The following is a 72,089-nucleotide window of genomic DNA, read 5'->3' on the forward strand; positions in this document are numbered from 1 at the left end:
CTCCAATTGGATCACAAATTTTATAAGTTAGGAGAAAAATAATAGACAATAAAGCCAAAACAAAATTGCAGTCTTTCTAATATTTCCTTTTTAAAAATTAATTAATTAATTAATTAATTTATCTAATTTTTTTTGGGGCTTATAAAAATTATTGTGGATTCTTTAGGATACTTTATACAATATCACCTATTTTAGACAGACCGTAAAAAATCTTGCATCTTAACGTCTAAGGTGAGGAAAACTTTGTCGCGAGGAATTCATCCCATCAAAATTGTTATCATTAATTGAACAATTAATGCATAAACAAGACACAAACACATTAACACACGTTTGGCTGGCAAATGGGACAATTCCCGCAAGCAAGAAAGTATCCTAAAACTTACCTTGAATTTCCCTTCAGATATTGCTGGAACGTATCCCACTTCTGACACCAAAACTGTTAGATTTTTATCATGCCCAAACAAAACTTTATTCTTGGAGAGGTTTTTCATGTGATCTTCAATGCCCGTGGTGCCTTTTCTGATCGGGGAGAATCACACAGCACACAGCATGGTGCATATGGTCTTCAGTTTAATGCAGATAACAGACAAGTATATATACTCACTTGAAAAAACCTAACCTATAACTGTTCCTGATTGGGGAAGAATACATAATAAGTGAAAATATGTAAGCCCAGATAAAGACTTCCTGTATACCTTACATACTCAAATCGTAAAAACCCTATAGACACTGAACAAACAAGAAAGGGATGTGTTTGGAGAACTAGTGTGAGAACCACCTTAACACTAAAAATATATTGAAAATACGTTAAAATGCAAGATTGGACGGTAGGTACACTCTGTATTTCAGTAAAATTGGGTCATACAACAGAACAGTGAGCTTAAGCATAACAGGAAACTGACATAGTAGAACAACGTGGAAATAATTTAAAGAAAATCGGCAGTGTAGGAGGAAATCACATTGTTTTGGAAAAAATTTGCCCAACTTTCCGATTTTTCTTTACAATATTGCTTCAGTTCATTGATGTTTAAGGGCAAAAGCACCTCAATGGATATCATGATAAGGCCAGAACTTTATTTCCTTTAGTCATTCAGATGTCAGTTTACTGTTATGCTTAAGATCACTGTTCTGTTGTATGACCCAATTTTAGCCTGGCGTAAGCAGCTAGATAGATGGGATCTAAAATATTTGTCTCAAAATTATTCTGGTTTAAAGTGTAGTCAGTTCAAGCCCCAATCCTTCACCCCACCACTATAACCTGTTTATGTTTAGAATTGATGACCAAAAGTCTCATTAAGCCAAAATATATTGTTCTTTTGAGGTTTGTTTAGATACAGTATTGCAATCCTACATTGTGATTCCATACAATAAGGCCTTTTCCTTGACACTTCTAAGAGGTTATACTTGATCAGTCCTTTTCTGATTCTGCAGTCATGAACTAAATTTTAAACATCCTTGCAAAATCCTGGTGATCACATTATGTAGCACTTTCTTTACATCCCTGAGCATTAAACATTATAAAGTCTTAAAGGCTTTATAATTTTTAAAAACCTTAAAAAAAAAGGCTTTGTTTTATTGCTCTAGAATGCGAATTTGAAATTATTTGGAGATGGCCTTATAATTCAATTCAATTCAATTCATTTTTATTTGTATAGCGCTTTTAACAATGAACATTGTCTCAAAGCAGCTTTACACAGATAATGTGGTGATTAAACATAAATATGTTCTTTGTAAGTATGTTTGTCCCTGATGAGCAACCCTTATAACCCTTCACAGATTCATTTATGTAGACACACAGCTGCCACCAGAACACCAAAAAGTCACAAAATCAGCTTTTACAGAGGTAGCCACAATTCTTGTGCATTCATTAGTAACACTCTGAAAGTTTTTTAAAAATTACAAAATTTCTGTCAATGCTTGTGGAAATAGGAAAAAAAATTTCCCAGCTTGTTTCTAACTACTAATTTTAGCTACACATTGTCTCCATGATTATTTATGTAGGCCTTCAGGATAGTTGATCAAACAAAACAGAGATCTCTTCTTCAGTCATCGAGCTGCAGACTATGTGCTATACAGCAATCAAATTATCTCAAATTTCAGAAAAAAAAAATCAAGAATCATGCCATTTCATCAGTCCCCTTGACCTTTTCATGCTACAAAAATATAACTATTCATGTGTGTCAGGGTGTGGATTAGCTCCAGATGACGTGAATTTTAAGATGAGAACCCCTGGCCCTACAGTACTTCAGTAAAATCTTCCAGTTTGCTCTAGGAAGCAAAGACTCATTAATTTTGGCATCTATTTTTCTCCCTATAAGGCATGAATTCAAATCAAATCAAATTTTATTTGTCACATACACATACATACAGAGTACGACATGCAGTGAAATGCTTTATACGATGGTCTGGCATGAGGGAATAGAATGGGGAGAAAAATAAACCAAGAAAAAAGAAGGCAGATAAGTAAAGAGTATAAACTCATTTGAATTAAAATTTTAAAGCAAGTTTCAATAATATGCTAATGATAACTGGTGAGATTTACCTAGGTTAGCCTGTTTTCTTAGTTATTGCCTAATTCGTTTAGCATTGATTCTGGTTGATTACACAATTGTCTAGGGTCAAAATCTAATTCGAACAAGTAGTAAAAAATTGCAAATGTACAAACAGAATGTAGACCACCGAATAAATATTGATCTATGCTAGTTAAGTAATAATAGTTACCTTTTACATATGATATAGCAATAACTTAATTTCATGTTTAAAATTAATATCTTTACTTCACTCAGGTGTGTTAATGATGTAGTGAGTGGTTACTTTATGTCCCAGACTGTCCTTATGCCTGTCTTCTGGCTCTACCTGTTAGATGTACTGCCATGGCTAGTTCTGTAGGTTCTGTGCACAAGGTGAAGCAATTTTAAACCATTATATCACAATAGTAGACTTTGTTGCCACAACTATTCCCTTCCCATTTTCTGTCTCTGCCACATCCATATCCTTATAGCCCCATTTCTGCTTGAAGCCTTACTCGACTGAAAATGAGTCACTGCTGCTAATGATGGCTTTCCACGGATTACCTACAGATCACATTGGTTAAATGTGGATGGTGCCACACAGACATGCTAAAGATGTTCTATCTTTGAAAGCCTTAAGCTAGCAATTACTTAGAACCAGTGGTGAGCGGTCAGGGCCAGCAAGGCCTTCTATGCTGCCTAAACACTACAGAAGTACAGATTTTTTTGTCCAATTAGATTTCAGCCTCTATGCTCTGCCATGTCAATTTAATCTGCCCAGGGCCTTCAAAGTCTGTCCTGCTGGCCTGAACTACTTCAGATGATGTAGGTGGCACAGTTGCAGTTGTAGTGTAAAGGTTTGTAGCTTGCTTTAGTAAAATTGTATTCACCCTCCATATGTGAAATGCCTGCCTCTCTGCCTCTCTCTCTCTTTCTCTCTGTAATGCCACGCATTGTTATATTGTGTTTTTGTATTGTATTGATGGTTTTATAATTGTGACGTGTTAGTGGTGGTATTAAGAGGTGGATTAAGTCGGGTACGTCCCCACTGAAAGCACAGGTACCAAATGCACAGCCCGCCACTGCTTAGAACACTTTATACTCAGCGTCTCCATCACTGAACAGTTGATCATTTAAGTTTGCTGCAAGAAAATGTGAAGTTAGACCTCTAATGATGCATACTCAAGTTCCTTTTAATCCACATAGCCATGTTTGACTATAATATATAGTAATAGAAGTGGGATGATTTACAATCCTCTCAAGGTCTTTTCCTTGTGTCCTTTTAGACATTAATTCTTTTGCCCTGCCACTTTTGTTAGTTGCTCGTTAGAAAGCAATTTGAATAAAAATGTTATATCCACATTTATATAAAGCTGCTTTGTAGCAACGTCTGTTGTGAAAAGCACTTTTCAAATCAAATTGAATTGAATATACCTTCACTCCAGTAAATTTTTGGCTGGATACGTTTAATTGGGTAAAAATTTGGCACAATAGCACACACTTTCTCTAAGGTAGGAGTGACTCAGTATTATGCCCAAATGTTAGCGATATGGAATGCGTATTATGTCATTTGTAATTTCCTTAATAGCTTTAATAAATAATTATAAAATGTGCAGTTAAATAAATAAACTTACAATGTAAATTAAAAAAGTGTTCGAAATGAAATGATTTTGATTTCTTAGACATAAGAAGAGCTAGGACTGCCAGCTCCAGTTCTCTCATCACACCACCCGCTGTCGCAGGTTTTATGAGTTGGTTTATGATTTGATTTATGAAATCTAACTGCACCTTTCCCAACAGGACAAGTGCATTTTGAAGTACACTGTTAATTAAACAGAGTACAATAGGTACCATAAATGATCCTGGAAGAGAAGAAAAAAACAACAAAAAGTCAACCAAGTGGAAGTTATTTTTTTTAAACCAGTAAGGCTGATTCGTTTCGCAGCTAATCGACAAATTGGAGGTCACGAAGGATCCTGAAGCACCCAGCTTTTAGGGGTCTAACAGCACACAAACCTCATGGTTTGGTACGTACCTCAGCTTTTAAGTCATGGTTTGGTTCAATTAGTTGGGTGGAATAAATGCAAAATATAATATTGCTTGTCCTTTATTATTTACGCAGTTTTAAATGAAATGCCTGCTTGGTTACATACAAACCCGATTCCAAAAAAGTTGTGAATAAAAAAAGAAATGCAATAATTTACAAATCTAATAAAATTACATTTTATTCACAATAGAATATAGATAACATATCAGTTATGTCAGCAGAATCAAAATTTGAAGTTCTTTTTGGAAAAATGGGACGTCATGTCACCCGGACTAAAAAGGATAAGGACAAGTTGTTATCAGCGCTCAGTTCAGAAGCCTGCATCTTTGATGATATAGGGTTGCATGAGTGCGTGTGACATGTGCAGCTTACACATCTGGAAAGGCTGAATGCTGAAAGGTATATCCAAGTTCTAGAACAACATATGCTCCCATCCAGACGTCGTCTCTTTCAGGGAAGACCTTGCATTTTCCAACATGACAATGCCAGACCACATACTGCATCAATTACAACATCATGGCTGCGTAGAAGTCTGCAGTCCAGATCTTTCACGTGGTAGGTCTCATCAGCAAGAACGATGAGTCAGCATACAGAGAGGAGGTGCAACGGTTAACAGCCTGGTGTGGAGCCAACAACCTGTCTCTGAACATTGACAAAACGAAAGAGATTCAATTCAATTCAATTCAATTCATTTTTATTTGTATAGCGCTTTTAACAATGAACATTGTCTCAAAGCAGCTTTACACAGATAATGTGGTGATTAAACGTAAATATGTTCTTTGTAAGTAAGTTTGTCCCTGATGAGCAACTGTGGCAAGGAAAAACTCCCAGAGATGGCATAAGGAAGAAACCTTGAGAGGAACCAGACTCAAGAGGGAACCCATCCTCATCTGGGTTGCACCAAATGTCCATTTGAAGCAGATATACAATGTTGTGGGGTACAGTGATGATGATCAGAAGCAAACTGCACTCCCGAGTCAGTGCTGCAGACCACCAACACCAACTACAGTCCAATCCGTCCTCAAAGCACCCGTTCTACTCCGGAATTACATGGAACCACCCAAGGTGTTGATGAGAGACCATCCCGAGCTGCACAGAAGTGTGAAGATCCAAGGAGGGGAGAGGGGCAGGAACAGTGGTCACTGGAGCCTCAGGAGCATGTTTAACTCGACAGAGAGAGAGAGAGAGAGAGAGAGAGAGAGAGAGAGAGAGAGAGAGAGAGGGTGACGGAAGAGAAGGATATGGATTATTAAGTGTAACTATTGGTGTATGAAAGTTAATTTCACTGTGCAGTTTGGACCCCGGCAAGACTCGCTATGGAAGCATAACTAAAAGGGAGAACCAGAAGGTAACACAGACATGAGGGATCTCTGGGATAAGAGACGACCCACCACACCACCGTCAACAAACCTGAGTGAACGTGTGAATGTGAGGGACGACAGCATACAAATATACCAGTTCACCAAACACTCTATATCCATGTTCCTCCAGATCTGTGCCTTTACCTAAGAAAAATCTACTGATAAAAGGCTTGACTAAATAAATACGTTTTCAACCTTGACTTGAACACTGAGACTGTGTCCGAGTCCCGAACACTGATTGGAAGGCTGTTCCATAACTGTGGGGCTTTATAAGAGAAAGATCTGCCCCCTGCTGTAGTCTTCATTATTTGAGGAACCAACAGATAGCCAGCACCTTTTGATCTAAGTAGGCGTGGAGGATCATACTGGTACAGAAGTTCACTCAGATACTGCGGTGCGAGACCGTTAAGTGCTTTATCGTCAGTAGTAATATTTTATAATCAATGCGAGATTTGATTGGGAGCCAGTGTAGACTGATTAAAACAGGGGTGATGTGGTCATATTTCCTAGATCTAGTGAGGACCCTTGCTGCTGCATTCTGGACTAACTGAAGCTTATTTATGCACTTACCGCACACCCAGACAGTAAAGCGTTACAGTAGTCTAATCTAGAAGTAACAAAAGCATGAACTAGTTTTTCTGCATCCTGTAACGACATCATATTTCTAATCTTAGCAATATTTCTAAGGTGAAAGAAGGCGATTCTGGTGATATTATTCACGTGAGACTCAAAGGAAAGACTCGGGTCAATAATCACACCAAGGTCTTTGACAGCCGTACATGCTGAAACAGAAACACCATCCAGAGATGCTACGAATCGGAAAGTTTATTTCTAGCTGCATGTGGTCCTAGTAAAAGTACTTCCGTCTTATCTGAGTTGAGCAGAAGAAAGTTATTAAGCATCCACTGTCTAATGTCCTTTACACACTTCTCAACATTGTTAAGCTGATCTCTCATCTGGCTTTGCTGAAATATACAGCTGTGTGTCATCAGCATAGCAATGGAAGCGAATCCCATGTTTATGAATGATTTCACCAAGAGGCAGCATATATAAAGAGAAAAGCAGTGGGCCTAAGACAGATCCTTGAGGAACACCAAACTTTACCTCATAGAGTGGAGAACTCACCATTTACATCCACAAACTGATAGCGATCAGTCAAATAAGACCTGAGCCAAGAGAGAGCTGTTCCTTTATTCCTACAACATTCTCAAGTCTAGCAAGCAGTATAGTGTGATCAATGGTGTCAAAAGCTGCACTAAGGTCGAGCAAAACAAGTAAGGAGACAAAACCCTGATCAGAGGCCAATAACAGGTCATTTACCACCTTAACTAGCGCCGTCTCTGTGCTATGATGAGGCCGAAATCCTGACTGATACATTTCAAAATGTTATTCATAAGCAGATGTGAGCATAACTGCTGTGCTACAACCTTTTCTAAAATTTTGGATATAAAGGGGAGATTTGATATCGGTCTGTAGTTGGACAACTGACATGGGTCAAGGTCAGGTTTCTTAATAAGGGGGTGGATAACTGCCAGTTTGAAGGATTTCGGTACATAACCAGTGCTAATGGAAGAGTTAATTATTTTTAAAACAGGTTTGATTACCTCTGGAGCTATCTGTTTAAAGAAACTAGTAGGCAAGGGATCGAGAATACAGGTTGATGATTTTGATGAGGAGATTAATGAAATTAAGTCACTCTCATGAATAGGAGTGAAGCTTTGTAATTGATTGTCTGCTATAATGACACTGCTGTCTACAGGGTTACTTGTAAAATAATTTGGATTTATATTAACCGCCTGGATTTCTTGCCTGATGTTTTCAATTTTATTATTAAAAAAGTTCATGAAATCATTACTACCTATTGATGGTGTGCATGTTAGCGCAGTGCTTTTATTCCCTGTTAATTTTGCTACCGTGCTGAATAAAAATCTAGGATTATGCTTGTTATTTTCTATGAGGGTGGAGAAATATGCTGATCTAGCAGCACTAAGAGATTTTCTATAATTTAGGAGGCTCTCCTTCCATGCTATTTGAAATACTGTTAATTTTGTTTGACGCCATTTACGTTCTAGTTTTTGAGTGTTCTGTTTTAAGGTGCGCGTATGATCATTATACCACTGTGCTAATTTTTTCTCCCTGATCATTTTGGTCTTAAGGGGAGCTACATCATCTAGAGTGTAACGTAACGTTGTTTCTAGATGTTCAGTGGCCCAGTCGAGCTCTGCGGGGTCTGACGGAGATCTATCTAATATCGTAATATCGGGAAGATTATTAATAAAACGCGCTGCTGTAGCCGACGTGAAAGTACGCTTAACACGGTAACGTGGTGATGTAGAAATGCAATGACTAAGGCAAATTTTAAACGAGATAAGATAATGGTCTGAAATAGCTTCAGACTGTGGAATTATGACTAAGTTTTTTATTTTTAATCCAAATGTTAACAACAAATCGAGAGTGTGTCCACCACTATGAGTGGGTCCTATAACATTCTGATTAATTCCGACTGAATCTAGAATGGACACAACTGCTGCTCTTAAGGAGTCTTCCTGATTATCAAAATGAATATTAAAGTCTCCAACAATTAATGCTTTGTCTAAAGAAGTAGCTAAATTTGTAATGAAATCTGCAAATTCTATCAGAAAATCAGAGTAGGGCCCTGGGGGTCTATAAATAATAATTAGTGGAATTAACTGACTTGACCTGCTTTCGGACACTGAATATTTTATGTTGGTGTAAAGAACTTCAAATGTTTTACATTTTTGTTTAGTCTTTTGTGTGACGTTTAGATTATTATTATAAATAGCTGCGACTCCGCCTCCTCTGCCATTTAGACGGGGTTGGTGTATATAACTATACCCAGGAGGACTCGCTTCATTTAATGCTACATATTCATTCGATTTAATCCACGTTTCTGTCAAACACATTATATTAAACTCCTGGTCGGTAATAATTTCGTTTATAGTCAGCGCTTTTGGCGTGAGAGATCTAATATTCAACAATTCTATTTTTAGATCAGAGGTGCTGGCTGTGTGTTCAGTCCTATTTAATTTAATGTTAATCAGGTTACTAAAACAGACTTTCTGATAATTCCTATATTTTGGTTTTGCTCGGGGGACAGACACAGTCTCAATATGGTGGATCCTGAGTGACGACTCTGTGCAGCTAGCAGACGGTCGGTTTAGCCTGTCTGTCTGCTCCCTGGCCTTGGCTCTAGACAGTCACTTGTTAACTAGTGCTGTTCTGAGACTATTACCTATACTACAAGATAGCTCTGTTCTCTCCTGTTGACTTCAGGGAGAACAGAGCGATCATTCTCCACTGACCATCGATGGATCCTCTCATGGAGATCGTCAAGAGCACCAAATTCCTTGGTGTTCATTTGGCGAATAACCTCACCTGGTCACTCAACACCAGCTCAATCACCAAGAAGCATCTCCTCTACTTCCTGAGAAGGCTGAGGAAAGCTTTCCTCACCCTATCCTGACCACTTTCTACAGAGGGACCATTGAGAGCATCTTGAGCAGCTGCATCACTGCCTGGTTTGGGAACTGCACCGTTTCAGATCACAAGACACTACAGAGGATAGTGAGGGCAGCTGAGAAGATCATCTGAGTCTCTCCCCCCTCTATCATAGACATTTACACCACACGCTGTATCCGCAAAGTCAACAGCATTGTGGACGACCACACACACCCATCACACACACTCTTCACCCTCCTGCCATCAGGGAAGCGGTTCCGAAGCATTCGGGCCTCACATCCAGACTGTGTAACAGTTTCTACCCTCAAGCCAACAAGCTCCTAAATACACAGAACTAAACTGAAGCTCATGCACACACGCACGCACACGCTTCCTGGTTAGCGGCTAACGCTATGGATTTTTTTTTTGTGTTTTAATGAATGTGCAAACAAATCGTATTTCTGGTACGGGCTGAGTAGGCAATTTTTTTCTTCATTCCCCTGGCATTGTTGTGTTTAATAATATATATATATATATATATTTTTAAATGCACTCAAAGCGTGAAGTGGAGACTTAACAAACTTGTGGTCTGGAACTTAATACATTCCTGCGGAAACCCAGATTTTAACTATCATTTTAACTACTTTCACATGTAAAAAGGATTGCATTCAGCACACATGTGCCGAACCGAAAGCACCGTACTGAAAGATTTCAGTACGATAAGCTGAACTGTTACCTCCTACCTGCTTTCACTGGTGCTCTTAAAACGCTGGACTGTCGCCCAAAACTCTGCCTGTATATTCTAGCATCCTGGCTGTTTTAAAGCACCTACTCACAACATCTGGGGAGGCTTCCAAAAAGCTCAATATTAATCAGGACTTTTGGCAAGATTAATTTCAAACCACAGTTGCACTATTCATGAAATGTACATGTGCTGAGCTTAATGAAAAGAGCACAAGCAGCAAGTACAGTGTGAAATTAGGTTAAACAAAACAACCCTGATCTTTTCATCAATAATCTGGATATACCCCCAAATTATCTTAATCATTTATGCCAAATCAACTTTTTTTTTTTCATTGAAATCAAGCAAATGCATCATTTAATTTGTTTCTTGATATTTTTGCTCAACTGAAAATAGCTGAAAGCTTGAAATCAACTTGATCTATTACTATTAAAAAAAAGCAAACAAAAACTTCCAATAAAATGAAACCATGTATATTTATATAATAATGTCTTTGAGATTTACAAGCTCAACACCTGTTTAAATTATATTTTTGTACTGCACCATGTGATTAAAAATGAAAAAACACAGTGTTGTAATTTGCAAGTCACGAGAACCCAAAAATTCAAGTGCCAATATTACATCATCAATGTAATGAAAAAATATCCCACAATTAAACACACCAAAAAAAACATACTACACTCTATACAATTTGTAACAAAAAGTATGTGGACACGAACACCTCAACCAGATGTGCTTAATAACAGAAGCATGTGCATGAAACCAATTCCCTTTTTACTGTTATAACTGATCATTCAGGTACAAGAGCATTAGTGAGGTCAGGTACTGATGTAGAGTGAGAAGGTCAAGTCAAGTCAAGAGGCTTTTATTGTCATTTCTACCATACACCGTACACAGTGAAAATGAGATAACATTCCTCCAGAACCCTGGTGCTACACTAAACAACAAAGAGCTGCAACACACAATATAAAGTTACATCAAGTGCATCGAGTGCAAACAGTGTAGACAAAAACAGTGCAGACAGACAACACAAGAAAGTGTGGGACAGATACAAAGAACACAAAATTGATGTGCAAAGAGGACTATAAAAGACTATAAACAATAAGTATATGGAAACAAACAATCAGTGCAAAATGCAGTGAAAAAACAGCAGTAGCAGCAGTCGAGAGGTGCAAAAAAAAAAAAAGTTCTTCCTCTTCAAATTTAACATGGCAGATCTTTATTTAGATCATTTAAACTTCCTCCACTTGAACGAAAATAAAACCAAAGTGATCTCATTTGGGCTTTTTACCTTTACTAGCTCTATAAGCACTTACCTCGGATCCTTGGCTCCATCCATAAAACCCTGTGTTAGGAATTTGTAAATCTTATAGCAACTTTACTTTTGACAAACAGATACATTTTATCATAAATCAGTTTCTTTGATTACTTTCCAAAGTTAACCCTTTTCTATGCTTTTCAGATCTTGAAAAGGCTACACATGCATTTATTAGCTCCAGGTTTGTGTACTGTAATGTATTGTACATGGGTTTCCCACAATCATCCATGAACAGGTTATAATTGGTTCAACATGCTGCTGCTCGTAGTTTGACTAATACACATAGGTGAGAACATGTAACCCCTGTTTTGGCTCAGTTTGTTTCAGAGTTCTAATGTTTGTCTATAAGGCTTTAAATAATTCAGCACCCAAACACCTTGTCGACTTTATAACAGCTTTATTGTTCATTATACTCACTCCCGCCATTATGGTTGCACAAGCCAGTGCACTCTTAGTGCCGGTCCCAAGCCTGGATAAATGGGGAGGGTTGCGTTAGGAAGGGCATCTAGCATAAAACATGTGCCAAATCAAATATGCAGATTATGAAAGAGAAATTCATACCGGATTGGTCAAGGCCCGGGTTACCAACAACTGCCACAGGTATCGTTAGCCAACAGGGTACCGGTGGAAATTCAGCTACTGTTGGCCAAAGGAGGAGAAAAAGAGGAAGAAGACGTCTACAGAGATGGCAGGGAAAGGTAGATATGTTGTGTGTTCAGGAGACCAAGAGGAAAGGGAACATTGCAGGTGGGTTTAAGGTGGAGGAGAAGGGAAAATTCTAGAGTGATTTAGATGAATTGGTAGAAGCTGTACCTAGGAATGAACGATTGGTGATTGGGGCAGATTTTAAAGGGCATGTAGGTGAAGGGAGCACAGGTAATGAGTAGGTATGACCTTAAGGAGAGGAATGTGGAAGCTCAGATGGTGGTAGGTTTAGCTAAAAGACTGAAAATGGCAGTGAACACTTATTTTAAGAAGAAGGAGGTTTCATCGGGATCATAGGGTGACATAAGAGTGGAGGAAGGTGCACACAGGTGGACTATGTTCTATGTAGGAGATTGGAGACTGTAAGGTGTTGGCAGGGAACAGTGTAGCTAGACAGCATCGGACGGTGGTGTGTAGGATGGTTTTGGAAGTGAAGAAGAAGAGGAGGAGAGTGAGGAATGAAGGAAGAATAAGATGGTGGAAACTGAAGGAGGATGACTTTAGTGTGAGATTCAGGATGGAGGTCAGACAGAGGTTTATTGGTGGTGGATGATTGGGCAACTACTGCAGAAGTGATAAGGGAGGCAGCTAGAAAGGTATTTGGTCTGACATCTGGAAATAGAAAGGAAGACAAAGAGACGTGGTGGTGGAATGAGGAAGTGCAGGAGAGCATAAGGAGAAAGAGTTTGGCAAAACAGAATTGGGATCAACAGAGTGATGAGAAAAGTAGACAGGATTACAAGGAGATGCGGCAGCAGGTAAAGAGGGATGTGGCAAAAGCCAAGGAAAGGCATATGAGGAGCTGTATGAGAAGTTGGACACTAAGGATGGAGGAAAGGATTTGTACCGATTGGCCAGGGCCCTTTGGTTGATCGGGAGAGTGTTAAGGACATTCCCTGGAGCGGATGGACAAGTAAGGTCTGCAGAGGTCAACGTTAAAGGTCGATTATACACACCAAGACCAACCGAAAATGACAGAGTACTTGTGTGTGAATTAGAGGGAGGGCAGTGGAGGGGTGTGGTTGCAGGAAGAAGAGGTGGAGAAGGTGGAGGAGTTCAGGTACTTTGTACCGGGGTCAACAGTGCAAAGTAATGGAGAGTGTGTTAGAGAAGTGAAGAAAAGAGTGCAGGCAGGGTGGAGAAGAGTGATAGCAGGAGTGATTTGTGATAGAAGAGTATCTGTGAGAGTGAAAGGGAAAGTTTATAGGACTGTGGTGAGACCGGAGATGTTGTATGGTTTAGAGACAGTGTCATTGAGTAAAAGACAGGAGGTGGAGCTGGAGGTAGCAGAGCTGAAGATGTTGAGGTTTTTGTTGGGAGTGACGACGATGGACAAAATTAGAAATTAGTTTATTAGAGGGACAGCGCATGTAGAACGTTTTGAAGACAAGGTGAGAGAGGTGAGATTGAGATGGTTTGGACATGTGCAGAGGAGGGACATGGGGTATATCAGTATGAGAATGCTGAGGATGGAGCCACCAGAAAGGAGGAAAAGAGGAAGACCAAGGACGAGGTTTATGATGTGGTGAGGGAAGACATGCAGGGAGTTGGGTTGAAAGAAGCAGATCTAGAGGACAGGGGGGTATGGGGACAGATGATCCACTGTGGCGACCCCTCATGGGAGAAGCCAAAAAAATATTCTTCATTATACTCACTTAGATCCACCCATTAGCTTCTTTTACATGTACCAAGGACTAATTACAGAAACAGAGGTGCTTGAGCTTTTGCTGTGGCTGCTTCTAATCTGTGGAACAATTTGCCCTTTAAAATGAGGTCAGCCTCAAATCTGGCTCTTTTAAATCTTTGAGAAAAACATTTTCTTAAGAATTTCTTAAATACTTGGTTAGAAATGCGTTGTTTTTTTTATTAGTACACTTTTGTTAAGCACTTTGTTTATGGCTTATTATAAAAGGTGCCTTTTAAATTAACTTTTAATTTCTTTTGACTTTGTACATTCTTGTTGGAACAGGATTGAGCTTTTTAGTTCCAGGAAAAAGAAAACTTGGCAGAATACAAAAGACTTCTATTCAATTGTTATATAAATATTGATTATATTGTTTGCTGCAATTATGCATACCACATGGTGGCCGTTTACCCCAAGGGGAATATGGACAAGTGAAATCCCTGCTGGTGAGCCCCCTCCGCTGCATAAACAATAAACTAATATTACGCCTGAAAATATTCAAAATGAAAGCTGAATTTCTGACATTACTAGCTTATCTGATTGATATGTCTATATACTTTTTTTGATTCCACACCAAATGTCTTATATGTGCAGTTGGAAAAAAATAAATGGCCCTGCTGTTCCAATACTTTTGGAGGGAACTGCATATTTAAAATTCATTGTGTATGTATGCATATGGGTATAGCTACAACGATGCTATAGAGGAGCAAAGACCTCTTACAACAGGTCATATCTCGACTGCAGCTTCATCAATTTTCAGGTGAGGGAAAAAGAATAAAAAAAAAAAAAAAAAGACATCTGTCTGAAAGAATAGATACCTCAGCAATAAATCAGCATTACAAACAACATTTTCAATAGACAATTTTATTTAAAATTATGTTCATCTTTTGATCTACATGGCATTTTTCCAAACCAAGCTTTAATAATTGTTATTGGTTAGTGAAATCATACAGTTTAGATATAAAACTATCATTTATCAAGGATGAGTGTTATTTTTTTTATGAAGCTATATGAAATAAAGCATCACTGTTTCTCCATTTCCACTTAGAATCTAAATGCTTTCCCAACTGCCTACCACAAATAGGCCGAATTAACATTGAGCTGGAAATAATAAATTAATCATATCAGTTGAAGGCTACAGTGAATGCTCTGTCAAAAGGACACATATGCAATACACTTACAATAAAATTACACAAAGACAAATGCATGTCAGGTCCAGCTCATCGTCTGACAAAACCGTCTAACATGTCATGCAACTGAGAGGGAGGAATAAAAAAAAAAAACACTGTATATTATATAAATATCATCTAAAAATGTGTGGGGGGGGCATAGAACCATTTGCCTTGCAAATACATTCTGGTACGTTTCTATTATTTTTTTGATGTGCAGGATGAACACAGTCTACTTTGTGTAACGCTGCTTAACATTATGACAAATGCACAATAAGCACCACAAAATCACCAGCGATTCCTGGGGCTCCTGAAAAAACACTAGACAATACGATCACAATGCAAAATATATGCTTAGTTCCATTTTTATATGAAAAATGTACTTGAGGAATCTAAACTGACATTCTGCGGCCAGGCAGTGGGACATTTACAGATGAAGACACGTGTACAATAGAATTTGTGCTGGGCTGCTAAAACGCCTTTTAGTATATATATATATATATATATATATATATATATATATATATATATATATATATATATATATATATATTTTTTTTTTTTTTAAGTTAAACTGAAATGGTGAAGGGCTTCTTTCCTATTTTGTGTCTTTTTATAGAGGAAAACTCCATGGAGCAGACATGTACACTGACCCACTTTTACAGCGAACACACAGCCTCCCAGATTCACAGACATCAAGTGTGGAGGAAGAAAGGAACGAAAGGAATACTTATCGGAAAAAAGCATCTTGTTTTAATTCTACATACCCAATAAACCTGCTGTATACTATGTGGTGTTTCCAGGAGATTCAGGTGGCCTTTAGTTTTCTATGACGATCGGCATAGCAACAGTACTTTGATGAAACAGTGCTTGTGCATCTATAATAATCTCAGCCTCTTGCTGCACTCCTGAAATACTTAATGCACTGCATGCAATTCTCTGCTCATGGTGAATTACTGAACCCCCTGGGAACCATTGCTCTGAAGAGTCTGGATCATCCTTCTTTAACCACTCAATAGGTATAAAACAACCCAGACTCACACTCGTATGCTACTGTACAGACGCACACAAAAAATAAGTTGGTGTGAAGAACTGAAAATGAGTTAAATACAACACAAAATTGTTAACATTACCTTTTCTATTCTTGCACAGTTAATATTATAGCCAAGATCGATTTTCATGGGTATGTAGCACTGCTGCCCCCTGTAGGAATACAAGCGCACTGCACCTCAACATCCAGTTGCTCAGCGATGTCCAGATTTGTTTTTATTGCCGGCTTTCAAAAATTCTCGAGGTAATAATAGAAAGCTGTAAGCAATTTACTTGCCATGCCTTGCCTTCAAACAATACCACCTTTTCTCAGCTATCAGAAAACCACATGCTTCATGAGGAGACACTAACAGACAAGCCACTTACCAAGCATTACTCAGGATTAAGTCAACTTTAAACTAGCTTTAACTACAGATATATCCAAACCTTGAACCTAATTTAGTTACCTCAGGTTCAATATTAGCAAACTCTAATTGAGAATTGAATCGCTTTCGATTAGTGCAGTAAAATCGTTTTCTATTGCAGTCGTTCAAATTCAAATCTGCTGGCTCGAGATGTAGTGGCCTTGGGACTCGAGACTCAATCACGGTAACTATTCTGCAATGATGATGAAGAGGGAAAACATGCCGAGAGCCTGTTTCCAGGACTGCTCGCAGATTTTTTTTTTTTGCATTTATATTAGACATAATGTATAAGGAGATATACAGTATCTACTGATGCCATGGCCACAATATATTTAAGTATTGTTCATCTTCAACAAAATCCTTATTTAGCTGTAAATGTGTGTTACCCTGCAAATAAATCTCAGTTTCCTAGGAGATGGTGGCAAAACTATAGAGCCCTCTGCAGCTCATAAGAGCCTGGGTTGTTGCCCTGGTAACATGGGGGTTGTTTTGTTTTTTTGTTGTTGTTCTAGTATGGTGGTCCAGGTCAGTTTATGCTGGTGTCTAGAGAAGGGTCTTCTTAAGATGTGGCAATTTCCTTCCCCAGGTGGTGCCATCCCTTCTGCTGCTCGAAAGGAGGGAGGTATTCTGAAGTGGAGAACATGTGAAATCCATAGTTTAGACAGCTGATGATATTTCTAACAGGTTTAAATGATGTGCAACAAATAAGTTAGGAATTTATCAATACATAATGTATTATATACACATCTGTACATATACATTAGGGATGACGACAAACAGATTTTACTCAACAAGGACAACTGATCAGTGGTGAAGTACACAAACCATGTACTCGAGTTAAAGTAGACATACACAGAATAATTACTTCAGTAAAAATACTCCCTTTAAACTGTCTCTGGCTATAATGTTCCAGTTTATGTGAAAAATCTCTAATGTTACTCTCAGCACATAAATCTATTAATAGAATGTTATTAATGAGTCAAACACCGATTGATTTCTATAAAAAAATGATCATGATGTCAAAACCTCAAGAAAATTGCACAAACCATTTATTCCTCTCTAAATGTTCTGCTTGCTGTTGCGCTGATGCTGAACTGAATGTTGGTGCTCAGTGGATAAAACCAAGCGCCAATCAAAACAAGTTCAAAACAGAGCGTGCGCTTTACACTAAACGTTGGCTTGCTGTGTGTTTGACCAGCTACGTTTTTATCCTCTCATTAAAAAAAAGAAATGTAGATTAGTAAACATTTAACTTCTTAAAATATTTGACTTTGAAATGTAGTAAAGTCTCCAAATGTAAATACTTCAGTAAAGTACAGATACAAGAAAAGAAGCTACTTAAGTAAAGTAACTGATTACTAGATTTTGACCGAAATGGGTTTTTCTCTGCCCAAAGCCGATTTTATTTGTTTTCCCCACTTTATCTCATAAAATCTAATAGTTAATAAATAAGACATGATATAGAAAATTGCTTAAACATTTATTGACACACCAAGCCGGCGGTCAACCATCGGGGAATGTCAAAGGGGATTTTTTTGTGTCAGTTGGCTTTAGTTTATTTTCCGCACCGATGGCTTTAGTCGGACAGAATCAGCTGATTTTCGTCAATTCTGCATGTTGAGCAGCAGCAGAGGTGGAAAGTGAAGTACAAATACTTCTTTACTGAACTTGGGTAGATTTTCCTGGTATCAGTATTTCACTTAACTATTTATTTATATTTTATTAACTTTTTACTTTTACTCATTACATTTTTACACAAATATCTGTACATTCTACTTCTTACATTTTTAATCCAGACTCATTACTTTAGTTTTAATCTATTTGGTCACGATCGATGTTTTTTCTTCTCACTGTGAGCCGTTTTCAGTCCATATTCATTGAGTGGCTTTTTCAACGTTCCACAATAAGCAAGACAGAAGGCAACGAGAAGTATGGAGTTAACGTGAATGAGACAGAGGGAGTCAGCGATGTAATCATGACTGAGAACAGAGACATTCCTGATGTCTGTACTTTTGCCATCTCTGAGCAGCGGCGGGGCTCATCGCAAGAAAGAGAACTCAGATTGTATGAAAGTGGAACATGCTTGTTGTCATTCTTGTCTTTGCAACTTAGCAGACATGATTGTGAAAAAACTACATGAATCCGTTAGTACTGATCGCGGCAGGTGGAAACGCTGCTTGCTTTATATATGAATTAGGTCTTCCGGATTCCCTGTTTGGATGCAAAATAGAGATTACTGCCACCTGCTGGTATGGGAGCGCTATGTTATCTCACGCAAGTGCAGAACGTACACGTGCGGTTTGGTGCGTCAGACGCTCCTGCCTCATAATCAGCCTAATTTGCAGCACAATCGGGTGATGCCGATAAATAAATAAAAAAAAGCCAAAAATCGTCCTGATCGATTAGTCGACCTGTAATAATTACATTTAATTCGTTACTGTTCACCACTGCAACTGATACCGAAAGAGAGACAGAAAGACATACCATTGCAATTCTTGTTGTCCTTGTCTGAGGCCTCCTCTTCCTCCTTGGCCATTTTAAAATGGAAAAGAAATATTAAAAAATTGTCCCAAAACGTCTACAAAAACAGTGTAATGCAAATGAAACACAGGACATGAATTACCTCTTTCCTCCAGCTGAGCTCATAGAAAATCCTCTCAAAGCATTCATGCATGTAGTTAAACTACAGGCAAGAAAGCACAATCATTAGTTTTTTATAAGTGACATCTTGAAAAATGTTGTTACAAATTTTGGTTCATTATCACAGGCCCCGTAAAACATTTTAAAACATCTCGACTTATGGATTTGGAGATACACATGCATGTTCCTTAAATTATATGCACCAAACTAGGTCATTTAACGAAATCAAGTTTTAGCAAATATATATATAGAAATGTTCCCATTCAACTTCATTTTCATTGAAAAATCCTCCGTTAGCATGAATAAGAGCTTCACACACACTTGGAAAAGAGTGTTTCTCCAAAACATTCAGCTGAAATACTTTGGAATGCCTCTTGTAAAACTTGCCAAATGTGTTCTTCACTAGTTGGATATTTTTTTTCTTCAGACCTTAGGATCCAGTTAATCCCAGAACAGTTCAATATGATCTAGGGGCAGTGACAGGGCAGGTTCTTCTATGATAGAGAACACTCCAGCCGACTCTAAATAACGCTTCCAGAGCTTGGACTTGTGCTTCAGGTAATTGGTGAATTGCAATGGTGTTGAAGTATGGAATGGGAGCCACGTTGGTTCCTTTCACACGGAATAAGTCTCCAACATTCCCTGCTCCAAAACAACCCCAAACCATTAGGCTTCCATCTCCATGTTTGACTGTAGGGATGAGACAGTCTGCTAACGTCATCTTTCCTGTTTCTTGTCACATTTGTACTAATTTGTCCACAAAACTTTCTTCCAGTCATTCACTGTCTACAATTTGTTTGTGCCTTTAACCTAATTTGTTAAATAGAAACACAAGAAAAATGCATAGGTCTCAAAATCCAGAAAAGACTCGGGCTTTCCAAACCTTTGATAGACTCTGCAATTATAATGATTTAATTAATTAAACTAATAAAAAGCTAAAAAAAAATGAAAAAAATGAAAACACTGTTTAAAAGTAACTACAGCATCACTATTTAATAAGTACAGTGATCCCCCGGTTATCGAACTTAATTCGTCCCTTAAAACAGTTCGAAATCCGATATGTTCGAAAACCGGACCTAATTATCCCATAAGAAATAATGGAAAACCAATTAATCCGTTCCCGAACTCCACCAATACCCAATAATTAACCATTTTTTCCTGTTTTTAGCCGTATTAATAGTCAGGAATCCCCCTGCCACGCCCCCTATAGTGGCTGTCATGGTGCTTCAGGGAATGCCCTTTTCCTTCGCTCATGCATGCCCCGCCCACATTAAACTCATCGCAATCGGGCTTCCTCCGTAAAGCACCGTGGATATTATTTATGGACTGCCTTTTGCCGGATTATCCCGATCTCTGCGGGTATTTTGTTTGGCTCGGTAAAAGTATAAATTAACAACTTTACAAGAGTAAGAAACAAAATGATTACTGTACTTACCGCTTAATATCACTAATATTGTTCACAAACAGAAGTTGCGATAGATGCTTACTCAGCGATGGTTAAAGCGGAAGCAGTTTCTTCCCCTCGCGCTGGGTTGGGCAGCGTGGGTGGCGTTTGATAACTGGAACTTTGTTCGTTCACCGGACCGAAATTTCGTTCGGAAAACCGTTCGCTAACCGGAATGTTCGATATCCGAGCCGTTCGATAACCGGGGGACCACTGTATATAGTCAAGTTTTAAGAATGACACAAATATACATTTTCACACAGTTTGCTGAGGCATTCTGGAGTATATTCAAATTGCAGATTATTATATAAACTGACGGCAATTTGAAAATACTCCAGAATGTTATGGAAAGTGATCAGATGAACTGAAATGAATTGCAAAGACCCTCTTTGATATGAAAATTTAATTTATCCCAAATAAAACCCATTGCCACTGCATTTCAGCCCTGCCTCGAAAGGACCAGCTGGCATCATGTCAGTGATTCGATCGTTAACACAGGTGAGAGTTTTGACTGGGACAAGGCTGAACATCACTCTGTTATGCTGACTGAGTTAAAATAACAGACTGGAAGCTTTAAGAGAATGGTGGTGCTTGAAATTTCTTCATTGTTCTTCATCGAGTTCTTCATTGTTAAACATGATCTCATCAAGAAATCACCTGCTGTCATCACTGCTTTTCACAAAAAGTGATTCACAGGGAATGATATTGCTGCTAGCAAGATTGCACCCAAATCAACATTTATCATCAAGAATTTTGAGGAAAAGAGGTTCAATTGTTGTGAAGCAAGCACCAGGACGGTCTTCTAAAGTTGATTCAGCTGCAGGATCGTGGCACCACCAGTGCAGAGCTGCTCAGGAATAGCAGCAGGCAGGTGTAAGTTCATCTGCACACACACAGGGGCGTGGTGTCAAAAGGGGCAGGATAGAAGCCACTTCTCTCCAGGAAAAACATCAGGAACAGACTGATATTCTGCAAAAGGTACAGAGATTGAACTGCTGAGGACGGCTCTAAAGTCATTTTCTCTGATGAATCCCCTTTCCGATTATTTGGGGCATCCGGAAAAAAAGCTCATCTGGAGAAGAAAAGGTGACCCTACCATAGACCCTACCCTGTGTCATGCCCAGTGTAAAGCATCCTGAATCCGATCATGTGTGGGATTGTTTCTTAGCCAAGGGAGTGGGCTACTCACAATTTTGAACACAGCCATGAATAAGGAATAACAAAAACATCCTTTGAGAGCAACTTCTCCTAATTATTCAAGAGCAGTTTGGTGAAGAACAATGCGCTTTTCCAGCATGATGGAACAAAACTGATAAAGTGGTTTGAGTAACAAAACATCAAAATTTTGTTTCCATGGACAGGAAACTCCCCAGACCTTAATCATATTGAAAACTTATGGTCAGTCCTCAAGAGGGGGGATGGACAAACAAAACCCCAAACTTCTCCGATCACTGATCATGCAAGAATGTGCTGCCATCTGTCAGGATGTGGCCCAGACATTGATTGACAGCATGTCAGGGCGAATTGCAGAGGTCTTGAAAAAGAAGGCCCAACACTGCAAATATTTAATGTCATTGTCAATAAAAGCCATATGAAACGCTTGTAATTATACTTCAGTATACCATAGTAACATCAGACAACAAGATCTAAAAATACTTAAGTAGCAGACTTTGTTAAAATTTATATTTGTGTCATTCTCAAAACTTTTGGTCATGGCTTTACAACCCTATTCATAAAAACATAACATTTCACAAATAGACAAACGTCATCAAGGCCACAGTAATAGTGGAGCACAGCAATGTATTTCATAGCTTGAATAAAAACAGCTGGTTGCTGAAGCCTAATACGTAATAAGCCTAATGGCCCATCACTAAACACTACTATCACGACTGTGAAGCATGGCGGTGGGAGCATAAAGTTTGGGGGATGCTCCTCATTCTCAGAAACTGGCAAACTTGTCAATAGGGCAGGGACACTGAGCATCTGGAATAGAATCTTGGAGAAGAAATTTTCAACCATGTGAAAATGGGTTGGAAATTTTAAATGAAATAGGACAATGACCGAAAGCATAATACCAAAGCTTCAATGGAATATTTTACTAGGAACAAACAATGTCGTTTTATTGTAATTCAACTCTCTTTTTTTTTATTGTTATTATAACAGTTAAAACTTTGTACATCACCACAGCATCTCATCAATTCTAATCAATTACATATTCAGCCATTAGTCACCCTCAATGAAAGATTATGTTATTTACAGATATTCATTATATGTTGTACATATTTATATGCACTTGTAAGTTTGCACAACACTATTCACACTTCTGCTAGATGCTAAACTGCATTTTGTTGCTGTGTTGCATCCATCCATCCATCCATCCATCCATCCATCCATCCATCCATCCGTCTGCCCATCCATCCACCCAATTGTCCATATGCCCATCCATTCATCCAATTGTCCATCTGCCCATTCATCCATCCATCCATCCATCCATCCAATTGTCCGTCTGTCCATCCATCCATCCAATTGTCCATCTGTCCATCCATCCATCCATCGGTCCATCTGCCCATCCATCCATCCAATTGTCCATCTGCCCATCCATTCATCCAATTGTCCGTCTGCCCATAAATCCATCCATCCAGCCATCCATCCATCTGTCCGTCTGCCCATCCATCCATCCATCCATCCATCCATCCATCCAATTGTCCGTCTGCCCATCCATCCATCCATCCATCCATCCGCCATCCATCCATCCATCCAATTGTCTGTCTGCCCATCCATCCATCCGTCCGTCCATCCATCCATCCAGTTGTCCGTCTGCCCATCCATCCATCCAATTGTCCATCTGCCCATCCATTCATCCAATTGTCCGTCTGCCCATTCATCCAATTGTCCGTCTGCCCATCCATCCATTTGTCCGTCTGCCCATCCATCCATCCATCCATCCATCCATCCAATTGTCCATCTGCCCATCCAGTCATCCAACTGTCCGTCTGCCCATCCATCCATCCATCCGTCTGCCCATCCATCCATCCATTCATCAAATTGTCCGTCTGCCCATCCATCCATCCATCCATCCATCCAATAGTCCATCTGCCCATCCATCCATCCAATTGTCGTCTGCCCATCCATCCATCCATCCATCCGTCTGCCCATCCATCCATCCATATATCCATCCATCCATCGTCTGCCCATCCATCCATCCATCTATCTTAAGGTTGCTGTCCATCATCAAAAACTTAATCCCAACCAATAACCCTTCTAAACTTCAACTCTGTAAGATGCTCCAAAACCAGATGTTCCAACTATTGCTATCTACCAAGTAAAAGTATACCAACTACTGACTTTGAGGGTTACATAATTAAGCAATGGATAAATTTTAGTTCCACCGTGATGCTTAGAGCAGGAAACCTGACAACAAAATATAAACCCTTTCATAAAGAGAGTGTATCCACTGTATGCAACAACTGGCTTAAAACACTACCGATAACATTCTCAAAACACTCAACTCACCAATTATAAAGTATTTAACTCTTACACATAATATTAATGTACTCATGTGTGAATGCATCTGAGAGAAACTTACATAAGGAGTGAAGATTTTGACCCAGCGAGGTTTTTTCTCCCCTCGTACATACTCGAAGCAGAAAGCCATTCCCTCCTCATCAGTGTCCCACCTCTGCATCTCGGACCATTCGAAAGCTATAACCTGGTTCTGAAGGAAAACAATAATAATCCAACAGCACATACACAAAATACATATTTGTAAAAATAAACACACACAAAAACCTTAACATCAACATATAGTGCTGTGAACATAGTAATACATACATACATACACACACACACACACACACACACACACACACACACACACACACACACACCTCCAGCGTTCCATCCTCGGTGCAAGCGTGCAGTTTGAAGTGGTGAATGCTGACAGCAGCGATCACATGACCTCTCCTCCGTGAATCACACGAGCAGTGAGGGAACGCAACTTCGTTATAGCCCTCACACGTGCGTAGCAAATTCAGATACTAAGCAGGAGAGAAATGAATGTATAACAGACCTAGGAATCTTTTTATTCCTTATTATACACTTCACTCGGAACCTACAGGCTGCATGATCATGACATTGGATGACACAAAATTCTAAGGAAGGGATTTTTTGGATCAAAATAAATAAATAAATCACAACATGGATGATAGGAACGGTATCTTCACACAACAGGTGTTTCCAGCACAAAATTCACATCAGAATTATCTGTTATATTGTCAAAACTTATGCTCTCAGGCAAAGCTGTTAAAAGTCTAACAACAATGAAGATATTTTCGACAGACAGGGAGGATAGATAGTGTGCCTGCAGAGATGAATGATGAATCATGTTACCGTGGCCATCTTTCTCTGCTCGGCTAGCTTCTGGAGCTGATAGGCCTTATCCTCTGCTTTGATGAAGCCCTTCTTTACATCATCCTGAGCCTGAGAGAATGAGAAATGAATACCAAAAAGAAAAAGAAAGAAAGAGCAAAAAAAGATGAAAAAAAGCTGTACTCTCAGTTACAAGTGTTCTCTTGAATTTCATAAAATACTAATAAAAAATTAAAAAATTCACTATCAATTATATTAGCTGACGGTGAAAAATATATCTAAAGAGAAAAGAATCAGAATTATTAAAGACATGAACATGTGGTGAAAGTTACACGTGTCACTGAACTGGTGCAGCTTCCATTTATTTGTGATCGAGCTCTTGAAGCTGCTGTTTTATACTTCACCCAGGATACACACTAGGGATGGCAAAACTCACAGGTTCATCAGTGCATCAGCTTAAAGGTAACGATATGAAACATCGTTTTAGAAAAGTGTGCGTCTGTAAAAAACTATTCATTTAGAAATAATTAGTAGTAGATGCACCATACATTTAACGTTTATAAACTGAACAATTACTTGAAATTTGTAACCAATATTTTATATGCAGATTGATTTCTCCTCACTAAACTGTTGCTACCTGTACATGACGCATCACAACACTACGGAGACCCCAGGAGCATCCTGAGAGTCAGATAGGATACAGATTAACATGGCAGAGGTAGATCTGCGTCTTTCTGGAGACAGAAGAGGAAAATAATGTAACGACTTTTTTCTTTTTTGCACTTTAAAAGCCTGTTTCTACAAGGGTCATGTGTTAGAAGTCAGAAGACACTTGAGTAATTTGCTGTCTGTCTGAACTGAAGAAATAAAAGCGAACTATCTGCAACATACTAAATTGCTTATGATCATTTTTCCCGTTGCATCGTATCGAATTGAACCGCATCGTAATGGGGTGAATCGTACATTAGTAGCTGCTTTATATGTATATATAATGTATCATGTTGTTAGCTATGCATCGTGATGCGAATCGCATCAGCATCAGTTATGGAGACGCACATTTCTATTACACACTGAGTGAAAATTCACAGCTGAAACTGAAACTGTATCTGATCACTCACAGCTCACTGATCCAGTTTCTACTCAGACGAGACTTTACTGTGCACATAAATGTGACTGTTACTGAGTATAAAGAAAACGAGTGAGTGTTCTCTCCTGTAAAAACAGCTTGTATTTTATTTAATATGCTAATAATTAGCAATAACTAGGTTGGGTGAAACTCGATTGTCAAAGTCAGAGTACGATTACAGAGACAATTAAATGCTGTTAGTAGGTACAAAGTAATTAATTTCTTGATTATTAAGTAATAAACCAATGCTTGTTTATTAGGTTGTTATCATCAGGAGACTGTAAAAAAGGTCAGTGGTAGCAATCTAACCAAATAACAAGGTCTTATTGAACAGAAGAGGTGCTTTGCTTTGCACTAATCATGCAGCTGACTGTGTGCAGAAGCCAGTGATTGAAGTGGTAAATACATGTAACTACAGGTGGTCTGAGAAGCTATGTGGCAATCTTAGTGCTAACTTGCTAAAAGAAAGCAGCAGTTAAAATTCATACACTCTATGCTTGTCAGGTTTTATATTTTGATTAGCTGCAATTTCCTGGTTCTCTTTCAGCTGAAGTTATCCAGCTGGATTGCAGGAGGGAGTGTTTAATACAATTTATTTCAATTCAAATCAATACAATTCAATCAACTGTATAGTGCTTTTAACAATGTACCTTGACACTACATATTTACAGACTGTAGATCTTTTAGTTGTGATGATTTAGGACTTATCAAAGTCTGAGTATAATGTGACTTCAGAAACTTGCAACAATTAAAAGTAAGACAGGAGACCCAACAAAACACACAGGCCACCAGGACAGCTTCAGTCTCTCACTGGCTTCCATCAAGTGGTGTCATTACCATGCGCTTTTCAGGATGTTTAAACATTGCTTAAGTTTACAGACCTGCTAATTACAAACAAAAAGTAATCCTGGCCTGGGACTACAGTAAAATGGAACATTACATTTTTATAAAATCCAATTCCCATTACCACGAGAAACTAAAATTACAGTGAGGAAAATAAGTATTTGAACACCCTGCTATTTTGCAAGTTCTCCCACTTAGAAATAATGGAGGGTCTGAAATTGTCATCGTAGGTTCATGTCCACTGTGAGAGACATAATCTAAAAAATAAAAAAAAAATCCAGAAATCACAATATATGATTTTTAAACTATTTATTTGTATGATACAGCTGCAAATAAGTATTTGAACACCTGTCTATCAGCTAGAATTCTGACCCTCAAAGACCTGTTAGTCTGCCTTTAAAATGTCCACCTCCACTACATTTATTATCCTAAATTAGATGCACCTGTTGGAGGTCGTTTGCTGCATAAAGACACCTGTCCACCCCATACAATCAGTAAGAATCCAACTACTAACATGGCCAAGACCAAAGAGCTGTCCAAAGACACTAGAGACAAAATTGTACACCTCCACAAGGCTGGAAAGGGCTACGGGGAAATTGCCAAGCAGCTTGGTGAAAAAAGGTCCACTGTTGGAGCAATCATTAGAAAATGGAAGAAGCTAAACATGACTGTCAATCTCCCTCGGACTGGGGCTCCATGCAAGATTTACCTCGTGGGGTCTCAATGATCCTAAGGAAGGTGAGAAATCAGCCCAGAACTACACGGGAGGAGCTGGGACCACCGTTTCCAAGGTTACTGTTGGTAATACACTAAGACGTCATGGTTTTAAATAAAAAATGGCACGGAAGGTTCCCCTGCTTAAACCAGCACATGTCCAGGCACGTCTTAAATTTGCCAATGACTATTTGGATGATCCAGAGAAGTCATGGGAGAAAGTCATGTGGTCAGATGAGACCAAAATAGAACTTTTGGGTCATAATTCCACTAAACGTGTTTGAAGGAAGAAGAATGATGAGTACCATCCCAAGAACATCATCCCTACTGTGAAACATGGGGTGGTAGCATCATGCTTTGGTGGTGTTTTTCTGCACATGGCACAGGGCGACTGCACTGTATTAGGGAGAGGATGACCGGGGCCATGTATTGCGAGATTTGGGGGAACAACCTCCTTCCCTCAGTTAGAGCATTGAAGATGGGTCGATGCTGGGTCTTCCAACATGACAATGACCCAAAGCACACAGCCAGGATAACCAAGGAGTGGCTCTGTAAGAAGCATATCAAGGTTCTGGCGTGGCCTAGCCAGTCTCCAGACCTAAACCCAATAGAGAATCTTTGAAGGGAGCTCAAACTCTGTGTTTCTCAGCGACAGGCCAGAAACCTGACTGATCTAGAGAAGATCTGTGTGGAGGAGTGGGCCAAAATCCCTCCTGCAGTGTGTGCAAACCTGGTGAAAAACTACAGGAAACGTTTGACCTCTGTAATTGCAAACAAAAACCAAATATTAACATTGACTTTCTCAGGTGTTCAAATACTTATTTGCAGCTGTATCATACAAATAAATAGTTTAAAAAATCATATATTGTGATTTCTGGATTATGTCTCTCACAGTGGACATGCACCTACGATGACAATTTCAGACCCCTCCATGATTTCTAAGTGGGAGAACTTGCAAAATAGCAGGGTGTTCAAATACTTATTTTCCTCACTGTATGTCTACGTTTTTTTTTCTAGTCAGCCTGGAAACATGTTGAACAAGTGCAGCTTCACCAACATTGGCCAAAGCTTTTCAGGGGATGAAATGTCAGTGCCTTCCTACAAAGCACAGCTACTGAGGGTTTCTGTATAGTTGTGATTTAAGGAAAAAATGTACTTTGTGTAAATGTAAGGCAGGTGAAGGAGCTGGGGCTACCTGGGTGTGTGCATTAGTATCATTGTAAGAACACAGAAGAGGTTTAGCTTTGGAGGAGCAGGAAGACAATAATAACTTCGGTGGTGGTTCAGTGGTTAAGGATCTGAGTTTCTAATTGGAAGGTCAGGGTTCAAGCCCAAGCACAACCAAGCTGCCACTGAAGGGCCCTTAACTTAACACTATCTGCTCCTATCTGTTCCTACGCTCTGATCCCAGCTTTCTGACATCGTGGGATATGCAAAAAAAAAAAAAAGAGTGGTCGCTCAGTGATTAAGGCTCTGGGTTACTGATTGGAAGGTCAGGGGTTCAAGCCGCAATATTGCCAAGCTGCCCTTGCTCTGACCGCAGCTTCCTAACATTGCTGAAATATGTGAAGAATTTCACTGTGCTGTAATGTACATGTGACAAGTAAAAAACCCCTTTACCACTTCATAACTTTACAAACAAATTATATTCAAATTGGATTATATTATATTATATCATATTATATATTATAATACAAATTACATAATGCAGATGCACTGGGACACATCATCAGTGATGTATCCTGGGGTCAGTGTTTCGGTCTTTCAACCTCAGACACCCTCCTCCAGGCAACCCAGTGTCCCAGTAGCAATACTCATCGACTACTCATCGGGAGGTGAAGAATATTACTGGTGCCATATAAAGCAGTACTTATTAGGCTTCGTGTTAAACCAAGCCACCAGGGCTTTTCCAGGGCCTAAATTGTTGTTATTGGCAATTATATAATATAATAAATATATAATATATACTCCAACCCTTAACTTATTTTACATTTTACATTACATTAACACAAACTGACATGTTTCATTTAAATGCTCAGCTGGGTGGACATTATTTACACCTTCATACATAAAAAAAAAAAAAAAGGTTTTGTACATCAAAGACACACTGCCTGCACTTACTTTTTTCTTAGATTTAAGTCTGTTCACAACAAAAAAAAAAAACACAAAAACAAAAACAAACCCAAATGAACCCCTCTTAGCATCCCTATTAGAACCCAATTTGTTGCATTTCCCTGTTTGACCACTAGCTGTACTACTTTCTCTACTAAAGTGAAGTGGGTGAGTGTGCACACTGCAGTGTGACTGAGAAGCCTCTAAAAGGCAAAGCAAATCAACAAACATTCAGCTTATTTCTATCAAAAAGCAACACTGTGTAAACCTCTGGTCACTCTACAGGTCCACCTTCTCTCAGGGTAAGAGGTAAGTGTACCTCAAGGCTCTTTGTTCTGGCACCGAGGTGGTGGAAGCAACTTGCCCTAGATGAGTGTCTGTCTATCTCCAAGCGACGGGTGAAGAGCTACCGCTTTCTGAAACACTTAAGATAAGATAAGACTTTATTCGTCCCACAGTGGGGACATTTCTCTGTATAAAATTATAAATAGCACTTTAACAGGTCATATAAAGGTCTTATAAAGGTCATTCGGTGTCACCCAGATGAGGATGGTTTCCTTCTGACTCAAGCTCCTCTCAAAGTTTCTTCCTCATAGCATCCCAGGGAGTTTTTACTTGCCACTGTTGCCACTGGCTTATTTATTTAATGTTAAATTTATATTTATAATCTATTTTCTCCTATAAGGCTGCGGGTGACAATGTCCATTGTTAAACGCACTATACAAATGAAATTTAATTCGACTGAGCTTAAAAAGCCTGATAAATGTAACTTCTCAACCTTCCCACCTGAAGGAACAGACACCACAGTTCAATCAATTTTATCAAAGTAGCTTTACAGAGAAAAAGCAGTTACAATGTTGAATAAAATAATTCATAAATTTAGGGCATACAGTGCATTCCTAGAGCAGGCCACCCAGCCACTAATCAAACCTGTATGGTCGAGTGGCCAGACAGAAGCCACTCTGCAGTAAAAGGCACATGACAGCCCACCTGATGTTTGCCAAAAGACTCCTGAAGGACTCTCAGACCATCAGAAACAAAGACTGAACCATTTGGCCTTAATGCCAAGTATCATGTCTGGAGAATACCAGGCACCGTTCATCACCTTGACAATACCATCCCTACAGTGACGCATGGTGGTGGCAGCAGCATGCTGTGGGGATGTTTTGCAGTGACCGGAACTGGAAGACTGTTCAGGATCGAGGGAAAGATAAATGCAGCAATGTACAGAGACATTATTAATGAAAACCTGCTCTAGAGCACTCTGGACCTCAGACTGGGGCAAAGGTTCATCTTCCAACAAGACAACGACCCTTAGACCCTTGGAAAGATAACAAAGGAGTGGTTATGGGACTCTGTGTATGTCCTTGTGTGGCCCAGCCAGAACCCAGACTTGAACTCGACTGAACATCTCTGGAGAGATCTGAAAACGGTAGCTTGAGAGGTTCCCAAAAATAGGTGCCAAGCTTGTAGCATCAAACTCAAAAAGACTTGAGGCTGTAATTGGTGCCAAAGGTGCATCAACAAAGTACTGAGCAAAAGACTGTGAATACTTATGCATATGTGATTTTTTCCCTGTTTTTATTTTGTAATAAATTTGCTTTAAACATAAAGCAAATAAAGACATTAAACACGTTTCTTTCACATTGTCATTATGGGGTATTGTTTGTAGAATTTTGAGGAAAATAATGAATTGAATCTATTTTGGAATAAAGCTGAAACATTTTATACGTTTATATAGAATTTTATAACTTATGATTTTACATTTATCCCTAATGAGCGAGCCAGTGGCCACTGTGGCAAGGAAAAAGTGAGATTGTATGACGAAGAAACCTTGAGAGGAACCAGACTTAAAAGGGAACCCATCCTCGTCTAGATAGCACCGAATGTCCAATCATTACAGTTCCATCATTGTAGAGGTGCTGTGCAGGCACTTAAATGTACTATAAAACACCTACACAACTGTAGGTGTTACAGTCATTCCAGATTCATGCAATTTCCACCAAAAGTATTGGAATATCAAGGGCAACAATTTCAGTGTTTTTGCTCTATTTGAACAGATATAAAGCAAATTAAAGGACATAACTTAGAATTCGCTTGTAACTGCATCACGCAGACGACCCACTAATATCACCAAACTGTTGCATCCTTTATTGCTCAACCTTTTACCAAACTGTTGAATTAGATTTTTTTTTATACAAACGCAGCCTTCATGGGTAAAGCTGCAATTCTAATCTGTTGTGTTATATTAATCTTTTCATCTCAAACCCAACCTCGAATGTGATATGAAGTAATATGATCAGAAACTGACCTGGTGGAAGCAGTAATGCAGAGCTAGAGGATTCTCCTGAAGAAGCTCTTGCTCCTCTAAACTGAAGAGCCACTTGCGCAGAGACAAACAGGTCCCTGGAACTGCAGACGTGTAATTCTGTACATACAGCTTGTGGGGGAACTCATTAGGGGCCAACTTACGAACTGAAAGACCACCAAACAGAGGGAGTGATAAGAGGATATCAACTGTGTGATTAATCTAGAGCAACAGAAGAACAACTTTTTTGTATTACTTTAAAAGAAAGAAAGAAATGCTTTAACTTTGCTTTGTGTCACTAACAGTTTAACAGCAATTATTGCCCATTGAATTTCATATTCTCTTATGCTACTTTTACATTAACTGCATGTTTAATAGTCTGATGTCCGATGGGACCACATCCCTCAGCCAGACAGAAGAAGAGTGGAGGCCTTGGGTGGATCGTGTGGTGTCTAAGTGGGAGTCATGTCCCAGAATTGCATGAGTTTAGGCAGAAAGCTGGTTACATTTACATTTGCGGCATTTGGCAGACGCCCTTATCCAGAGCGACTTACAACTGAGCAGGGGAGGGTTTTAGGGCTTTGCTCAAGGGCCCAGCAGTGGCAGCTTGGTGGTGGTGGGATTTGAACCTGTGATCTTCTGATCCAAAGCCCAATGCCTTAACCACTGAGCTACCACCAGTTCTTATCTTAGTTCTTAGTTCATTTTGATTATGAATCATCACATTCATCTAACACAAAAGTTGATGCACACACACACACACACACACACACACACACACACACACACACACACACACACACACACACACACACACACACACACGGCTGATGTGAAGGTGAACTAAAAGTCAGTGTGGATATTTAGTGGCACGGCACTCCGACAATGCTACAACTCTGGCAGCCAAATCTGGTCATATTGATTTCCCTTGCAATTGAGTAACAAAAGGTGTTAATTAAATCCATATATTCTATTATTCTAGTATTCCATTTCTTTCTTTCTTTCTTTTATTTATTTATTTAAAGGGTGGGGGTTGATATCAAAAACTATTCTCCTGCTCACCAAAGGAATGGTTGATCACTTCAAAAAGCGTAAAGTAATTAGCCATGATGCTGTCCATGCCAACCTTCATCACTAGGGCCTTATATATATATATATATATATATATATATATATATATATATATATATATATATATATATATATATATATATATATATATATATATATATATATATATATATATATATAAACAAGGCATCAGTGACATTGATCAGAGAGTGACAGGTTATCTGACATTTTTAAATGAAACACAGAGTTAAGCCCATTTCCTCTGGTTCGAATCCCTGCACCTTGAGAATCTGTTCTGTGAACCAGACAAAACGGTAGCCTGCAGAAAACTCTGCGAACGCTGGAAAGTAAAGGACAGTGCTAAAAATAAGACAGGCATTGCTGTGCTCTTGACTGAACATTCTAGAAAGAATTTATTTTTAATGAGCTGATTTGAACATACAGACAAGTCCTTAAGTATTTGGACCATGTTAGCCATGTTACAGCACCTACAGCACGGTTAAAGGCCTTTGCTTAAGGCCCCCAAAAGTGGCAGCTTGGCGATACCAGGGCTTGAACCGCTGGCCTTGCGTTGAGTGACTGAGATACCACTGAGATACCACTAAGATACCACTAAGATACCACTGAGATACCAAAAGTGCATTTTCGGTTTTCGGCCGAAAGACTTTGATTACCGAAACAACACGGCCGAAACAGTTTGTTGTGATGACGCAAACAGAAACCGTGCCTGCAGCAACATGTGTGGACGTATTTCAGTATATCTGAGAAAGACCCACGGATAGCGATTTGCAAAACATGTAATGCCGAAATTTCAAGCGGAGGTGCGTCTGCACGTCGGGTTTAATTTATCAGCTGAAATCCAAACATCCCAATCCCTATGCTGAATATGAGAGGAACGCGGCACAGAAAAGCAAAACCCCTCCGAGCATGCGCACTCCGTCTGTGGCGGACGTTTTTGAAAAGGCAGGAAGTTTCCCAGTGATGGTGTCAAGGCAAAGGTCATTATACAAAAAGATTATGGAATTCATTGCCTTAGATGATCAGCCATTCTCTGTCGTAGAAGATGTGAGGTTTCGCAGGCTGATCGAGCACATTGAGCCCGTTATGCCATACCGAGCAGACGACATTTTTCAGAGGTGTGTTTACCTGAGCTGTTTAATGTTGTTGCAACTCACGTTCATAAACATATAACTGCAGATATTTCAGCAATCAGTTTCACCACAGACATTGTTTGAATTTTATTTCATCCTGTGCATTGTTGCAATGTGCTATAAATAAATATTTTCATAATTTGTAATTGATTTATTCTTTGAAACTTTAATATTAATTTATGCAATTGAAAAAATAATAATTAATAATAATTGGCATTATTTCTTTCGATGTTTCGGTTTTCGGCCTTGCTTTCCTCTTTTTCGGTTTCGGCCAAGAATTTTCATTTCGGTGCATCCCTAATAAATATGTAGATTATTTTTAATACTTAAGTGCAAATCTTTTGCATTCTGAGGCCTAGTGTTGCTGTCCAAATACTTATGGGCCTGCATTTTCACAGTTACCTGGTAGACCTGCTCAGTCGTGCCGTTTTTGCGCACTCGAACCGAAATCGTGGTTTTATCTGGCAGTGCTATTCGCAGCTCCACATCAGTTACACCATTATAGTTCTGAAACACACACACACACACACACACACACACACACACACACACGGCTTTCAGTAAATAACCTTAGAAAAGGATCCAGGATTTCAACACATTCACACACACACACACACACACACACACACACACACACACACACACCTCGTCTGACTCAGAGAGGAACTCTTGCATAATGTCGCTTTCTCCAATCACCTTTACTGAACACACTAAAGACAGAAATCAAGGCAGATGCAAAAGTCAGAGATCAAATGTTATAACATGGCATTAGTTTTATCAGAAACATCTATAAGTTTTTCCTGTTAGCGTATCTCTCACCTTTCTCCAAGTATTCCTCCAGGCCTCTCCGACGAGCATCCAGCTGCTGGTCAGAGAGAGAGAAAGGCCATTTTCCTGGAAGTTTGGGAAACGAGTAAGAGGCAAACTCTCTCTTCAGGTTCTGGTGCAGGATGGAAAATTCCCGGTAGCGCTTTGAGCACAACTGTCTGCCAGATATATACACATTATATACCTGAGTGTGGATAAGAGAGAGAGAGAGAGAGAGAGAGAGAGAAGAGTGAGTGTGAGTGTGTGAGTGAGTGAGTGTGTGTGATAGAGATTTTTTTGGCTCAGGTTTTGGCCACATAGGGTCAAATATTACATATCAGAAAAGTCAGCTGAAAGTGAGGAGGGAGACAATCCACTGACTTCATTCAACTAGCTAAAAGACACAATAACACATCATACAATAAAAATACACTTACTGTGAACGCTTTATTCACCACATTGTTTAGTTAGTTAGCATGCTAGCAGAGATGCCTCCAGCACTGGGGGGAGTGAGCTAATGCACACCATGACCCTCTGCAACTCTATAAGTTGTAAGTGTTGTAAGTTGTAAGTCTAATTTCAACGAAAAATGAATGAGTGAACGAAGACATCAAATGGTTCAGTCCAGGAAACCCCCCTTAGATTTCCTTTAGAATATCCCCATAGAAATCATAGTAATAGAAAAAACACTGCTTAAACACGCTTCCAGCTGAATGTGTGTTACTTTTTAATTCAAAGGCAAATCGTAAGAGAAATGTATTAAAAGACTGCTTGCTAAAAAACTTCATTTTCCATGAATATCTTTGGGTTGGGTTTTCAAATAAATACAACATTAAACCAGGCGTAATTTTAGCGCAGACCGAGAACACCTACGAGAACTGCAGTTTTGGAGATGCTCTGACCCAGTCGTCTAGACAGCACAACTTGGCGCTTGTCAAATTTGCTCAAATCCCTACGCTCGTCCATTTTTTCTTCTTCTAACAAGTCAAATTTGAGTACAAAATGTTCACTTGCTGCCTATTTCATCCTACTCACTAACAGGTCCCATAATAAAGAGATAATCAGTGTTATTCACTTCACTGCTCATAATGTTTTAATGCTATGCCTGATCGGTATATATCACAATGTTATATAATAAAATATATACTTTATGCTATTATAGTCTATATATATATATATATATATATATATATATATATATATATATATATATATATATATATATATATATATATATATATATATAAATAAAACACTATAATAATTCTATTATAATAATAGAATATGGACTATATTACTATATAAAAGCCTGTGAATAGATTGATTGGTTTTTAAAACATGCAGCTTTGTTTCTATGCAATAAACTCAAAAGCAAAACACACAAGAATTGGACAGTGAATGTCTGGAAGAAAGTTTCACATTTTTGGCTCTGAGAGCAGGAGAGATGAAGTTAGCGGACTGCCTCACCCTCACACTGCAACATGCAGGTGGAAGCTTAATGGTTTGGGGTTGTTTTCAAGTAGGGAATGCTGGAGGCTTATTCCGGGTGAAAGGAAAACTGAACCAACATGGCTACCATTCCATACTACAAAACCATGCAATTCTGTCTGGACTGCAGCTCATTTGAACCGACTTCAAGACAATGAGCCAAAGCTCATTGTAAGTGCTATTTGGAGAGCAAACAGTAGACTGGAAACAGTCAACGCACATGAATCCTAGAGGTCAGAAAGAAATCTCCAAATAGTGAAGAACATCTTTTGGGGAGTTTTACAAGAGGCATGACACGGCAAAGCATTTCTGCTGAATGTTTGCAGGAACAAATGTCCAGATGCCAAGTGTGTTTAATTCATGCGAAAGAAGGATTTTTTTAATTAATGACTGGGTTTGTTACATATAAACATAAATCGTAAAAAACTTTAACAGGATGTATATCAATTCATAATAATACATTCATTTAACACAACTTGTTTTGTAAATTTAGTTATTCTGAAGTTCGGAAAGGAATTTCTGGGATTTTATATGTTCTGTTCACGCAGCAAATTTTAGAGGTGATTTTTTTCATGTGTGGCGAGGAGGCTGCTGTGCCTTGATCCAACTATGTTTACTGACTGTTGCATTTGATCCTGATCTACATTATATTGCAAAAAAGAAGCAAAAGATTACAGGTTTCAGGCTTAAAAACCGAACAGTACTTTAAACTATATACAATCATGGCAACAAGCAAGTACACCCTCCATCAGTGCTATGATTTTATTTATCAGGGCCTAAATTACATGTTGTGGTCCTCACTAACTAAAAGAAACCTCGGGTGACAACAAACAAATAAACAAAGCACAATAGATTTCGTGATGTAATTATTGCATTGTGGATCTTACAACAAATCTTTCTCCATGCTGCTCCACATGCTTGTAGGTGGGGATGGAGATGGGCACAGCCTGCTTGTCACCGTAGTCATAATTCGGATTAGCTGAGCTGTCTTCTCCAGAGTCGAGACCATCTACTTCCTGTGGTGGCACAGACAGAACAGCGAGCACCAGCTCTTTCTCTCCGGTTCGAATCAGATCCACCACCTGCTTATGTGTCGCTCCTTCCACACTCACGCCATTCCTACAAACAGACCAAGGAGAAAGAACAGCTCAGACAGGGGAGGGGGGTGGTGGTGTTGTGTATTAAAATTCAATCTTAAATAAGGCCGTGTTTTTAGTTGGTGCACTTCTGCAACGTAAAATCTGATTGTGCAGGCGTTCACAAATTCATATATCGTTTATTTTTTGCAGATTCATCACTCTGAAACGTATATTTAAAACACAACATGTGAATGGCTTCTGTGGGCAAAAGGACAAAAAAATTATATCATATTACCTCAGGACATTCCTATGATCCACAATAAGCATCTGGATTTCAAAAGTTGCAATGGCAGAAATATAACAGCGCAGAAATATAACAATACACATTCAAACTTACTAGTTGTAATGAATTCAAACATACAGGGCGGCTTTATAAAACTGCAATTTAAAATCTCAACTATTAAATGTAATTAAAAACAAAAGATTTACAGAATTATACACTGCCTGGCCAATGGGCTCCCATTGTTACTGCAAGACTTTGGCAAGAAATTACTGCAAGTCAGGAAGAAAATTAATGTGGTGACATTTCATAAGCTCCTAAAAGTGATGCCATGGTGAAAGGGTGCCATAATCAAAGCAGTTGGTGGTCTAAAGATTTTTTTTTGGCCAGACAGACGCAGTGTAAGATGCAGTGTAAGATGCAGGTATGGAAGCCAATCCATGTGTGAAAGTGACGTCCCCTGTGGGTTCCCTGACCCACTCTTTAATTTAAACCATCATTTAGCAAAAAAATCCATGAAACTAACCTCACTTTGTGGACACAATGTTGATGTCACCAAGTAAAGCAACCCCAGATCATAACACTGCCCCACAAACCTGTACTTTCGCATTTCTTCTTCCCTGATACACTCATCACTCTGGAACAGGGTAAATCTAGACTCCTCAGACCACATGACCTTTTTTCCATTGCTCCAGAGTCAAATTTTTTTTAAATCCTTAGCAAAATAAAGCCTTTTTTATTAGCTTTACTGACGAGTGGCTTTCTTAAGACCACACATCAGTTTATTCCCAATCCCTCAACTTCTATTGTAATTGAAAATTTATCAACTAATCACAGTTCTACTATTGTTACACAATCTGATTTTGCTGAAAGTTTAAATTATCTCCAATCAAGATCAAGTTTTTTTTTTTTCCCCTGATCAAATTTCTTCCTTGAAGATGATGGTACTCCAGATTTTAATAATGCGTTGGACAGTTTTTAAACCACATTTGGTAGTTTCTTTAGTTTTTCTCCTTTGTTTGAAAAAAAAAAAAATGGGCATCAGATCAGGTCAAATAACTTGCTGCAGTTAAATCATATTAGTCACTGAACTAATTTTCCAATGGAAATTCTTACCTATTTGTTTATTTAAATCAGGCAGTGTACATCATGATATCACAATAATATCACAAAAAAAGTATTTCATGACAATTTATCATTATATTTATAGAATATTAAAACATACCTCTTCATTTTTCACATTTTGTTTTCTAGCAGCACAATGCTAAAATGTTTATATTCTTTTTTCATATCTACTCTCCCATAATGACCAAACAGATTTGTGATGATCTTTTTTTGCTACCAAATAAAACACAAATAAAAATGAAATATGACACCGACATAAATATCCAGTGCATTTTCTCTTATACGTGGAAATGTGGTGGATCCTATTTTTTCTGAATCTTGGAGAGGATTCTTCACATCGGTGTCCACCTGCGGCAAATTCAATTGACTGGACATGATTTGAAAAGACACACATTTGTCTAGTTAAGGACTAACAGGTGAAAATGATCAGAGCAAAAACCACGAAATGAGGTCAAATGAACTGCCTGGAGAGATCAGGGACAGGATTGTGCCAAGACTGAGATCTAAAGAAGGCTACAAAAATATTTCTGCTTTAAGGTTCCCAAAACCAAAGTGTCCTCCATAACACTTAAATGGATGTTTGGAACCACCAAGTCTTTTACTAGAGCTGGACACCAAACCAAGCAGGGGAGAAGGGCTTTCGTAAGAAATGTAAACAAGAACCACATGGTTGAACTCCAGAGATCATTTGCTGATTGTTGAATATCTGCAAGTTTTTTTGATCATTGCAGGTTTTCAAAGCTTTATTCTGGCAGAGTGGACTGAATGAAGCTTCTTCTTTGTGCAGGAAACATGAAAGAAGTGTTTGGCAATTTCAGATGTTTCTTTTCTTGAAAAAATAAATACAATTACGTGGTAACTTCCATGTTCTCAAGTTATCTCAATACATGATCTCTGAATGTCAGTTCTAGTTAGAGTCCTGGTTGTATCACAATTCTTCTATTCAAGGATTATGGACACCACTGTGTTCTTCGGAACATTTTCCCAGAATGTTTTGCCACCTTCCTCGAATCTGTGCCCGAGCATAACCCTGTTTCTGAGCTCTTCAGGAAGTCACGTTGAACTCATGGCTTGGTTTTTGCCCTGATCTACATTTTGAGCTGTTGAGTTTATACTGACGTGTGTGTTTCCAATTGATGTCAAATCTACTGAATATGACAATGTATTCCAATCAAAGTGTAAGTGACTCAAGATCAAGTGTAGAAACCTCTTAATGATGATGCAGAGATATTGGATATCCCTGAGCTACATTTCAAGTGATTAAAGTTGGTCATCAAAAGAGCAGATCACAGAAATACAGCCAAAAGTTTATTTTCCCTAATAAAGGTGAAATGACAAAAACTTGGCAATATTTCTGTGATGATGTATTTATGTACAAAGAGGAAAACCCTGAAAAGACTGACCTTTAAACCTGAGCAATAAATTGATGCAAAATATTAATTAAAAAATCATTTTAAACACTGATACTTTAAACATATTTCAAATGAAGTTTTACCATCTCATAGAGTTTCTTGCCAGTCACCACTGGTTTGCTCATTAAGGATAAAATTATAGGGATTTATACATTTCTAATTTATAGTATAAAGAGTATTAATATATTAAAAGTATTTATCTATGTGAAGCTGCTTTAAGAAAATATCCACTTATAAATTTGTAAATTTATGACACAAAGCTTAGGTGGATCCCATTTCTCTGGATCTTGGAGACGTAGCTACACTTTGGCACCCACCCGGTGCAAAGTTGGTCACTTTGTCCACTTTCCACCATCACTAATTCATAGCATCGATACAGAAAACAGAGCAACAGTGAAAGTGAGATGAGAGTGGATACCGAAACTGAGCAGTAAGTGTGTTCTCAAAGGAGATGAAACTTCGTTCAGCGAAAGGAAGTCGACGTTTCTGCACCTTCAAGCCAACAGCATCTGAGAGAAAAGTTCGCGTTCTGTCCATCTTTATCAAACTCTGGTGTGTTTAGCTGCTTAGTCCTGGTTATTTGCCTTGGTGCATATAGAACACAAACAGCCCGTTTGCCTGCAGATCAAGACACCCACACTGTTACTACAGGAAGTCTTTCTTCTCGAAACAAAGTAGGGTGCAGTGCAATCACAATAAGAACACGAATCAACTGAACAGCAGGAGGTTTAACAAGCAGGCTGTGTATTCAGGGCTGACATTTCTCACCCTTGAGCTGCTAAACTGAAATACGAGGTGGCAAAAAAGCAACTGGTATCATTAGTTTAACTTTATTTCCTTGCATCTGATCAGTAAGTAAAACTAAACCGGATAATTATATGAAAAAACTCAAAATAAAGCAGGATATAGTAAACCAATCATATACAGAGTCTACGACTATTATTATTACACAAGACAACCATGCGCCACACACACACACACACACACACACACACACACACACACACACACACAGGCCATAAAAGGAAGTTGAGCATTACTAGACTATTTCAATAAAACTATAGGCAGTAATGAAAGAAGCTCACGTTACATTTTACACAATAAAAAAAAAAAAAGATCTTCCCCTTGAGCTAAGCTTTACTCTCCCCCAGACTCCTCTTTTGTTCCCTTGTTCAGGAACAGGATAAAACAAGAAACATGAGAAACTCCTTCAAAAGAATTGCTGTATTACTAATCAGTAAGTTGAAGATCCAAGCCCCAGCACCACCGAGCTGCTTTACACTGTGTGCTCCAGTGGCACCACATCATGGCTGACCCTGTGCTCTGACCCCAACTTCCTGACAAGCACAACTATGTGGACAAACAGATACTGAAATGTATATATGATATTCTACACACATTATTTTTCTTCTGCAGCATTAACATCTTCGCTTCTTCAAGTTCTGCAGCACCGATACTACACGACTGGAGTTTACGAACGATAAATGTCAGGCGTTCTAATAATAGTATGCAGTGTATCAGGGACGTTTCTGTAACCGACAAACTGACTAAAGGAGTCCTACAGTCACAGGAAAGGAGGAGACGGGATGGTCCCTCCTCAACATTAACATCAACAACTGCCTCTTCCTGCAATCAGGACCAGTTCAGAAGGTTTCCAGATAATAATGCTGCATTTTGCTAAAGTTAATTAGTAACTTCAGATTTACATCCTCCGACTTTGAAAAGCAAAGCAAACGATTTCCTCAACTGTAAGAGACGTAACTTTTTGGGGGTTTGTAGCTTCATCCTGATTTTCACTTCCAATGTAAATGTGACTCAATCTAATGCAACCAATCGCAACATCACAGTACACCTTTACAACCGACATGGCATGAATATTCAGTATACTACAGTAATAAATATTATAGCCTCAAAATGTCAATACACAGGCTAATGCTGAATCTGTTCAGGTCTCTCAGAGAGCACAGCAAAGACTTAAGGTTATAGGTATGTCAGGTTCACTTCACAGTCTCGTGCTGAGTGAGTTACATCATTTGGTCCGGCATGTTTTCTGAGTTCAGCGTTCAGAGGTGACAGAAAAAAGAAATAACATCGTATTCTAAGCCTTAAAAGATGCAGCCTACCAATCTAACAGATCTAATAAAAAACTAATTTAGAACAGCAAGTGCTGTTTCAGTTGTTTCTTGTCATGTCCTGTTTCCTGAATGTTGTCCTCACTTCCTGTTAGCTTGCAGACTGAATGTGACTATGCTGGGGAAATGACAGCAAAAAATAAACTAGAATCAAATAAAATGCACATACTGCAAAAAAACAGTAAACTACGGTGACTATGCATGTGCAGAAACACGCAAGCATCATTTAGCGTCACATGGCTGCAGACAAGTCAGCAAATTGCACACAGTAAACTGCAACTTCATTAAACAGAACCACCAAAAGAACTGATTTATTCGGATTGGGAAAGTGATTTCATACGCATAATCATGGGCAAGTCAATAGCGCAAGATTTTACCAATAGAATATGTAAAAATGTTCTATTGCAAATTGCAAACAAGCTAAATCAGTTAGCTAAAACACTTGTGCACTTGTCCAATAATACAACAACCAACAAGGATAATATCACCACATAATTCTCTGCAGTAGTATTAAATGACACCAAAGTCACTGAAATCGGGTGTTATAGCTGACCCAGGAGCTCCATTTCAGCTACACGTCCATCATCTTTTAAATCTGCAAATTTTTTTCAAGAAGTGTTTATACATTTCAGTCATAACTTTTTTTTTCAAAGTTCTGTTCACAATGTTCTGAGAATCGAATAAAAATTGTAAATCCAATGTCATAAATTGAATCGAATCATGACTAGAGCCCTTATAGCAGGTGGTGTGAAGCCTCAGAGGTGTGCATTAAGACAATTTGTGTTCTTTGCAGAGGTGAGAAGTAACGAAGTACAAATACTTCTCACTACGCTCTGTGTTCCTTCCACTGGTGTATCATCACAGACGTAGGCTAGTTTACAAAGCTAACAACAAGCAGGAAACAAGGCAACAAGAAGTCTGGGGTTAACGTGGATGAGACAGAGGGAGTCAGTGATGCAAACATGACTGGGAACAGACACATTCCTGATCACCATCATCTTTTCTCTGCTTGTGTTCTATATGGTGGATTTTCAGCCTGGACACATTCATTAGAGAACAAAATTAAAAATTCTTATATTAATATGATGTGAGGTACAGTTTCCAGTGTGACACTAAAACTGCTAGTAATAATGACTACTTTTTACTTAAGTACATGTCAGAGCCCAAACTTCTTTACTTTAACTTGAGTAAAAGTTAAAAACTTTAACCAAATTCTTCTAAAATATAAGTATCTGTACTTCTACCCAAGTGAAGGATGAGTGTACTTTTGCCGACTTTGGTTCTCTGTTTATAGCCACAACAATTTTACATGAAGAATCTACTTTTATTAGTACTTTTGTTTATCTGTATTGATGCAACACTTCTGGGAGATAAACAATTGAAAAATATTTGATGCCAACTATTCAAACTTATAACTGTGATCGTCCAATCAAATGCTCTCTAGAACTGTGAACATGTCCCAGACCTGGAGGCAGGTTGTGCTCTACAGTAATAACTTGAAAGCTTGTCTGCAATAAACATAACTTTTTGTGTATTTTAGCTGCCAGTTCCCTCTCACACACTAACCGTTGCTTGTTTGAGGAAATAAATATTTAAAGTATAGTTACTAAAAAGGTGAAGTTTGTACAAGATCATGGCTCTGACAGGCTCTTTGGTGGGTTCTTAAATGCCGGAACTAAAAGATGAAAATGTGATTCTATCAGCGCTTCTCCACCACTGAGGTTCAGTAAAGAGCTCTCATTGGTCTCTGCACTGTTTTCCACATTGAGCTAAATCTGGGAGAGATTTACTGAGATTCATCGATGCGCCATATCTCAAATCGAACCCTGTCGCCTGTTGTGTAAATCAACAATCCAACACGACGTCACCCTGACTTCCTGTTTCACAAGGAAATAGGTCAACATACAGAATGAAATCACAGCTTATTGGGGGAAAACAGAGCTGTTCAGAGTCATCAATAAAGTCGTTATGAAACATCTATTATAAAACTTCTATTGCTTTCAAGCCAATGACAAAATGTATCCTAAAAACCCACAGCAGTGAGGGAGCGGCGTCTCGATATTACAGGATTCAACTCTTATCTAGTAAACTGCCTCATCGAGCTAAAGGGAAAGAACAACAGTTTCACATACGGTGCTGACTTTTAGTTTAATTCAGCTTTCGCTTTTTTGCTCGTACATTCGAGATCGACTGAAGCAGAAGTCTGTTTTACATATATGTATGTGAAAGAGGATATGAATATCAAAAAGGGGAAATATTCCCAAACCTCAGCTTAAAAGTTTATAGGTTTCAAAGACTGAATATCAAAACGGCCAACCGACGGCAGAAAAATACAGAAAAAGGATGTAGAAATGAAATGAAATACAGATGTACCACAAAAAACAGTTTTTTAACCCTTGATCAGCACTTTCAGAATTGAGTAAAATGTAATGCAAGACTTATTTAAAAAAAAACATTCATGTCCAAAAGTATCTGGACAGTAATATAAGCTCTGGTGAACCTGCAATGTTGAATTAAAGCTGCTGGATAAAACAGGAAATGTCAAAGCATTCGATCGCTCCTGAAGTCCAGAGACTGGACAGAGAGATCACTGAAGTTTTAGTTTTTTTATTTTAGATTGTGATCAAAGTTTTCCTTTATTTTCCTACAGAAGATCAGAGCTTTGCAATGAATATAATATTTGAGAGCAGAAGAACCTCCACCACCCAGGATTGAACCCTATTTTGAGAGCTGGTGTTTCTCCTCTTGCCTGAGCAGGTGAAGCTGAAGCTCTGGGTTTGTGGTTGAACTCAGACATGGTGAGTGTTAATGAGAGCAGCTGAATGTTATTTAGACAGAAATGAGTGTCAGCTCGGGTGTTTGCAGAGACCAGACTCAAAGCGCTAGAATGAAGTGAAATACGATAATAAACTGAATGAAAAGGCACGTACACCTCCAGGATTCGGTCTCCTTTACATATCCCGGCTCGGTCCGCCGCCCCCCCGGGTAACACGGCGCTGACGTGCTGCAGAGGAGCGTACAGCTCGCCGTTAATGCTGCGCAGCTGGCCGCCTTCGCTAACCTGCCCGCGGACGTTAAACCCGTAGCCCGACTCCGACTTGATAATCCGAACGATGCGGGGTCCCGTCGTTACCGTGTGAACAACGGAGCCGTGTCGAGACGTCGCGGTGACCGTCACCGGGCACTGAGCGGCGCCGTGAGCCGCGTCTTCTTCCACGTCCGCCATGTTCAACCGGCGCGCCGCCGTGACTGGAGCGTGAGCGTGAACGCGCCCGCCGCACGGCCCGAGCTATAGCTCTGCATTCGACTTCCGACTCGGAATGAAAAAATAAACTAACTGGAAAATCCTACTCGGAAACTCAGCGCTCATCAAATCACGAGATCAGCAAGTGACACCGAAATGATCATTTTACTGCAGAAGAAACAAATACTACAGCATTCTCACTGTTTCATGAGTTCACTGGATTTTCTATCAAATTCTATTCAGTTAAATACAATTTGAATTTGAATCATACAATTCAAAAAGTTTGATTCAATTAAAATAGTATACAATTCAATTCAAATTACTTCAAATCAATTAGATTTAAATGCAATTTAGTTCAGTTCAATACAATTCCATACAATTCTCCTTCTCCTTCTCCTTCTTCCGGCTTCTCCCATTAGGGGGCGCCACAGCGGGTCATACGTCTCCATACCCTCCCTCCCGTCCTCTACATCTGCCTCTTTCAAACCAACCACCTGCATGTCTTCCCTCACCACATCCATAAACCTCCTCCATGGTCTTCCACTTTTCCTCCTTTCTGGTGGCTCCATCCTCAGCATTCTCCTACTGATATACCCCATGTCCCTCCTCTGCACACGTCCAAACTAGGGATGCACCGAAATAAAAATTCTTGGCCGAAACCGAAAAAGGAGGAAAGCAAGGCCGAAAACCGAAAAAACCGAAACACCGAAAGAAATTATGCCAATTATTATTACCATTGCATTTATGTCTATGACTGTGTACTAAACTTACTAAAATCAAGGCATTTCAATTGCATAAATTAATATTAAAGTTTCAAAGAATTAATTAATTAAAAATTATTAAAATATTTATTTATAGCACATTGCAACAATGCACAGGATAAAATAAATTAAAATTTAGTCTTAAATGTTTAACTTAAATGCACTCATGTGTACATTAAATAATAATGTACAGGCCCTCTGGCCTGCTGAAAGGTTGTACAATTAAATATGTTCTTTCATAAAAACAAAGTGCATTCAGAACAAGTGCAACTGCTTAAAGATACAACAATACAACACTATCACTGGGAAACTTCCTGCCTTTTCAAAAACGTCCACCACAGACGGAGTGCGCATGCTCGGAGGAGTTCTGCTTTTCTGTGCCGCGTTTCTCTGATTTTCAGCATAGCGATCGGATGTTTGGATTTCAGGTGATAAATTAAACCCGACGTGGAGAAAGTCTTTGCAGATGAAATTCGGCATTACATGTTTTGCAAATCGCTATCCGTGGGTCTTTCTCAGATATACTGAAATACGTCCACACCGCACACATGTTGTTTTAGACATGCACGTGCAGGCTGCGGTTTCTGTTTGCGTCATCACAACAAACTGTTTCGGCCGTGTTTTTTCGGTGATCAAAGTCTTTTTGGTATTTTCGGTGGCCGAATATTCGGTGCATCCCTAGTCCAAACCATCTCAATTGCACCTCTCTCACGTTGTCCCCAAAACGTCCTACATGCACTGTCCCTCTAATAAACTCATTTCAAATCCCGTCCATCGTCGTCATTCCCAACGAAAACCTCAACATCTTCAGCTCTGCTACTTCCTGCTCCACCTTCTGTCTTTTACTCAACAATTTCATACAATTCAATTTCAATCAATACAAGTCAATTCAGTTTGAATCAATAATTGTATAGCACTTTTAATAATGTACATAGTCACAAAGCAGCTTGACTAAAAATTATGAATTAACATTTTATTGTAATAAATGAATCCCTATACATTTATCCATATTGAGTGAGACAGTGGTGACAATGTCAAGGAAAAGACTCCCTCAGATGGTATGAGGAATAAACATTGAGAGGAATCAGACTCAAAAGGAAACACATCCTCATTTGGGTGGCACCGAATGTCCATTCATTACAGTTCCATTATCGTTCAGATGAACTTTTCACTGATGGACACTTGAATGCAAGAACTGTTCATGGCGACTGTAATCCACATTAACATCTACAAGACTGGGTATGTTTACACTCACTCATTTCCATCCGTCCAAACTAATTCAATCTGATCATAGATTCTGAAAGTGCTGCTTGTATGTACCATAAACAGTGCTATCTGACTTAAATATTGGTTCATTACATTTGTTTACTATGCAGTCACAGAGTGTTCACATCTACTTACTCACACATCAACTTTGCTTCTCTAAGGTGTATTGCGATATACTGTATGGCCAATATGAGCTTGGAAAAAATAATCCCCTATTGCAGCACCCATAGTGCAATGCTGCTGAAACCTTTCACAGTTTTCACATTTTTGGAGCCCTGATCCATTTGCTCCTACACAACAAATACGTTCCAGTTTACAGCACATGCTCTGTGAAATTACTGTTGTGTGTATTTATTCTGTGTTGTGATGTACCTGCACCATGGTCCTGGAGAAACAACATTAAATTAGAATATAAATTCACCTGATGGTATCCTACATCTGCAACCTAGTGAACCAGTGGTGATTTATTCATTAATACACATTACAGGAACAGGAATGTACCTAAAAGAGTACACATGCTTTGTTGCTTCAGCTTTACCTCAGCAGCAGGGTTGGGCAAAGAAACATCAAAATGTATTTTACATTAAAATAGCGAAGACCTTAACTTTAAGTGTAGTAAAATAAACTACAAAATGCAGCAGCCACATCGTGGCACATGAAATAATCGACTGTATTTTTGTATTAAAAAAAAAAAATCCTTTAACAAGGGAGCATGGTATTTCTTTGCAAATCTTCCATCAATTCCCATTTTGTTCTGTTCCTTCACCATTATATTGACTCAGTTGAAAAGTGAAAAATGTTTGCTAGATAGCAACAGCTTTTCTCTGGTCGAGTCATGTAATAATGTAATAATTCAGCAACCCCCTGTCCTCTACATCTGCCTCTTTCAACCCAACTTCCTGCATGTCTTCCCTCACCACATCCATAAACCTCCTCCTTGGTCTTCCTCTTTTCCTCCTTTCTGGTGGCTCCATCCTCAGAATTCTCCTACTGATATACCCCAAGTCCCTCCTCTGCACATGTCCAAACCATCTCAATCTCGCCTCCCTTGTCTCCAAAACATCCTACATGGTCTCTCTAATAAACTCATGTCTAATCCTGTCCATCGTCGTCACTCCCAACGAAAATCTCAACATCTTCAGCTCTGCTACCTCCAGCTCAACCTTCTGTCTTTTACTCAATGCCACTGTCTCTAATCCATACAACATCTCAGGTCTCACCACAGTCCTATAAACTTTCCCTTTCACTCCCACAGATACTCTTCTATCACAAATCACTCCTGCTGTCACTCTTCTCCACCCACTCCACCCTGCCTGCACTCTTTTCTTCACTTCTCTAACACACTCTCCATTACTTTGCACTGTTGACCCCAGGTACCTGAACTCCTCCACCTTCTCCACCTCTTCTCCCTGCAACCGCACCCCTCCACTGCCCTCCCTCTTATTCACACACATGTACCCTGTCTTACTCCTACTGACTTTCATTCCCCTTCTCTCCAGCGATCAATCCTCTTGATTAACCCTATCAAATAAAAAAGACAAATTACTATTTTATATTTGAAATACATGTATTATAAATACTGCCCATCTCTATCTAACAGGGTACAGCAATATACTGCTGAACGTTGGGACATTTTTGTACCTTCTTGTATGTACCTCTAAAAGAACATGTATGCACCCCTAGTGATACAAATGTACCTTCACATCAGAAGGTACATCAGAATGTAATTTGAAACCGTACCAGGACACAAAGGCAAACTGTGAAACATTGCTGTAAAAATAAACGGCCACATTCTGACAGTAAAATGCTCCTTTTTTATTTAAACAGTAAAATCCCCTATAAATCAATGCATCCAAAATAATGTAGTTGTTTTTGAGAAAGTATAAACAGTATACAGTGAATCAACAGCAGTCAACATTCAGATGCTGTGTCTGAAATCACACCCTACACCCTCATTCACTATTCCCTACATTCGTTTACTAGTATAATCCACTTAACAGAGTGAATGAAAACAAATGAGGGAATTGAAACTGATGAACACCTGCTGTTTACAAGGAGAATCACTGAAGAAAAGAACAAGAAACAAAACTACAACTGACATACAGTTACACCCTTAGAGGAAATTAAAACAGGATGATTAAACAACTCCAAAAGCACATTTCTAATGATAAGAAGAAGTCAGGAGAGATTGAAAAGTTTTGGATTAGATTTATGTTAATAGTAATATAACTCCCTAAAAAACTTTTAGATTTTTTAAAGCATTTAATGCACCAAACAGTCAGTCAGTCAGACAGACAGTCTCGCTCGCTCGCTCGCTCGCTTCTTGCTGTTAACACTATGCTTAACAAACACAACTAATTGTTTTTAGCCCAACTACAGCAAACACTGATTACCATTACAGTGACTTCAATTTAACTGCTCTAAAATTGCTGTAAAAACATGTATAAAGACAGTGTGACAGCAGTGAAGTGTGCAGTAGGAAAGACAGGTTCAAGGTGGAGGTTGGACTGCATCAAGGGTCGGCTCTAAGCCCTTCTCTGTTTGCAGTGGTGATGGACAGGTTGACGAACGAGGTCAGACAGGAGTCTCCCTGTACTATGATGTTTGCGGATTATATTGTGATTTGTGGTAAGAGTAGTGAGCAGGTTGAGAAAAGCCTGGAGGGGTGGAGGTATGCGCTGGAGAGAAGGGGAATGAAAGTCAGTAGAAGTAAGACAGAGTACATGTGCGAATGAGAGGGAGGGCAGTGGAGTGGTGCGGTTGCAGGGAGAAGAGGTGGAGAAGGTGCAAAATGATGGAAAGTGTGTTAGAGAAGTGAAGAAAAGAGTGCAGGCAGGGTGGAGTGAGTGGAGGAGAGTGATAGCAGGAGTGATTTGTGATAGAAGAGTATCTGTGAGAGTGAAAGGGAAAGTTTATAGGACTGTGGTGAGACCTGAGATGTTGTTTGGTTTAGAGACAGTGGCATTGAGTAAAAGACCGGAGGTGGAGCAGGAAGTAGCAGAGCTGAAGATGTTGAGGTTTTCGTTGGGAGTGACGACGATGGACAGGATTAGAAATGAGTTTATTAGGAACCGCACATGTAGGACATTTTGGAGACACGGTGAGGGAGGCGTGATTGAGATGGTTTGGACATGTGCAGAGGAGGGACATGGGGTATATCAGTAGGAGAATGCTGAGGATGGAGCTGCCAGGAAGGAGGAAAAGAGGAAGACCAAGGATGGGGTTTATGGCAACAATGGCAACTATTATCAAAACTGCAATGCATGCTGGGTGCTAGAGTAGTATAAAATTCCCAGCATGCATTGCAGCATGAGTCACTTATTCAGCTAAATGCTCCTACTATATTGGTATTGTTTGGTTTGCTGTGACTTTTCAGTAGACTTTTTTTGTGATATTCAGAGTTGATCTGGTTTTGTTTTTCCATTTTTCTTGTTGAGACTCATACACTGATTGTTGATGTCATAATGTGTGTTTTATTTCTGCCATAGCGCAAAGCTTTTATTTGTGCATGGTGTGTGTGGGATTATTTCACAGTTCATTGCTGTAGTATCAGTGGTGTAATTTAAGTGTATTAGTAATATTTCACACTTAAAAAGATAATACATATTGAACAAGATCACTGAATTATGGATTTTACATTACACACAAAAGCAACCACAATTGACCCTGTTTTTTGGGGGGCTTTTCTTGCTATAAAAACTTTGCTTAATAAACACAACTAATTATAACAACCAAAGAAAAACAAATTTTAAAACGTCAAGGTTCAAGAGCCAAACGACAGCAAACACTGATCACCATTACGGGGACTTCATATGAAAGTACAACACCTGAAATCTCTATTAAAGCTTTTGTACACATACGACAGAAATAAAATTACACTGTCACATTTTGTTACATTTACACTAATGTAATGTGAACACATTAATACTGAGAATGTATTTTACTTAAGTGCACATACAGAGACACTGAATTACTGCAAAATCTGCATTTTCTGTATGAAATTAAATATATGCAACATACAGCATAATACCAATATTTCTCTATCCGTCCTTGACTTAACACAGGTTCTACTCCTCTGCACAATAGTAACCCACAGAACACACACTGTAAAAAACTGTCCTGTAAATTAACAGTAAAAAAAAGGTTAATCAAAATCAGGTTTATTGGCCAAGTGTGTTGACACACAAGGAATTTGGTTCCAGCTGTTGGTGACGCTCAAATGTAGAGACATAAATAACACTATACATTAAGCTTGGGCTACACAAGACAAAACCGAATATACGAAACAAAACGAGTCAATACGTGTATTAAATAGGACAAAATATACAGAGTATATGACAGATCAGTAATGTACATAAAGTGTGAGCGTGCATGGTAGTGCAAATTACATTAATGTGCATCACATAAGATAAAGAATTTACTTTAGAACTTTAAATTTACCAACTGCCATTTGTTTATAAACTAATATTTATAATGTTTAAATAATTTGAGTAAACAAGTATTGAGAATCTATTTTATTGGAGCACACAAAGAAAAACTTAATGAACTATGCAGAATCTTAAAAGCATCAATTCAAGCAAAATCACTTACAGATAACAGCAGCATCCATTCATGTGCTATAAAAGCTAGCAAAGAGAGTCTCACTGCATCGATAACTACACAGTTACTGCCTTTATATAAAACTACATTCAGCATAATATCAATAGCACAGTGTCAATCCTCAACTTAAACACAGGCTCTACTCTCCTGCACAATGGTACCCATGAAACACACAAGTACTTGTTTTTTTTGCAATATCTACAGTTTTTCAGTTTGCTTCCATAAATTAAATTTTTACTGTTAAAATACATTTTAGTGTGTGTGTTTTTTTTTCCCATTTCACACATTTAACCCCTTTAATCCCACAGCAAATTCTCACACTAAAGAGTGGTGAAGTAACACTGAAGCAGTGATGAAGTTAATGAGATCAGGAAGTGACTAATTAAATGATGATTGATTGTTAGTGATGAACACCTGTGAACAAGCAGAATCACTGAAGGAAAGAGAAACAAGAGCAGAGAAACACAACTTAAAACCAAAGCCATAGATAAAATCAACTAAAAAGAAAAAACCCCACATACCAGTTTTACTTATTACTAACCAGTGTGACTTTATTTCTGTTATATGTGTACAAAAGCTCTAATTGAGATTTCAGGTGCTTTCATTTGAAGTCACCATGGTGGTGATCACTGTTTAATGTAGTGTGGCTCTTAATTCTTTTTAAAATTAGTTTTTTGTTGTTTGCTGTGATTAGATTGAGGCTTAGACTTAAATATACTTTATTGATCCTGTAGGGGAAATTATAGCAGCAGCAGGTATAAATAAACAGAATAGCTGTGTTTATTAAACAACTTTTATAGCAAAAGAATCCAAAAGAAACCAGGGTCAGATGAGGTTGGTTGTGTGTGTGATGTCACACTTATTATTAGCTGGTCTAATTCTCTGATCTCACTTAATATTTAATCTCATCAAAAGTGTGATATATTATTAATACACTTAAATTACACCATTTATACTGCAGCAATTAACTGTGTAATAGTCCTACATACACCATGCATAAAGCACACTATATATATAGGTAAATATATATATATATATATATATATATATATATATATATATATATATATATATATATATCTTTATCTTTATATATTTTATATTTTAGATAGTTTATTGGTTTTATTTCTCTGCCTTTTTTTTCTCCCTTGTTTTATTTCTTCCCCCACCCTATTCCCTCATGCCGGTCAGTCGTATAAAGCTTATAAAGCTGCATGTCGTACTCTGTATGTATGTGTATGTGACGAATAAAAATTTGATTTGATTTGATCTTAGGTTTTTTTTTTAAAAAGCATAGGTTATCTTAAATAGTTTTTCACACAGAAGCTAATTATATAGGCCAATGTCAAAATGTCCCTTTATCCCCAAGATTCTAGAAAAGGTCATAACACAGCAGTTATGCTCATACCTACTTAGGAATACTTCTTCTTCTTTCAGCTGCTCCCATTAGGGGTCGCCACAGCAGATCATCCGTCTCCATACCCCCCTGTCCTCTACATCTGCCTCTTTCACACCAACTCCCTGCATGTCTTCCCTCACCACATCCTCCTTCATGGCCTTCCTCTTTTCCTCCTTCCTGGTGGCTCCATCCTTAGCATTCTTCTACCAATATAACTCATGTCCCTCCTCTGCACATGTCCAAACCATCTCAATCTCGCCTCCCTCACCTTGTCTCCAAAACGTCCTACATGCGCTGGCCCTCTAATAAACTCATTTCTGATCTTGTCCATCCTCGTCACTCCCAACAAAAACCTTAATATCTTCAGCTCTGCTACCTCCAGCTCCACCTCCTACTCAATGACACTGTCTCTAATCCATACAACATCGCAGGTCTCACCACAGTCCTATAAACTTTCCCTTTCATTCTTGCAGATACCCTACTATCACAAATCACTCCTGTCACTCTTCTCCACCCACTCCACCCTGCCTGCACTCTTTTCTTCACTTCTCTAACACACTCTTCATTACATTGCACTGTTGACCCCAGGTACCTGAACTCCTCCACCTTCTCCACCTCTTCTCCCTGCAACCGCACCCCTCCACTGCCCTCCCTCTCATTCACACACATGTACTCTGTCTTACTCCTACTGACTTTCATTCCCCTTCCCTCCAACATGTACCTCCACCTCTCCAGGCTCTTCTCAACCTGCTCACTACTCTCACCACAAATCACAATATCATCCGCAAACATCATAGTCCGTGGAGACTCCTGTCTGACCTCGTCTGTCAACCTGTCCATCACCACTGCAAACAGGAAAGGGCTCTGGGCCGATCCTTGATGCAATCCAACCTTCACCTTGAACCAGTCTGTCGTTCCTACTGCACACTTCACTGCTGTCACACTGTCCTCATACATGTCCTGCACCACCCTCACATACTTCTCTGACACACCTGACTTCCTCATACAATACCAACTTCCTCATAATACAATATTTGAAATGTATCAGTCAGGATTTAGGCCTCATCATAGCACATACACGGTGCTAGTTAAAGTGATAAATTACCTGTTATTGGCGTCTGATCAGGGTTTTGTCTCCTTAGTTGTTTTGCTTGACCTTAGTGTAGCTTTTGACACCATGATTATAATATTCTTCTTGCTAAACTAGAAAATGTTGTTGGAATATAGGGAACAGCTCTCTCCTGGCTTAGGTCCTATTTGACTGATAGCCATCAGTTAGTTGATGTAAATGGGGAGTTCGCCACAATGTCTGAGGTAAAGTTTGGTGTTCCGCAAGGATCTGTCTTAGACCCACTGCTTTTCTTTTTGTATATGAAATTATACATAAACATGGTATTAGTTTCCATTGATGATACACAGTTGTAAATTTCAGCACCAGCTCCCAATTAAATGTCTCATTAATTATAAAATGCTACTACCGACATATAAAGCACTTAACGGTCTCACGCCACAGTATCTGGGTGAACTTCTGTACCATTTTATCCCCCACGCCTACTTGGATCAAAAGGTGCACGCAATTTGTGGGTACCTCAAATAATCAGGACTACAGCAGGGGGAGATCTTTCTCTTATAAAGCCCTGCAGGGAGCAGCCGTCAAATTCAATTCAATTCAATTCATTTTTATTTGTATAGCGCTTTTAACAATGAACATTGTCTCAAAGCAGCTTTACACAGATAATGTGGTGATTAAACATAAATATGTTCTTTGTAAGTATGTTTGTCCCTGATGAGCAACTGTGGCAAGGAAAAACTCCCCGAGATGGCATAAGGAAGAAACCTTGAGAGGAACCAGACTCAAGAGGGAACCCATCCTCATCTGGGTTGCACCAAATGTCCATTTGAAGCAGATATACAATGTTGTGGGGTACAGTGATGATGATCAGAAGCAAACTGCACTCCCGAGTCAGTGCAGCAGACCGCCGACACCAACTACAGTCCAATCCGTCCTCAAAGCACCCGTTCTACTCCGAATTAAGAGACCGTCCCGAGCTGCACAGAAGTGTGAAGATCCAAGGAGGAGAGGGGCAGGAACACTGGTCACTGGAGCCTCAGGAGCATGTTTAACTCGACCGAAAGAGAGAGAGAGAGAGAGAGAGAGAGAGAGAGAGGGTGACGGGAAGAGAAGGATATGGATTATTAAGTGTAACTATTGGTGTACGAAAGTTAATGTCACTGTGCAGTTTGGACTCCGCAAGACTCGCTATGGCAGCATAACTAAAAGGGAGAACCAGAAGGTAACACAGACATGAGGGATCTCTGGGATAAGAGACGACCCACCACACCACCGTCAACAAACCTGAGTGAACGTGTGAATGTGAGGGGACGACAGCATACAAATATACCAGTTCACCAAACACTCTATATCCATGTTCCCTCCAGATCTGTGCCTTTACCTAAGAGAAATCTACTGATAAAAGGCTTGACTAAATAAATACGTTTTCAACCTCGACTTGAACACTGAGACTGTGTCTGAGTCCCGAACACTGATTGGAAGGCTGTTCCATAACTGTGGGGCTTTATAAGAGAAAGATCTGCCCCCTGCTGTAGTCTTCATTATTTGAGGAACCAACAGATAGCCAGCACCTTTTGATCTAAGTAGGCGTGGAGGATCATACTGGTACAGAAGTTCACTCAGATACTGTGGTGCGAGACCGTTAAGTGCTTTATACGTCAGTAGTAATATTTTATAATCAATGCGAGATTTGATTGGGAGCCAGTGTAGACTGATTAAAACAGGGGTGATGTGGTCGTATTTCCTAGATCTAGTGAGGACCCTTGCTGCTGCATTCTGGACTAACTGAAGCTTATTGATGCACTTACTCGCACACCCAGACAGTAAAGCGTTACAGTAGTCTAATCTAGAAGTAACAAAAGCATGAACCAGTTTTTCTGCATCCTGTAACGACATCATATTTCTAATCTTAGCAATATTTCTAAGGTGAAAGAAGGCGATTCTGGTGATGTTATTCACGTGAGACTCAAAGGAAAGACTCGGGTCAATAATCACACCAAGGTCTTTGACAGCCGTACATGCTGAAACAGAAACACCATCCAGAGATGCTACGTAATCGGAAAGTTTACTTCTAGCTGCATGTGTTCGGGACTCAGAAACAGTCTTAGTGTTCAAGTCGAGACTGAAAACATTTATTTAGTCAAGCTTTTTTTCTTAGGTAAAGGAGCAGATCTGGAAGGAACATGGAAAAAGAGTGTTGAGTGAACTGGAATATTTGTATGCTGTCGTCCTCTCACTCTCTCACGTTCTCACAGGTTTGTTGACTGTGGTGTAGTGGGTCGTTTCTTATCCCAGAGATCCCTCATGTCTGTGTTACCTTCTGGTTCTCCCTTCTAGTTATGCTGCCACAGTGAGTCTACGGTTTCACATCAAAAGCCCTTGGGATCCATAAAATTACAGCGTAACACAGGAGCTTTGATGATAAATTTGGACTGTACTTAATGTCAAGTCATTACACTGGCTCAACTGACTCAGGACTACAGTTTGCATTTCCCTCTTTAGTCTGGTTCCTCTCAAGGTTTCTTCCTTATTCCATCTCAGGGAGTTTTTCTTTGCCACAGTTGCCATCCGCTCGCTCATTAGGGACAAACTTACACTTAAAAAGAACATTCTTATTCATTCTTTATTACCACATTATCTGTGTAATGCTGTTTTGAGAGTATGTCAATTGTTAAAAGCACTTTAAAATGAAAAATAAATTTAATTTAATTGAAAATAGCTCTAGCTCTAAGGGTTTTACACATAAAATGTTTTTGAAACTATTTCTCATAATTTTCAAAAGTCCTATAAAATCAAACATTAAACACAGATTGATATCAGTAAATAAGGGCCTGAAATGATGATGATGATGATGATGATGATGATATCACAATCTATAGTTAACCAAAAGCTGTTGATTATACATTTTCTTGACTTTTCTAATGTTAAAGAGTCCAGGGTCACAAGCCCAACCACTAATCTCCAAAATGGTGGACGAACAAACGAAACATTTTCAAAAAAATTTTTTTAATCATCTTTAGTTTTAAATCAGATGAATACATTTAAGGCTGTAACTGTCAGTTGTAGTTTTGTTTTTTGTTTTTTCCTTCAGTGATTAACCTTGTAAACACCAGGTTTTCATCAGTGTCTGAATTCACTCATTTGTTTTCAATCCCTCTGTCACATTGTCTATACTAGTAAACTAATGTAGTGAATGAGGGTGTAGGGTGTGATTTCAGACACAGTCTCTGAGTGTCCACTCTGAACACTGTTAGTTCACAGTATACTGTATTCTGTTTATACTTTTTTTAAACAACAGATCAGAATGCATTGTTTTATAGGGTATTTTACTGTTTTAATGAAAAAACAGCATGTTACTGTCAGAATGTGGCCATTTTTAACAGCTATTTTTTTTACAGTGTACCATGCATTTAATTTACAAAAACAAACTGTAAAAGAAAAAACAGTAGATTACTGGCAACCCTGCTGCCTGTAGTTTACCATAAAATCAAGAAATAAACAGCAAAATACTGTAAAACCAAACAGCCAAATTCCTGTTGTGGGATTTTTGGGTTTTCATTGTGCAGAAGAGTAGAGCCTGTGTTTAAGTCAAGGACAGACAGAGATCTAGTGATATTTTGTTGCATGTTGCTTTATTTAAAGGCAGTAACTGTGTAGTTACTGATGCATTAAGACTGTCTTTGCTAATTTCAGTCTCACATGAATGTATGTGCGAGTATGTGTGCTGCTGTTATCTGCAAGATATTGAACTTGAATTGATGCTTTAAAAGATTTTGCATAATTCAATAAGTTCTCTTTCATCATCTCATGTTTGAGCTCCACCAATGGGAAGGGTATTCCTACCAAACCTTTGCAGAAGCATCCAATTGCACCAAGTCTGGCTTGACAGACAGGACAGACAGCGCTACCTTTCCTCAGTTGACATTCACTTCTCACATAATCTGTACACTCCTCTTACAGCTTGTTGGCTATTTAACTTCAGGAGGACACATCTTCGGGTCGTCGGACAAGTCGCCTACGCTTGCACCCGTTAAATAGGATGCCTGCCTATTTATAACCTTTTCTCATGCCGCATTCAAAGTTGTTCGTTATGCATGGACCTCTTGTCCCAAACGAACAGGGAGATCTACCATCCTCACCCAGACAGGGTGACTCTCTGGGCCAGGTCCATGAGAGGGCAAATTTACACACATTGGGGCTTCCCATATGTGTTATTGCTACTGGTCAGAATGCTAGGGCCTCTTCTACATGCTCCCTGATTGCAGAGTGATGTGACAGGCACCAGCTGTTTTTATATCAGTGCTCAGTCGCTGATATTTTGGGCTTTTTTGCAAGACCTTATTGATAGTGGAAGATCCTTTTCTATGGTTAAGGTCTATTTAGCAGCTATCGCTGCATGTCATGTTGGGCTTGGTGGCACTACGGTGGGGCAACACCCCCTTTTTCGTAGCTTTATGAAGGGTGCTTGCCACTTCCTAACAGCCACCAGAAAAGTAGTTCCAAAATGGGACCTCTCTATTGTGCTGGAGGGTTTATCTTACAAACCTTTCGAGCACCTGGGAAATATCTCCCTTAAATTTTTGTCCTTCAAGACAGCTCTGTTCTTGGCCTTGGCTTCCACCATTTATGTCAGCGATTTGCATGTACTCTCTGTTCATTCATCATGCACCAAATTGTTATTCAGTGGAGATAAGGTTTGTATGGGCCTCTTGATAGCAGTGGCGGGCCATGCATTTGTGGGTGTTGCATGCTGAAATAAATGAAGTTCTAGGCCTGCATGGTTTGATGGTTTTGTTTAATGTATTTTTCTTTCTCTCTCTGCTTACAACATGGAAGCGCTAATTCAAAGTCTTAACACACTTTATACTCCTTTCTTTTTTGAACGTAACTCTTTGTTTTCAGTCCTCGCACCTTTTTTTTCCTGCTAAAACCCCCCCAGTTAGATTACTAGCACAACATGCCTTCTTTAGAATTAATCACAGCAGATTAAGCAGTTTGATGCATTTACACCAATATTGCTCCAAATCAGACTTTATGCATTGATCCCATCATAAATACAAAACACAACCAGTAAAATGAACTACATAATGCAAAACAAAAAAGTCTTGGGGGTATTACAGAAACATCACATTGCATAAGCCCCACATGGGCAGAGTTTGATAGTCAAACTTGGCTGTAACAGTTTCCTTCTGACCAACCAATCAGGGTTGAGGAAAAATGGACGGAAAAATGCTGACGCTATTCTGGGACAGTTAACTGCCCTGTGAGGCAAATTTGATCTTCTGATTGGTTAAAGAAACAGACCCATTTCTAATATAGTCTAAGTTACAACCAAAAGCAGTACTGAATCTAAAGGCCCTGGGCATATTAGATTGACATGGCAGCACATAGAGGCTGAAATCTGATTGGACAAAAATCTCACATCCACATACACGTACTGGAAGCAGCGCAGCCGAGAGAAATGCTACGAAATAAAGAGAATAAACTATTGGAAATAAATTAATACAATGCCATAGAACAAATATTAGAATTTAGGTTGTAAATGTAGGTCACTGCTTCTAAAAGTGTTTAGGCAGCAGAGAAGGTCTTGCTGGCCCTGACCACTCACAACTGCTTGATAGTGACCTTTTCTAGAAAAAATCCCCTAATCATGCAGTTTTGCAAATAACAATGCCACAGATCATCCCCTGCAATATTCACACCTTTTCTTAGAATCTTGTCTGTGTTTTTTCCTCTGCCTGCGAATTATCTTTTGTTTTGTGTACACCTTGTCTAGAAACGTGTTATTTTTTCTAGTTTTACAAACCAGGGCTTTAGTTTTAACACACCAACTTTTTTTTCCAAATGCTTTTTTATTTTCTTATTTCTCTCGTATTTTACTTAGTTTTTCTTAAACTGATCTCAAGCTACTGATCAAGCCTTTTTCCCCAGGCTCCATCTCTCCTGACTATACCCCAACTTCTCCAATGGCAACTGGAGACTATCCTGGTCCATCCTATTTCTCAGGACCTGACACTATTGTTCTTTCACCATGAACTTTTCCCTTACTTTCTATATCTGCCAGTTTTTTTTATTACCTAACCTAATCCGTCAGTTAGGGCTGGGCGATAAATCGATTTTATCGATTAACTCGAATGTGTAGTTTACATCGATCTGTTTTAATAAAAATCGGTTTTCTCTTTAATGTCTGCCTGTCAGGCTGACGGACAGGACGCGGAAGCGGAAGCAAGTCAATCATAGTCTTCATTTAACTATTCAACAAAACACACTCACTCAGGAAACGGAGAGTCATGAACTGAAAATATATCCGCTCGAGACGAGAAATCCACAACACAAAGGGAAAGTCCAACGGAAAGCAAAACCAGACGTGAAAGTAAACTCCAGCGGGAAGAAGAGTAATCCCTACAGAACAGAACTATGATACGGAACCAGCGGGGAATGCTGGCGGTCGAGCAGCCACGGGTATCACCAGCATGACAATACAAGAACCGACAGCCTCTGACTCGAGAACGTGAGTCTATATAGTCTGAACCCTAACGAGTCACAGCTGTCGGTGTTCAGGCAGGCACTGGATAATGAGGAACCATGAGAGCTACTGAGGGGGGCGTGGCAGGGTGCATCTCTGACTGCGGCCGAGGAGGGCGTGGCAGGGTGCATCTCTGACAGCGGCCGAGGGGGGCGTGGCAGGGGAATCCCTGACACCGCCGACGCTCCCCTCTGGGCTCCCATAGTTTTGAACGAACTCAGCCCCGCCTCCCTCCCCCCACGCGTTTGCCATAGAGATACACAAACAACATGGCAGCGAGCAGAGAAGAACTCGTTCCCAAGTAAAGTTAAGCAGCCGCATCATGAAAATACACGGTTAAGCAGCCGCACTTTGTTTAGTGTTGCGCGTCCAATCGTACACTTACGGTACGGGTGGTGGAAGCGACCAAAATACATGTAAAGACGCTTCAGAACGGCGTTTCCGTTAAGAAACAGAAAAATCAGATCATTTAAATCACCATATTCAAACACTCATAAACACTCATTTTACTGTGGAGTTTTTAAGAAAAGTAAAGGCAAAATCACTCAAAACCTCAGGTGCATTTTCAATCATGTTCCACATTCAAACACTCATAAAACATTTTTCTTTATAGGTTTGCTCAATCTTTCAAATTATTTTTATTTACAGTGTCTATTACTCTTTTAAATTTTATCTCATTTTACTGTGGAGTTTTGGAGAAAAGTAAAGGCAAAATCACTCAAAAGCTCAGGTGTATTTTTCATCATGTTCCACATTTAAACACTCATAAAACATTTTTCTTTGTAGGTTTGCTCATTTTATGTTATGTTACGTTCTATTTTCACAATTTACAATAGCAGGGCCTGCATCTTGTATTTTTGGCTTGTTGTTTCTGATTGCACTTTAACCCAAAGTGGGTTATAATCCCAGAAGGGTAAATAAACTTTATTTAATAAAGTTAAAAAATTTTGTCATATGCAGATTGATTTTCAGCAGGCAGGAAAAAAATCTATTTAAATCGCAAATCGGATTTTTTGTGAAAAATCGCCCAGCCAAAACATCATGGGGCATCTCTGTTTTCTCTGCATAGCCAAGGTGTTTAACCACATATGCAGATGTGTGTCAATATCTTTGCCTAACATTAACATTTACTGACATTTTCTAATATGTTCCATACATGACTCTGACTGAATTTTGCACAGTGCATGTTGCACCTGCCACTCACTAATAAACCTATAAACTAATAAAATATTATTGCTGTTATTATTATTTTATTATATATTATTATATTTATCATTACCGTATTTTTCAGACTATAAGCCGCTACGTTTTGAACCCCGCGGCTTAAACAACAATGACTAATTTATGGATTTTTCCTGGATTTTCGGTTTCACAAACTTCAAGCCAAAAAACTGAGCGACATAACATTAGACCAATGAAATTTCCAAACGGAAATGAAAAAACGCACCTCACCTGTGTTCTGAGCTGCACGGCATCGGGAGAAAAACTTCCACCGGTGTTGATTTTTAAACGCACGACGATGCCACAAGATAAACACCAGAGAGAAATAGTTGTGAAAGGAAGGAGGAAGACAGTGAACTATGACTTTCTTGGTCGGCTACTGTTTAGATACAAGCCGTTGTAGCGCGTTGAGTCTGGGTGAAGGGAGAGCTCGCTAACTCCAGTTACAACAGAAATCATATAAGCACAGACATCTTTCCAAAACTCGTGCTTTTTTATTTTTCTTGGCAACAGCGTTACTGGTTAGTCAAAGAAACTTAGAAATGAGCATCAGAAAATAATGAGCACATAATCCTCAGTCTCACACACACACACACACACACACACACACACACACACACACACACACGGACACAAACACACGCAGTAATACCGGCAGAATGCAGTGACGTGCTGTTCCCAAAATGCCGCTCTGCTCTTAAAGGAGCCACAACATATTTCACCTGTTACACCGTGTAACAGACAGTGTCTTTCAGTAAAGCCTGTGTTAAGTTCATTAGTTTCAGTGTAGGCTTATACACTGGTGCGGCTTATTTATGTGGGTGTGGCTTATATAATGGTGCGCTTTATAGTTCGGAAATTACGGTATATTATAAACCAAACATTTAGGGAAATTTCTTCCCTAAATGCTTCTCAGCTGTTACTGGTGGTGTGATTGGGCACTTTGCTTTTGACCAGACGTGGAGGATCAGAGGCTGAACGCTTTATGCCCTGTTCATGCCCTGCGGGTTTACATCAACAGGGCTAGCTCTTTTAGAAAAAGCGACCAGCTCTTCAGTTCTTGGACCCCCTCAAACACAGGGGAATCTGTTTCTAAGCAACGCCTCTCTCATTGGCTTTTGGAATCTCTTTTGCATATGTATCTAAGGGAGTGCAGCCCCCAGAGCCCCCTTTCAGAGCACACTCCACTAGAGAAATGGTTATTTCTTGGGCTCTGTTTAGAGGGGTTTCCTTGCAGGACATTTGTCAGATACTACCGGCTTGATGCTACTCAGACCCCGGTAGCTCAATTTGTCTTAGGGGTGGACTCTTTGTAGGCCCTCGACTACTTATATTCCTAATTGCAGATTTATACAGATTGGCCAGGCAGAGGGACCGAGCTGGGAAGGATGTGCTGCAAGATAAAGCAATAAAGGATGGAGATGGAAATGTGTTGACTAGTTAGAAGAGTGTTGAGAAGATGAAGGGAGTATTTTTAACAGCTGATGAAAGAAGCAAAATGAGAGAGAAAGAAGGTTGGATGGTGTGGAGACAGTGAAGCAGGAAGTGGATAGGATTAGTAAGGGGGAAGTGAGAGCAGCGATTAAGAGGAGGAAAGTTGGTTGGACCAGATGACATACCAGTAGAAGCATGGAGATGTTTAGAAGAGATGGAAGTGGAGTTTTTAACAAGATTGTTTAACAGGATTTTGGAAGGTGAGAAGATGCCTGAGGAATGGAGAAGGAGTGTGCTGGTACCGAACTTAAAGAATAAGGGAGATGTGCAGACCTGCAGTAACTACAGGGGTATAAAGTTGATCAGTCACACCATGAAGTTATGGGAAAGAGTAGTGGAAGCCAGGCTGAGAGAAGAGGTCACCATCTGTTATGAAGAGCACCACAGATACATTATTTGCTTTGAGAATGTTGATGGAGACGTATAGAAAAGGACAGAAGAAACTGCATTGTGTATATGTGGATTTAGAAAAAGCGTACAACAGGGTGCCAAGAGGAGTTGTGGTATTGTATGAGGAAGTCAGGTGTGTCAGAGAAGTATGTGAGCGTGGTGCAAGACATGTATGAGGACAGTGTGACAGCAGTGAAGTGTGCAGTAGGATTGACAGACTAGTTCACGGTGGAGGTTGGACTGCATCAAGGATCGGCTTTGAGCCCATTCCTGTTTGCAGTGGTGATAGACAGGTTGACAGGAGTCTCCATGGACTATGATGTTTGTGGATAATATTGTTATTTGTGGTGAGAGTAGGGAGCAGGTTGGGAAGAGCCTGGAGAGGTGGAGGTACACACTGGAGAGAAGGGGAATAAAAGTCAGTAGGAATAAGACAGAGTACATGTGTGTGAATGAGAGGGAGGGCAGTGGAGGGGTGCGGTTGCAGGGAGAAGAGGTGGAGAAGATGGAGGAGTTCAGGTACCTGTGGTCAACAGAGCAAAGTAATGGAGAGTGTGTTAGAAAAGTGAAGAAAAGAGTGCAGGCAGGGTGGAGTGGTGGAGAAGGAAAGTTTATAGGACTGTGGTGAGACCTGCGATGTTGTATGGTTTAGAGACAGTGGCATTTAGTAAAAGACAGGAGATGGAGCTGGAGGTAGCCGAGCTGAAGATGTTGAGGTTTTCGTTGGGAGTGTTGAGGATGGACGGGATTAGAAATTAGTTTATTAGAGGGATGTCCATGTAGGACGTTTTGGAGACAAGTTAATGGGGAGGCGAGATTGAGATTGTTTGGACATGTGCATAGGAGGGACATGGGGTATATCGGTAGAAGAATGCTGCGGATGGAGCTGCCAGGAAGGAGGAAAAGAGGAAGACCAAGGAGGAGGTTTATGGATGTGGTGAGGGAAGACATGCAGGTAGTTGGGTTGAAAGAGGCAGATGTAGAGGACAGGGGGGTATGGAGACGGATGATCCGCTGTGGCGACCCCTAATGGGAGAAGCCGAAAGAAGAAGACGTAAAATGCTGTAAAGCAGAAAACTGTAAATAACAATAAAATTAACAATAAATTACTGGCAACTGCAGCATACATTTTTATCTACACACAGAAAAATAAAATGTTATTAATAAATTTTTTATCAATTAACAAAACAGAAAGTAAATGTGCAGAAGAGAAATAAATCAAATAATTTCATTTGACCACCTTTTGCCTATAAATTCTCCTAGGCTTGAACAGAGTTTTTGAAGGAACTCTACAGTTAGGTTGCTCCAAACATTTTGGAGAATTTGGAGATATTCTGTGGATGTAGGCTGCCTCAAATCCCTCTATCTCTTCATGGAATCCCAGACAGACTTGATGATGTTGAGATTAGGGCTCCGTGGGGGACAAACCATCACTTTCACGAGTCCCTGTTCTTCTAATGTGTTGAAGATAGTTCTTAATGACATTGACTGTGTGATTGGAGCATTGTCTTTGTCAGAATAAATTTGGGGACAATCAGATGCTTCCCTGAGGGGATTGTATAATGGATAAATATCTTCCTGTATTTATCAGCATTGAGGAAACCATTAATCCTAAACAAATCTCCAGCTTTATTTTCAGAAATGCAGCTCTAAACTTGAAGGAAACCTCCACAATGCTTCATTGTTGCCTGCAGACATTCATTACTGTACCATCAGCAAGGTCTTTCCCAAGCAAAGAGAGTAGACTGGGGTTTCAAGATGGGGTGAAGAAGCACAGGCAATGAACATGCAATGTTAAGGATGTTGAGGACTGTAGATGCAGTGGTCGGCAAAGGAAACATTATGAAGTGGATGAAAGACACATCATGCTTATTCCCCCACTATATCAGATGTTCAACAATGCCATCAGCAAAGAACTGATGGAAACCAATAAGACCAATGAAATTCTGGCCATAAGTTGTCTTCGTAGAAGAATTGTGGCCTAAAAGCCATACCTCTGACATGAAGACAAGACTTATTGACCCAATTATGCACACAAACATAGGAACTGGGGTGCAGAAAAATAGCAGCAGGTGCTCTGGACTGAGGAGTCAAAATGTTTAATATTTGGCGGTATCAGGTACAAATACCTTTTATCTTGATGGTGTGCTCAGCCTTGTCATGGTGTATGTCTTGTGACATGAAATTGTCTTCCACAACCTCACCTTAGTAGCAGAGTTCAGCTGTTCCTCACCCAGTTTGAAGCCTCCTACACAGCTGTTTCTGTTTTAGTTAATGACTGTGTTTCAACCTACAAATAGAATTGATGATCGTTAGCACCTGGTATACAGTGGAACCTCGGAGCTCGCGGCCTCAGCGCTCGCGACCTTGCATGCTCGCGACTTTCATTCCGACCGGCGACTCTCATTCAGATCGGCTCGTGAGCAACCACGAGACAACAATAAATACAATGGCCCCTAAACGTCCATCATCATCACCAAGTGGTGGAGAGAAAAAAAAGCGTTCGATGTCTGTAATGAACATTCATCAAAAAGTTGAAGTTTTGGACATGCTTCATGGAGGAATGTCGAATAGTGCGGTTGGAAGCGTTTTGGTGTTAATGAAAGCACAATAAGATCAATAAAAAAGAAAGAGAGTGAAATACGGCAGGCAGTTACTATGAGTTTTAAAGAAAATGCGAAATATGCAACGAAAGTGAGAGATAGAAATATTATCAAGATGGAAAGTGCTTTGTCTCTGTGGATCGACGACGCTCGGAAAAAAAATGTCATGCCCGATGGTAATATCATACGTAAGAAGGCTCTGTCTTTATTTAATAAAATCCAAAGTGAAGCAGAAGAGAGAGCAAGCACTTCAAGCGAACCCCAAGCAGGAACATCACAGCAACAGGACTTTCATGCAAGCAGAGGATGGCTACAGCGCTTCTTAGAAAGATTTCAGATGAAAAGCGTTCGATTGCACGGTGAAGCGGCATCTGCTGATATCGAAGCGGCAGAGAAATATCCAGCAACGCTTCAGAAAATTATAGAAGAAAATGGATACCACCCAGAACAAATTTTCAATATGGATGAGACAGGCTTGTTCTGGAAAAAAATGCCATCCAGAACTTATATCATGAAAGATGAGTTAAAGGCTCCAGGATTTAAAGCGCAAAAAGACCGAGTGACTTTAATCATGTGTGGCAATGCAGCTGGGCATATGATAAAACCCGGCTTCATATATAAGTCTGCTAATCCACGGGCCTTAAAAAATAAAAATAAAAATTTGTTGCCTGTCTTCTGGATGTCGCATCCAAAAGCATGGATAACGAAGACATTAATATCAAACTGGTTTCATCAGTGTTTCATTCCTGAAGCACGCACACACCTACATGATTTGGGAATGGAGTTCAAAGTCTTATTAATCATGGACAATGCTGGTGGTCACGCAGTGGACTTGAAGTTCAAAGGCGTTCAAGTAGAGTTTCTGCCTCCCAACACCACCTCACTTCTGCAGCCCATGGATCAAGGGTTATCCGTGCCTTCAAGGCACTTTATACAAGAAATTCTCTTCAACACCTTGTTACTGCAATGGAGCAGGATGAAGATTTCTCCATCAAGGCATTTTGGAAATCTTTTTCCATTGCATCGTGCCTTAAGGTAGTTGAATCTTCGTTCAAAGATCTCAAGAAACAGACAGTAAATTCTTGCTGGAAGAATTTACTGCCTATGTTTGTGAATGATCACAAAGGCTTCTCTCCAGAAGATATTCAGTCTAATGCTGTACAAAATGCAGTGAAGCTTGGATAATTGTTGGGAGGTGAAGGCTTCACTGACATGACAACGGAGGAAGTTGAAGAGCTGATTGAAGTCCATTCAGAAACATTGACTGAAGAGGAACTCCTCGAGTTTACAAAATCTGCCAGCGAGGAAGAGGAGGATGAGGGAGAAGAAAAAGAACCAGAAGAAGATGAGGGCCTTACCATAGAAATGTTAGCAGAAGCAGCTCGTACACTTGCTGCTTTGAAACAACAATTTCAAGATCGTGATGCAAACATGGTTAGGTCACTGCAGTTCGGAAATGGGTTAGACAGTGTCTTTTTACCATAAAGAGAATTGCTGTCTGAGAAAAACAGACAGCAATTACCCATTACCATGTTCTTCAGCCCCATAAAAAAGGCAGCTCAGGAACCAGCCCAAGCACAAGTGGAAATATTAATGGAGGAAGATGAGGCTCTCGAAGTAGAAGTGGATGAGCCTCCACCCTTAGAAGATTATTAAATCTTCCAATTTGCTGTGCAATACAGAAACATTCATCTTCATCTTCATCGTATTGCACAGGATAACTTCTCATCATAATCATCAGACACACTTCAGCATACTATATAAAGTGAGTACCCATTACTGTATTTTCTGTACTGTATTGTTCTGTATTTTCTGTACTTCTCTACTGCATACTTTACTGTACCTGTACTTTATTTTTTTTAATTAAGCATTGTAATTGCTGTTAATTTACATAAAGTATTGTTAAAATAGTCTAATAATTAAGTGTTATGGAGTGAAATAGTGTTATTTACTCATTTAAATCGATTTCGTATAGTGTTCTTTGGGTTTTTACTGGGTTGGAAGGGGCGTATCAAAAGGTCGCAAAAATTTGGAACTCGCGACCGGTCTTGGTCCCTAACCCTCGCGAGCTCCGAGGTTCCACTGTAATTGGTTAAACAGACACCGGACTCTGATCCTACAAAATCCCAGACATTGTGCAAATATACAAGTGTGCAAGTGTAAGCCAAAGGGTGGTCACACCAAATCTTGGTTTTATTACTTTTTTTTTCTTTTTTTCAGTTTGATCACTGTTTTTGTATGTATGTATGTATGTATGTATGTATATATATATATATATATATATATATATATATATATATATATATATATATATATATATATAACTTTTGAACTGTACCGTGACACTCACACCCACTGTTCTGAAGCATATACAGTGGAACCCCGTTGTACGAGCATAATTCGTTCTTGAAAATTGCTCGTTTGTCCATTTGCTCGTATGTTCGAACAAATTTTCCCCATAGGAATGAATGTAAAAGTGATTTAATCCGTTCCGAGATGTCATTCCATCGTTAATTTCTGCACTTTGTAGCCTATTTTTAAAAACAAATACACCGCAAATTACCGTAATATAAACATAACACTTACTCATGTGATAGTGGTTGATTGCGCGTGTGAGACACAAACCACGCTCGTAACCTCCTCGGTTTCCATGGTAATTCTATTTACTTTCGTTTTTACAGCACCATCACTGATTTTCTTGGGAGACATTTTTCAAGATTTCCAGTGAAATAAAAATATAAAACTAAAAAAAGTTACTGTGGGAGAGCGTATGAATATGGGCCACTTTTATTTTTTATTTTTTTGTGTCGGTCTACTTAGTGCCCCACGCAGCACGTCTCTGACTGACGCACACACACACACACACACACACACACACACACACACACACGCTCTCCTCCCTCCAATTGCACCCTCCGATCACTTGAACTAAGCGTCATCAACTAAGCGACTGATGCGACCCTCCGCCGAAAACGGGGAACCGGCAGTGTGGGTTTGCTCGTGCCTTCGAAATTTGCTCGTGAAACAGGGTAAAATTTTGCGACCGAGTTTGCTCGTATCTCCGTTTGCTCGTACTATAGGTTGCTCGTACAACGGGGTTTCACTGTAATGTGTTCTGGGAGTCTTGTAACTACTTTATGCTTAATATAAGACATCATAGGCACAAGTGTGTTACTAATCACATAATCCACAATCCAATTTTTTAGATGAATAACTTTGCCATCAAATATATTCCTGATATTGATAAAGATTCATGTTAATAAAGTTAATACTTCTTGTCCATTGACTATTGATATTCTTACAAATATTTTCAGCAGGCAGCAAGTAATGAGGGATGTGGCGAAAGCCAAGGAAAAGGCATTCGAGGAGCTGTATGAGAGGTTGAACACTAAGGAAGGAGAAAAGGATTTGTACCGCCAGACAGAGGGACCGAGCTGGGAAGGATGTGTTGCAAGTTAGAGCAATAGGATGGAGATGGAAATGTGTAGAGGCAGATGTAGAGGACAGGGTGGTATGGAGACGGATAATCGGCTGTGGAGACCTCTAATGGGAGCAGCCGAAAGAAGAAGAAGAAGAATCGTTTTAGCAGCTTTTTAATCGTTTTAGCAGAAGGGATTTGTATTCAAATTGTCATCAGATTTAGATTTATTCTATTCAATTTAATTATCAATTATTCAATTATAATTCATTTTCATTCATTTTATTTGGGGAAATAGAAACCTTGAGAGGAACCAGACTCAAGACGGAACCCATCCTCATCTGGGTTGCACTGAATGTCCATTTATTGCAGCTAAACGATGTTGAGGTGCAGTGATGGTGATCAGATGCAAACTGTAGTCCTGAGTCAGTGTAGCAGACTGTTGACATCAACTACAGTCCAAATCCATCCTCAAAGCTCCTGTGTTACTGTGTTATTTATAGGCCCACTATCGTTTTTAATAATTGATGTTTGGATTAATCTAGTCAGACTAACAGACACTAATAAGTATCACAAACCAGTAGTAAATGGAATAACAATAATAATGCTGTGTGATAATTTTCACCACTATTAAAAGATCATGTTTCACAAACTGTTTCACAAACCCCTGAAGCTCATCATTTCAAGAACCGTGACTCTACTCTCTCTGTTTTCACTCTTTTGACATGTTTGGATACACACTGACATTACTTCGGAGCAGCGAATTCTGTTTCTCATGCTCATTATCATAATATTTGGAAATTTTATTTAGTCTGTTTCCCTGGTAATAGAAAAATGATCAAAGTGTTGGGTGTGTTATTGACTGTCTTCTCTCCCCCGAGCATACAGTAAACAAAAGATAGCAACACGCGTTCTCTTCTGCTCTACATGTCGACTCATATAAATGCCCTGCAAATAAAATGGAATAAATTTGAGAAAATGATAAAATATAAGTTGGGTTCATTTGAGATAAATTTGATTTTCTGACAGGAAGCATAGTCCAGATCAAATTTATTTGTATAGCATGTTTAAAAAAAGAGCATTTTCCCAAAGCAGCAAAAAAATAGGCTATAAAATTAAAATGTATAAGTTTAGTGCCTATAAATTTGTTTCTTATAAGTTTATTCCTAATGACTAATGAACAAACAAGTGACAACTGTGGCAAGGAAAAATCCCTGAGATGGTATAAGGAAGAAATCTTGAGAGGAACCAGAATCAAAAAAAAAAATTGATCACCAGATCAAACCATTTTGGTCGTCTTATTTTCACCAGCCATTATGAGTTCAAATATTTTGACTGAATTAGGAGCAATCAACCCAAACCCCCAGGCCCTGATTCTAACTATAGCATGCTAATACTGAAACCACCAGCTATAATGTAATACTGGTAGAAGCTAAACTGCTAGATGCTATGCTTTGCACTTCTGGTGGATGCTAAACTGCATTTCATGCTGTGTACTTGTTCTATGCAATGGCAATAAATTAAATACATACTATCTATGTAGCTAG

General features: G+C 39.3%; 1 protein-coding gene across 1 annotated transcript; it reads right to left on the reverse strand.

The window, feature by feature from the left end:
* Positions 1–15,569: 15,569 nt before the first annotated feature.
* Positions 15,570–45,907, reverse strand: snx27a (sorting nexin 27a). Its single transcript, XM_046844015.1, has 13 exons — positions 45,480–45,907; positions 37,409–37,640; positions 35,046–35,238; positions 34,872–34,936; positions 34,629–34,733; positions 33,067–33,145; positions 32,008–32,171; positions 24,923–25,012; positions 24,421–24,570; positions 24,120–24,248; positions 19,073–19,132; positions 18,934–18,976; positions 15,570–17,076 (listed from the first exon to the last, which is right to left on the reverse strand). Exons 1-13 carry the CDS (start codon positions 45,773–45,775, stop codon positions 17,009–17,011), a joined length of 1,674 nt encoding a protein of 557 aa, XP_046699971.1. The 5' UTR covers positions 45,776–45,907; the 3' UTR covers positions 15,570–17,008.
* Between the last annotated feature and the right edge of the window lie 26,182 nt (positions 45,908–72,089).

Source organism: Silurus meridionalis, chromosome 29 (assembly GCF_014805685.1).
Source record: "Silurus meridionalis isolate SWU-2019-XX chromosome 29, ASM1480568v1, whole genome shotgun sequence".
NCBI classification, from domain to species: Eukaryota; Metazoa; Chordata; class Actinopteri; order Siluriformes; family Siluridae; genus Silurus; species Silurus meridionalis.

What these genes read in the sequence shown, in the direction of transcription:
- snx27a (XM_046844015.1), bottom strand. Translation starts at nt 45,775, where the DNA reads ATGGCGGACGTGGAAGAAGACGCGGCTCACGGCGCCGCTCAGTGCCCG. An exon ending in CGACTGAGCAGGTCTACCAG is followed by an intron (nt 33,146 to 34,628) that starts GTAACTGTGAAA and finishes TATATATATAAG; the next exon opens with GCCCTAGTGATGAAGGTTGG. An exon ending in TGCATTACTGCTTCCACCAG is followed by an intron (nt 25,013 to 32,007) that starts GTCAGTTTCTGA and finishes TCATTCTCTCAG; the next exon opens with GCTCAGGATGATGTAAAGAA.